This window comes from Protopterus annectens, chromosome 5.part0 (genome assembly GCF_019279795.1).
Source record: "Protopterus annectens isolate FY-2018-M chromosome 5.part0, PAN1.0, whole genome shotgun sequence".
NCBI lineage: Eukaryota > Metazoa > Chordata > Ceratodontiformes > Protopteridae > Protopterus > Protopterus annectens.
In genome coordinates this window covers 1,507,834,814-1,507,906,902 of record NC_056735.1, presented here as the reverse complement: position 1 = coordinate 1,507,906,902, position 72,089 = coordinate 1,507,834,814, and positions in this window count along the sequence as shown.

The following is a 72,089-nucleotide window of genomic DNA, read 5'->3' as shown; positions in this document are numbered from 1 at the left end:
ACTGTAGAATCAAGAACGTGCATTACTAATCTGACCACACTAAACACTGTCAGCAGATGAAACACCTTTTATAAAAATTCCTTCTTGCTGGAAGTCCCTACCTACAAATATTAGAACTGTAACAAACTATGGTCTATTCATAACACATTAAAAATTATATCTTCCAGTCCTGTAATTAATTGTCCTTTCATGACAGAGGGTAAACATTACAAATTATGATTCACTTTTAAAGACACTAATAATTGTTTTCATTACAGAAATAAAAAATCTGAAGAAAAAACAATAAAGGCAAGGGTTTGCTCCAAAAAACTTCTTTATATAAAACAAATAGTTAGCACTTTCATACAACATCAATATGTGAACTTCATCAGACAAAGAACAAGCTCTAAATTAATCATTTTGTAACAAGAGCCCTTTTATGACATCATCACCCCAATTAGTACTTAAAATAACTACTACAAATATATGTAAATGTAATTTAAAATCAATAAGAAAAAAATGTGTACATTTCTAAAAACACATCCCAAAAGCACTGGTGTCTAAAAACATAACAATCTGTCTATGAAATACACCAATATATTAATCAACTATTTACCTTTCTAAAGACTTTAATTTCAACACACTTTCAAGAGAACAAAGGTCACTCAGTCTTGGATAAAAAAAGACATTAAGTCTGAGTTGCCAGGAAAGTTCTCTCACTTCCAGAAATAACTGCCATGGGCCACCTCTAAAACCTTTCTCTTCTTGATCAATAGCAAAATACAAAAAGTGATGTCCAACATTCTCCATAACATGTTTTGCTAAAGCACTACTCAAATTCTGCATATTGATGCTATACTGGTGTCCATAGACCCTTTGTTTTAAATGCCTTTCAGTCTTTCCAATACAGAAGCCGAGGCAGAGCTGGCATTTAGCAGCATAAATTACCCCAATGCTTTCACAATTAAATGTACCCCTAATTTTATAATTATTATTATTAATAGAGAATGAACTAACAACACCTATGAATTTAGAAAAATTACACCTATCACATTCCCACATGCCCGTATTTAGCAGGCAACAATATGGCTTATTCTCGAGGATTGCTTTTAAATTCCTACCTCATCAAAAAACAATTCCAGACTTATCTGGTACCCTCAGTCATGTCATTGAGTCCTCCATTAACATTACCCAATTTTTACACATAATATCTCTCAAAGGGTAGGCATCCAAAGAAAATGTTATACAATTTGATGCTTTAAATTTATTAAAGTCACAGAGTATTTGTGTTTTGAAACCTGACAAGGGGGGAGGGTTGATATTTATGGATGAGATTGATTATGATATGAAAATGCTACAAATCCTGGAAACGGATACATATCTTAAAGTATCCCTTAATGAGTTTAATGTGGCTTCTCAGCAAGTAAGGTATTTTATTAATGGATTCTTTATTTAGGGTAGAATTGATTAGGATACATTTAACTACCTCAATATGATGGCACCTGCTACTCTTGTTACGTTTGGGCTACCAAAGATCCGCAAGGATCTGAACCCCCCCCCTTCGCCCCATAGTTGATGGGGGGAAATGCATGACTTATGGTTGTGCTAAACTTGTGGACCTTAAATTGAAAAAATACTTAAGTAATGAAAAACAGATCTGCCGTATTTCTTGGGATTTTTTAGGTTCTCTTGATAGGCTTGCATTTGATAGGAATTCTAATTTTTAAATATTGATGTAAAAGATTTTTATTCTGTAATACCTCAAGACTTAGGCATCAATTGGGTTAGAGAATTTTTGTTCCTAAAAGGTGCTCAAGGTGAGGAGATTGATCTAACTGAGTATCTTTTAGATATTGTTCTATCAAACAATTATCTTATCTTTAATGGGGACTATTATCTCCAGAAAACCTGGGTAGCAATGGGCTCCCCCTGAGGGGGGACTTTTGCAAATTGTGTCATGGCTTTCTGGGAGAGCCAGTTTCTCTTTGCAAATGATTTGTTCAAAGAGAGTGTAGCTTGGTTCACCCATTTTTAAATGATATTTTTATCATCCTTAAGGGTGATTGTGAAGTGGCCTTGACTCTCGTAGAATTTATGTCTATGTCTACTTCATTTTTAAAATTCACTTAGGAATTCAATACTGACTCTATCTCTTATCTGGATGTTTTGGTAAGGAAAGATATTTCTTGTAACAGATATCTGGCTCAGAGTTTTCGCAAACCAACCTATTCCAACTCATTCCTACATTTTAGCAGCTCTCACCCCTTTCATTTGAAGAAAGGTGTAATTAAAGATCAGATGGTGAGTGCTGCTATAATGGCAAGTCTTGATTCAAACTTTTTGGTTGAATGTGAGACCTTGCGAGCAATGTTTATAAAAAAATTTATCTTGAAGCCCTGGTTGATGAAATTATAACTGAAGTTACTATGAAAAGGAATACAGTTTGGTTTAAACCCATCCTAAGTGGTAATGGGGTAACAATATATACATCAGAGTATACAGTGGTTGGTTCTGATAGAAATAGTTTATCTGACATTAATAATTCAGCAAATGGTGAGAATTTGGGTGCTTTTCCTTTAATATTTGCCACCACATATTCTTTGGATGCCTACCCTTTGAGAAATGTTATGTGTACAAATTGGGTATTTTTAATGGAGGACCCAATAACTCGACTGAGGGAACCAGATAAGTTTGGAACTGTTTTTAGGTGAGGTAGGAATTTAAAAAAACAATCCTGGAGAATAAGCCATATTGTTGCCCTCTAAAATTCGGGCATTGGGAAACGCGGTAGGTGTAATTTTTGTAAATACATGGGTGTTGTTAGTTCATTCTCTACTAATAATAATAATTATAAAATTAGGGGTAAATTTAATTGTGAAAGCGTTGGGGTAATTTATGTTGCTATATACCAGCTCTGCCGCGGGTTCCATATTGGGAAGACTGAGAGGCATTTAAAACAAAGGGTCTATGAACACCAGTTTAACATCAATAGGCAGAATTTGAGTAGTGCTTTGGCAAAACATGTTATGGAGAATGGTGGACATCACTTTTTGTATTTTGCTATTGACCAAGAAAAGAAAGGTTTTAGAGGTCGCCCATGGCAGTTACTTCTGGAAGAGAGAGAACTTTCCTGCCAACTCAGACTTAATAACTTTGTTTATCCAGGACTGAATAACCTTTGTTCTCTTAAAAGTATGTTGAAATTAAAGTCTTTAGAAAGCTGAATAGTTGATTAACCAATATAGTTAAGCACATATTGGTGTATTTTATAGACAGATTGTTATGTTTTAGACACCAGTGCTTTTGGGATGTGTTATTTGAAATCATTTACATTTATTTGTATTTGTTCTTTAAGTACTAATTGGAGTGATGATGCCATGAAAGGGCTCTTGTTATAAAATGATTCATTTAGAGCTTGTTCTTTGTCTAATGAAGTTTACATATTGATGGTGTACAAAAGCACTAACTTTTATTTGTTTTATATAAAGAAGTTTTTTTGGAGCGAACCCTTGCCTTTATTGTTTTTTCTTCAGTTTGTTTGTGTTTTTGCTGTTTATCAGAATTAAAAAATCTGACAAATAATATTAACTTCTGTCTTCTGAATGAACCTAAATTTACCTGCATTCCGATACTCTGGTTCTTCCTCAGCATGGCTCCTTACTACATAGTGCCTTCTATGCTACATTCCCAGTGCTTGTATTGTAGTGTGTCTTTTGTCTACACTGCTGTCTGTTTTTATTACTTCTTATCTTTTGTACTGTGTGTCTTTGTTAAGCCCCCCCAATCCATTAAATAGTGTATTTTTGTACGACTGCTTGATTACCCCTAACTAGTAAATATTTGTGATTAACATGTAGCTTGGGTCTTAACACGTAAGGATCTTAGAATAGTTTGCTAACCCAGTTAATAAGTAAATCAGTAAGCCATAGATTGGGGGTATAGCTAGAGTAGGGCAAAGAGGGCCATTGCCCTGGGCGCAAGGTGTCAACCGGCAGTACCAATATTCAGTTTCTGAATGCCAATTCTACATTTATAGTCAGGGCACTTCAGTGCTCAGCTGTAGCAAGGTGGAGGATTGCAATCACAGTCAGGACTAAATCACTTAGAGCTCTGTCTCTGTGAGACATAGTTCACTGAATCAAGCCACCTGTTACATTTGTAGCTATCATCTTTAATCCCCAACTCTGAGTTAAGAGGCATCAGGCAATAGCTCAGCTTTCTGTGGTCTTGCAATAAGCATTATACTACTAGTACCTGTTAGGAACAAAATAGGATATGCCTTGACAGATAAGGTGACTATATAATTAACTGTACATTATTCTCACTGGACTGCATGGCTATGCCATAATGTATTTCTTATATCGTCATCATAGTGGTATGTGGTTTTTCAGGATTCCCATGGTTAATACAACACTGTTTTTTGGCATTTTCACGGCTGCACCTTGACGTATACATTTGTTGTATATGACTTCTCTCATTAATTGTATACAACAATATGTGTTCAGTGTCTTTTATCCTGCTGTATTTCAGCACCTGAATGTTTGTTATATTCTTGGTATGGCATGACAGCAACACTGCTGCACCAAATGTCTCTTTCCTATTTGTCCATAATACTGATCTGTAATTTCAATACCTGGCACAGTGCGTATGCCAGAAACTAACTCTAGTATTGTCTGTATATCCTTGCAACAGTTGATTGTTTTATATAATTGCTTCTCCAATGGTTATGATTTGCTATGCATGTATTATCTCTGTGTTAAGCTGTTTTCAATGTTATACTAATTGCAATGTTTTAATAGCAAGTCCTTTTCATTTCCTTTATTGGCGTTTAATCATTCATTGAACTTTACTGAATTATAACTACATGTGGCACTTTGTAAACACTAGTGTGTGTATGTGTGTGTGCGTGTGTGCGTGTGTGTGTGTATGTGTGTGTGTGTGTGTGTGTGTGTGTGTGTGTGTGTGTGTGTGTACAGATATGTGGTATCATATGTTAAGCTGTGTTGCTCTAAATAATGTATTCTTGCATTCAGTTCAGTTTGGCTTGTTTTACACAAAGCCATGCTCTCTGCTATGAAACTTGGGAGGAAGTATATTATTATGAAACCAACTATTTGGCTTATCATTGTGTACCTACTTGGCATTAATGTTATTCTATGCCTTTATATTTCTTTATGAGTTTCAGTATAAATCTATAAACAAATAGATATCTACTAATGAGGAGTTAGGGATGTCTGTTTTACCCTGGTATTGTCCACACCAAGAAATGATCTTTATTTTTGTGAAAATGCTATTTGCTTGTTATTTATTTATGACTTTGTTAACTGGGATAGAATAGCAACCCAAGTGGAATGTTTTCAGGTTCAGCTCAGCTGTGCCATAGATACACAAGCAGGACAAAAAGGAAACAAGGGGGGAAAAGTTTAGAAACTTTTACTTCTCATCTCGTATGGCTTCCCACTACATTTTTGCTTCTCATTGAAACTCTTCTTAAAATCTGCAGTTATCCTAGTTTCAAAAGTCATTATGTAATGACATTCTTGTGTGCCATTAAAGTTTTAAATCTGAAATACTAATATAAAATTGACTTTATACAAAGCAACCCTGTGTTTCTCATCACTGGAATTTTAATAAATTACACTCACACTAATGTAATATTGTGACCTGATATTATAGACAAAACCTAAACTATATGATCTTTGTTAGTCATTATCAAATCAGTGAAGTTCTGTGGCATTCTAGGGGGAATATTTACATGGAAAAGCATTTGAATATGTTCTTATATTAACCTATTTATTGATTATACCATATGGAACCTATATAATTTAATATTATTGTGAAATACAAAGTGAAACTAAACATTTTATATTTTTTCTGCTATGTTCATCTTGAACTACTACTAGATATTACCACAATGTTTTGATAGCACTACTGTTTTCTTCTCATTCATTTGTAGATTATCTTATGAAACTAATGATCTTTCAAATACCTGTCATGATGAAATCCTAGCAGTTAAATTATCTCCTTGTTCATTGGGTCTGTTTAGCTCTACTGACTCCTCCATACTTACTCTGACTCAAGCTCACATCCAGTGAGACATATTCTTTGAAGATTCTTAAATCCCTGAACGACTTGTGGATTTTTTTTTTTTGTCACTGTTACAGTCACTGCTCACTTCTAACGCATACTAATGCCGCCAACATTATTAATATTGTTATTGCTATTGTTATTGTTATTGCTTTAAATTTCTAGTCTCCCAACAGGACACAAGTGCTCTTCAGCAATTACATTCTGCTTGACGAGCACACTCAAGCAAATCTGCAGTCTGCGGCTACCACTCCACCAATACAGTATAAGAAGGAATCAGTACTGCAAACTAAACAAGGATATACATTTTGAGCCTCAAGAGCAGGAGCACACTCAAGCAAATCTGCAGTCTGCGGCTAACACTCAACTCATACAGTATAAGGAATCAGTACTGCAAACTAAACAAGGATATACATTTTGAGCCTCAAGAGCAGGAGCACACTCAAGCAAATCTGCAGTCTGCAGCTACCACTCCACCCATACAGTATAAGGAATCAGTACTGCAAACTAAGCAAGGATATACATTTTGAGCCTCAAGAGCAGGAGCACACCCAAGCTAATCTGCAGTCTGCGGCTACCACTCCACCCATACAGTATAAGGAATCAGTACTGCAAACTAAACAAGGATATATACTTTGAGCCTCAAGAGCAGGAGCACACTCAAGCAAATCTGCAGTCAGCGGCTACCACTCCACCCATACAGTATAAGGAATCAGTACTGCAAACTAAACAAGGATATACATTTTGAGCCACAAGAGCAGGAGCGCACTCAAGCAAATCTGCAGTCTGCGGCTACCACTCCACCCATACAGTATAAGAAGGAATCAGTACTTCAAACTAAACAAGGATATACATTTTGAGCCTCAAGAGCAGGAGCACACTCAAGCAAATCTGCAGTCTGTGGCTACCACTCCACCCATACAGTATAAGAAGGAATCAGTACTGCAAACTAAACAAGGATATACATTTTGAGCCTCAAGAGCAGGAGCACACTCAAGCAAATCTGCTGTCTGTGGCTACCACTCCACCCATACAGTATAAGGAATCATTACTGCAAACTAAACAAGGATATATATTTTGAGCCTCAAGAGCAGGAGCACACTCAAGCAAATCTGCAGTCTGCAGTTACCACTCCACCCATACAGTATAAGAAGGAATCAGTACAGCAAACTAAACAAGCATATACATTTTGAGCCTCAAGAGCAGGAGCACACTCAAGCAAATCTGCAGTCTGCGGCTACCACTCCACCCACACAGTATAAGAAGGAATCAGTACTGCAAATTAAACAAGGATATACATTTTGAGACTCAAGAGCAGGAGCACACTCAAGAAAATCTGCAGTCTGCGGCTACCACTCCACCCATACAGTATAAGAAGGAATCAGTACTGCAAACTAAACAAGGATATACATTTTCAGCCTCAAGAGCAGGAGCACACTCAAGCAAATCTGCAGTCTCCGGTTACCACTCCACCCATACAGTATAAGAAGGAATCAGTACTGCAAACTAAACGAGGATATACATTTTGAGCCTCAAGAGCAGGAGCACACTCAAGCAAATCTGCAGTCTGTGGCTACCACTCCACCCATACAGTATAAGAAGAAATCAGTACTGCAAACTAAACAAAGATATACATTTTGAGCCTCAAGAGCAGGAGCACACTCAAGCAAATCTGCAGTCTGCGGCTACCACTCCACCCATATAGCATAAGAAGGAATCAGTACTGCAAACTAAACAACCATATACATTTTGAGCCTCAAGAGCAGGAGCACACTCAAGCAAATCTGCAGTCTGTGGCTACCACTCCACCCATGCAGTATAAGAAGGAATCAGTACTGCAAACTAAACAAGGATATACATTTTCAGCCTCAAGAGCAGGAGCACACTCAAGCAAATCTGCAGTCTACGGCTACCACTCCACCCACACAGTATAAGAAGTAATCAGTACTGCAAACTAAACAAGGATATACATTTTGAGCCTCTAGATCAGGGTCAGTCCACTCAGGCATTCTACTTGTATGTTTTATGAGAGTGAAGCTATTACATTGGTAGTATTTCTTAGTAGTTCTCAGCTTGCTAAAAAAAACTGACTGCTGTAGCCTTGTGCCCTCCCCACAGCCCCCGCTAGTACAGTAATCTTAACTGTCCAATAGACAGTATACATTTAATTCACATCCCTATGGCTAAATTAACCATCAAGCAGCCCTCTCAGTGCTTTCTGTCTTAGTTTGTATCACTTGGAGGCCCACCTGTTTATTTGCATCTCTATACATTCCCTTTCATTGCTAATGTATCTCCCTACTCTAATCTGTGCACAAACTGGTTACTAATCAGCAAGTCAATGTGAAGACACACTCCCAACCTTAATAAACTTTGCTGTCTCTTCTCTCCTTCACTTAACAGGTACTTTGAATTATTACTTACCCTCTCTGAGGCCTTTACTGATTTGCACTGATTGCCGCTCTGGTTTCTTTGCATTCCACCTGGTTTACACCCCTTGTGCTATCTCCCTCCCCCAAAACAAGGTCTATATTAGAATCTTTCTGAGCATGGAGCCATCTTTAAATTTCTAGTCTCCCACCAGGACACAAGTGCTCTTCAGCAATTACATTCTGCTTGCCGGTAAACCATTACACCTCAGGAATTTGTTTAAAATGCTCAGATTTGTAAAGTAATACTTACTTTTTGCTCTATTTGGATCTATACAACTATTATTAATTTTTCTGATTGCTGACTACTGATCCGCTTATTTGTTTATTTAACTGTTTGATTCTGTCATTCAGGAATTGTGTTTTTACTGACACTACCACTGCAGCTATGTTGGATCTATTGCTACTAAAACTGCTGTTGTAACTGTAATGTACATCTAATTGACTTAGTCTTGGAGTTAGAAACAGTATTTACTGATTTAGCACTACAGTTGTCTCTGCTACTGCTTCAGCTGTGCTGTTGTGTTCCTTTTTCCTTTTTCTTGTATGCACAGGATAATTGGCTGATAAATGTATTGTGCATGATTTATTAACCTGTTTCCAAACTAAGTTATGGCACTGTGATGTGGTTACTGTTGAAGAACTCTCTAACTGTAGCAGTAGCATCGGTTCTCCTGCTTTACCCACACTATCCTCAGATTTGTATCTTTTACAGCCTCCTGTCTCCTCATTACTTCCTTTAACCTATCTTTGTCTCCTTCTACTAGCTTCATCCTCTGTTTTTTTTTCTCTCTCTCTTCAGAGCACACTCAAGCAAATCTGCAGTCTGCGGCTACCATCTCACCCATACAGTATCTGTAGGAATCAGTACTGCAGACTAAACAAGGATATACATTTTAAGCCTCAAGAGCAGGGTCAGTCCACCCAGGCATTCTACTTATATGTTTTATGAGAGTGAAGCTATTACATTAGCAATATTAATTAGTAGTTCTCAGCTTGCTAATGAAACTGACTGTTGTAGCCTTGTGCCCCCCCCCCCCGCTAGTACAGTAATCCTAACTGTCCAATAGACAGTATACATTTAATGCACATCCCTGTGACTAAATTAACCATCAAGCAGCCCTCTCAGTGCTTTCTGCCTTAGTTTGTATCACTTGGAGGCCCACCTGTTTATTTGCATCTCTATACATTCTCCTTCATTGCTAATGTATTTCCCTACTCTAATTTGTGCACAATCTGGCTACTAATCAGCAAGTCAATGTGAAGACCCACTTCCAACCTTAATAAACCGTGCTGTCTCTTCTCTCCTTCACTTTACATGTAGTTTGAATTATTACTTACCCCCTCTGAGGCCTTCACTGATTTCCACTGATTGCCTTTCTGGTTTCTATGCATTCCACCTGGTTTATACCCCTTGTGCTACCTCCCTCCCCCAGTATAAAGTCTATATTAGAATCCTGCTGAGCATGGAGCCATCTTTAAATTTCTAGTCTCCCACCAGGACACAAGTGCTCTTCAGCAATTACATTCTGCTTGCCGGTAAGCCATTAGACCTCAGGAATTTGTTTAAAGTGTTCAGATTTGTAAAGTGATACTTACTTTTTTCTCTCTTCTTGGTTTGCTCTGGCCCGCTCCGTTCGCCCTCACTAATGCTCGGGCTCTCTCCGCTCCCCTGCCCACTATTCCCTCCCACCCCCACTACCTCTAGATTTATAGTAATCACAGCCACATGCACAGCTCACCCTCACATCACCTCCACCAATCACAGCTCCTCAAGTTATATCACATTATACCACACCAACTTGCTCCACACAAAATACTCCCAATCAGTCTCATTCCCACTAGGCATTTTTACTTCACCCACACTGCTTCCCCATCCACATATAGTGCAACCCTATAATTCCTATTCAGACCCCCCACCTAGAAACAACTTACACTTTATAACCATGACTATCACACAACTAAGTCTAGTCTGCCTTCTCATAATTCTTTACAACACCACAAGTTATCACTCCAGCAATAATCCCTAAATTTAGTAGCACAACACTACATTATGCACTCTCGTATACAGACACCACACATTATAATAATATCTGCCCACAGTTATGCAAGAACTACATAACGGACCAATTCAGAACTAAACACATATGCTCTCATTCCTACTCCAAAAAAAAACACAATACTTTCTCACACTCCTCACCAAACTCCAACATCTGAATAACCATTTTAACTCCAGGCTCACCATAAGTGGGGATATCCACCCCAACCCAGGCCCAAATCCATCCTGTCCAACACAAACTGCTCCAACACAAATGTCAGAATGTAACACCTCCACTTTCTTCATCCCTGGGCAAATCAACAACAGCAGCAAAACCAATCATCTTTTAATGTTAAATATTAATATTAGAAGTATCAAAAATAAAATACCTGAACTCCAGGCCACAATAGCACACTACTCCCCAGACATAGTTGCTTTAACAGAAAACTGGCTAAATAAAAACATAGCTAACTCAGAAGTTCTCCCTACTGGTTACAATATCATTAGACAAGACAGACCACTTCGTAAAGGGGGTGGAACTGCCTTACTGTACAAGTCCATCTTAACTGTCCGTCAATTACCAAACTCCTACCCCTCCCCCAATAATTGGGACATACTTATCTCACAATTTCAACTTCACCCTAAAATGGTCATCACCACAATTTTGATCTATATTCCACCTGGTAATACACCTGCTAGCCTTGAAGACTTCTTATCCTGATGTTCTTCCACATACTCATAAGAAACCCCTATTCTGGGGGACTTCAACCTAAATTGGTTCACCTGTATATCAGAACCACCAAGTAATCTAATAAATATCCATGGCTACTAGCAGCTAGTCCAAATTCCAACTAGATATGATAAAAAAATCTAAAACGGAATCCATCCTTTACTGGGTCCTAACTAACAACCCCACATTGTACCCTCACACAGGCAGTCTCCCAGACACCTTAACTGACCACAACATAATATACTTTATACATAGTAGAACAAGCATATGCAAAACCATTAACTATATATCCACTAGAAACACAACAAAAATCCTCTCCTGAGGTTCTCAACACTTTACTGTGTAACTGTTACTGGACCCCCTTAAAAAACCCTCCCACTTGACCAGGCTGTAGCATATTTCAACAAAACATTTCTACAACGCCTAGACACTGTCGCTCCATTGCACAAAATCAAGGTTAGAACTTCTACAAACCCCTGGCTCAGTAGAGAAACCAAACAAATCCTCAAGTCCAGAGACACTGCCTGGCTTTACTATCAAAAAAACAAAGAAACACAAAGCCTAAGTACCAAGAACTGTGCAACTGTGCAAAAAATGCATTAGGCTGGACAAAAAAATCCTACTACACAACATTACAAACTAAATACCAACACAACCCACAAAAATTTTGGAAAAATGTAAACCAGCTACTAAAATCCACCCAAAAGGCTACCCCCAAACCAACCACCCCTGACACTAAAGTTCCCATCGAAACACAATTCAGCTCCCACTTTGTGAACTCAATTCTATCCTTAGTATCACAGGACAGTTCCTTCCTCACTACCCCCCCAACACAAATAACACTAATACAAGCTTTACCCTCAAAACAGTTTCCACCACTTCAATCAAAAACATGCTCTCCAAACTAAAAACCTCATCAACAGCAGCCGACCTACTCCCCAGCTATTTCTTGAAACTCACAGCAGATGCTATTGCTATCCCAGTCTCCACTCTCATAAACAGATCAATTGTTGAAAACTATGTGCCCAAACTCTGGAAAATATCCTATGTTACACCCATACATAAAGGAAGGACCTCCACTGAACTTAATAACTACAGACTCATTGCATTACTCTCCCCCCTGGCCAAAATCCTAGAAAAATGCATCCATACCCAGATGCTAAACTATCTCCTAGACAGCAACATCCTGTCACCTTCTCAGCATGGTTTCAGACCTGCCCATAGTACCACTACAGCCCTCCTCTGCTTCACATACACAGTAAACCGTCTCAAAAATGAAGGCCTACAAGTGTCAACTCTTTTTTTTGGATATGTCCAAAGCATTTGACACAGTCTCACATGAAATCCTGCTAAACAAACTAAACCAATATCATCTATCAAATTCCACTCTTACCTGGTTCCAAAGCTACTTAACTGACAGGTACCAAGCTGTGAAATGGGAAAATGTTTTCTCTCCTCAGCTGCCCATAACTATAGAAGTCCCACAGGGTTCTGTCTTAGGACCACTACTATTCACAGTCTTCACAAATGACTTCCATACCTCCACACAGCATGCATCTATAATTCAGTATGCAGACGACACTGCCTTAATCTGTGCTGCACAAAACATTCCCACCCTCCTGCAAACAACTCAACTAGCATTCTCTGATGTTGAAAACTACCTTACCAAAGCCCAACTTATCCTCGATCCAAAGAAAACTCAGCTTATGATTATAACCAGTTCTAACAAAACGCTAACAGTCAATTCATTATCTACTCCACAAATGCTACTCCAATCGCTCCAGTGGCACAGGCTAAGCTATTGGGAATAACCATAGACTCCCACCTAAAATTTGATAGTCATCTCAACTTAACTATTAAAAACGTACATGCCAAACTGGGGTCACTCTACCGTATCAAACCATTTCTTACCAACAACATAAGATCAGCCATTGCTCGCTCCCAACTTTTATCCACCCTACTCTATGCATCTCCTATTCTGACTAATCTCAACAAAACTGAACTAAGCAAAATGGAAGCCTGCTATAACAGAATTGCCCACTTTGCTGCAAATTGCTAATATTGAACTCATCACTGTACTGCTTTGAGACAGATCCACTGGCTTGAACTGCCCAACCTCCTAACCTACAATCAGCTCTGCCTCTGTCATTCTATCTATTACCTCCATAATAAGTGTCCTGCCCTCAAAAACCTAGTACAACATCACTCAGCCAAAAGGCATCTTACATTATCAAGCAAAGTACTACTAGAAGTCATCAACAGCTACAATAGCTTTGGAGATGCACTATATAGTAGTTCAGTGACTAAAAAAATGGAACTCTGTCCCTACTAGCATTCAAAACACATCATTCAAAGCCACCTTTAAAGACCTCATCAGGCAACATCTCAAGCAAAGTTGGCAGTGCCATGATTGCTCCCCAGGCTAATGAAAGTGGATATCATATACATACTAAATCTAGAGCACTTGATAATAGTTTTCAATCTTACTCACAAACACTGGCTAATCTACAATGTATGTACTATACCTGTGTACTATGTATGTATTCTACCTATGTTCCAAATTTCAGCTTTACAGCACAAATCTATTTATTACCTTTATTTTTTAAATTAATATTTTTTTGTTTGTTCTCTCCACTGTAACTGTTTATGTGCTGCATACCACTGTAAAAACATGTCTCTTGTAATTTGTGTGTATACTGATCATGTCTAAATAACTAAATGTGTCTGTAATTTTTCTTTGCGGAGTTTTCCTCCCCGGGCCTCTGCTACAAAAAGGGCCTTTTCGGTTCAGTTAGACACCCCCGGTTAACAAATGTAAAATAAAATAAAAATCAAAATGAATTGCTGATTAGTAGTTCTTAGAATTTCTATTCTCTATGACATGCACTGTATTGTTATTTTTATTACTGTGTTTAGAAAGTGTTAGACTTATATTCTGTATGACAGGAGCTTTTCTCCCTGGGTCTCTTCTGAAAATGGGCCCCTGGCTCAGTCAGACATTACCCAGTAAACAAATGTAATAAATAAATAAATACATAAATAAATAAATATATATTCCCATCTCAATTCCTTTTGTTTTTCTTTTATTTATCTCTTTTATACTTTTACTTGCTTAAAAATCAAAACAGCCAGGTTTCTTCTGAAAAGTCCATTCAGTATATCTATATATATATATATATATATATATATATATATACATATATATATATATATATATATATATATATATATATATATATATAGATGAAAATAAACAAGTCAGTAAGAACATTTCCAGGCATTGCATACTTTACTCAAATATGCAAACATTTCAATGTTTTATATCTTTGACCTTTTTATATTGTTTTTCTCTTTGTTTCTTGAATTAAAATGATACATATTAAAATAAAATATGTAAATATATATATCATCAAACCAGTGATTAATAGAAATAATGTTACTACCCTGATGTCCACAGTACTCACCATTATTTCAGCTTGGGATCCTCACAAATTCTGAATTCCTTGTATGCCTAGTCCGCAGATTTTTGTTGTAATGGAACTTCTACTAATATTGATCTCCCATATGATGCATTTAATAAGAAGTGAAATGCAACCTGATAAGCAGTGCTTCATATATATTCCACTCCAGTGACATTCTACCATCATCATTTCTAGTCACCTAACCATTGTCATTTAACTGATAGCATACATTGAAAGGACAGAGAACACTATGCCTGCCTATTATTTCACCTATTCAGCTCACATGCTTCAGATGTATTGCTTTCATAAATATTAATTTTCATTAATACAATAAGCAAATACCACTAAATCTAACACAAACGAGACATGTCTTCAAAGTGTAACGATCCATTTCAAGATAACATGTCAGCATACCTAACATGTTTTTTAAATAAAGAATTACAAAACATGAACAACCAGAAGTAATAACTGATTTGATAACGCATATACATGATTTACAATACATCAGTAAATGTCTCGGAAGTGTAATAAAGCCCCATCAGTTCCTTCTAAAGCAATTCACCTGGAAAAATATCTTTCCCAGAGGCTGATCTTGCTTAACCTGTCTCTTGCTAACAAAGATGAATGACACTATGACAGTTGGTATACACACATTCTGGCACATGGGAAGCAAAAGGCCGTCTGTTCTAATTTCTTTCTATCAGTTTATTTTCCTTTTATTTAACAGAGTATATATGTCATCATGAAATTGTATTGGATTTGTATTTTCTGCTTTACTAGGTCATTTTTCTGATGCCTGATATAAATTGTAAATTAAATATGTGACAGTCCTCTTAAATTATACTTCTTTGAAGAAAAACAAAAGGGCTGTCACAGATGTATGAGGCTAAGACTCCTGGCCTTGATAAACTGCATGGTTTAACAAACATTAAACAGATTTTGCATCAGAAGTCTGTTACAAAATACGTGGTTGATTCTTTCAATGTACCTTTTTTAAACATATGCAAAGTATAAAGTGAGATGTGAAAACATAATTACAAGACTTTGTTTTAGCCATCTCATACTATTATTTCACATGCAGTTCAGATTAAATAGTCTTACTTATTTGAGTTTAAAAAAATGTTAGATAATGGCAGCTGTCATAGTAATAAAATATGTTTTAAAAAATGTTATCTACTGAATCACTAAATAAGAAGCAAAGAAAATTGCAATTTAGTTTGTCTGAGAGATGCCAACACTGAGGTACATACAGAAGTGAAGGATTACTACATTCACCATACTTGATATTTGTTAGTGCCTTTTACTTCTTATGAGACCTTAGTCAATATATAACTCATCCTTCTCCTGACTTCTTCCATTTTGTGTGCATTCTATTTACTCATTTCCTTCTTAAGCCTTAATACTGTTTATACCCCAAACAGATTAGACCAAGTACTCTAAGAACTCACAATGTCTGCCTGAAACTGTTCTAGCATATGTTTCAGGAGAGAAACTTGCTTAACAAGATCCCAAGGCACAATCACTTTTTATTCCACCATGTCAATGCAGCTGCATTGCATGCATCCGACATTAAAAGCTTATACCACTTATCCTGATCAATACTGTCATTATCGATATAAAATAATTTGTTGGCAAAAATTATAATAATCATGCTAATAAGTATCCTACCAGGCCACAATGGCCATTTTTAATATTAGGTAAAATCAATACTGGGTTGCAGGATTGCTTTTCCCTGGAAAATAAAAATAAGCTAACAATAAATTGTTATGCATTTCTATTGAAATTGGCCACCTAATAAAAGCTTTTGAAACAGACGCATTTTTATAGATGTAATTTATTGTTTAGTTGAAATTACTCTGCTTGGGATAACACCATCTGATGTAGTATCATATTCCCATACGAAGCTGAAGAAGGATAATGCTGCTAAGGGGAATTATAATTCTGCCAAGGAACAAAACAAACAATTTAAAAGGTACGAAAGTAACATCTGGCTTGATGTGTTTTATTTTCAGCAACTGTGATTCTCTGACAAAATTGTCTTTTTACCCTTTTTCATCCATTCTCTTTACATTCATAAACATCAGTCAACTTTTTAAGCTTTAATTTGAAAAGAAAAATAATATTTCAACTCAACTTTGATTTTTAGGATTTTTCTTTCACAACTTAAACATTATTGTGTTAACTATATTAACTGCAATATAGAAATATGCTGAACCTCTTCTATAGTCTTCAGTACTAAGGAATAATGCCATTGTCTAGCATTTTGATGTCACTCTCATAGCACAGCTCATCATATGAAACACTGCAAAATATGATAAGCTATCCAATTTATCATCTGTCAACAGCAGAGAGACATTTTTATATGAAAGACAGAGTGACACAGACCATTTGCATTTTTTCTGACATAGCAATGCTGGTCTTTGCTCATATTGAATGACTACATGAATGTCAGCAGGTCATCTTACAAATCACAGCAAGTGAAAAAGGCATATCAGTTCTTAGGGAGAAGTAAATTTGTTATTACCATTTGTACAGCCTCTAGCAATGACTAAGTGATGCTGGCTAATTGCATCAAATTTAAGAAGGGAAATGGAGTGGGCTATGTGTAAGAGTATAATCACCTCAGCAGCTGACACTAAGCACACAAGTGAGGTTGCACTTGGTAGTCGAACCACAGAAACCTATCAGAGTTCTGCTAACAGAAGAGGAATATAGTGAACTGCAAACTATCTGTCCCTCCAACATGATTCCTGTTTAAATCAAAGAAACCCTTGTCAGGTGTGGTCAAGGCCACAGGTTAGGTAGGAATTAGAGAGAGACTGAGCCAGCCAGCCAGCCAGACAGACAGAGAGAACGATTATTTTATTGGGTGCATTGACTCATGGAAACTAATTTCCAAATTAAAAAATGTACAACTATTTATTTTATTTTATTTTACATTTGTTGACCGGGCTGGTCTAGCTGGATATATTTCCATTTTCAGTAGAGGCCCAATGAGAAAAGCTCCAAACAGTAAAAACATGAAATACAAACAATGAAGGAATGATAATTGTTACATAGTACATAAACATAGTAGAAAATAAAGTAGAGTCAAGGGCGAAGGATTCAAGAATGTTGATAAGAAGGGCATGGTTAACCATGTCGAAAGCTTTGGAGAGGTCAATAAAGAGAGCAGATGAGAGGTTGTTATTATTGCGATTTCTATTTATAACATCTGTAAAAGATAGCAGGGCTGTTGTGGTACTATGGGATGGCCTAAAACCATGTTGGCATTTAGCTATCATGTTATTTTGAGTTAAATGGTTTAACAGTTGATGTTGAACACATGTTTCCATAATTTTAGCTAAGGGAGATAAAAGTGCTATTGGCCGATAGTTAGAGTAGTCGTTTGAGTTTCCGCCTTTGTGAAGGGGAATGATATGGGAGATTTTCCAGATGTTAGGAACATTCCCTTCCTTAATGGTTCTATTTATGAGGATGGATATAGGATAAGAAATTACTTTGGCTGCTTTTTGGAGGTATTCAGAAGGTAGCTGGTCAGCAGAAGGGGTACAGGGCTTAAGTTTTTGGATGAGTTTGAAGATAAGAGTGGTAGAGACTGGTTGTATTGAGAAAGCATGTAGAGTACTAGGTGTGGAAGTGGCAAGGTTTGAGCTGTCTGGAGTAAGTTGGCTTGCTAGTGTTTGTATGGTTTCCGTAAAGAAGGAATTAAAGGCATTGGCTGTTTGCTGGGTGGTGTTTGGGTCTACTGGAAGTGGGGCTGGTGTCTGAGAGTGCCCTGGGAAAAGGAGTTTATTTATACTAGACCAAAACTTCTGGGGGTTATTTTTGTGGTTTTGTTGTAGTTTATAGTAGTAGTTTTTTTTTGTCAGATAGTATTGCCTTTTTTTGTACTATTTCTCAGTTGCTTAAACAGTAGTTGCTCAGAAGTATTTTTGTTAGCTCTCCACTTTGCCCAGGATTTATTTCTAAGTAAGATTTTTTGTTTGGTTTCTTTGGAAAGCCAGGGGGCTGGTTTGGCTTTCATTTTGATGGTCCTTTTTGGTGCATGCTTATCAAGGATAGATAGAAATTTAGAGTTTAGATAGTCTATGGCTTGTTCAAGTGGTAGAATTTTTAAAGGGTTCCAGTCACAAGCATTTAGTTCATTTTGGAATAATGTTGGGTTGAAATGTTTGTTGGTACGTATGATTCTATAAATGGGGGGATTTGAGATATCATTTTTATGCCTAAGGATATAGGTTAAAGTATGATCACTAATATCGTCGGGTAGAGTTCCAACATTGTACCTTTGATGTTGTCTATTTATAAGAATCCAGTCTAGTATGCTCTCTTTTTTGTTTGGTTTGTTGATTCTGGTAGTGGAGGTTATAGTTTGACTGAATCCATGAAGGTTGATTAGGGACGAGGGATTATCAGCTTTGATAGTTGTCCAATCAGTGTTAAAATCACCAAGTATAATAGTTTCTTGGGGGTATGTGGAGGACACCTGGCTTAGTATATTCTCTATCGTACTAATACTATTACCAGGTGGAAGGTAGATGCAAATGATATATAGGGATTTGTTCTTGTTAGTCTGGAATTTGGTAATAAGTACCTCAGCCTTGCTATTTTTAGGTGGGTCAAATGGTAAAGTGGAGATTTGAAGTCCCTCTTTGAATAAGATTGCAACTCCACCACCCTTACATTTTATACGGTCTAGCCTAAGTATATTGTAGCCTTGTGGAATGATTTCATTGTCTTTGGTTGTTGGTTTTAACCATGTTTCTGTTAGATAGAGGATGTCAAAGTTATAGGTATCAAGGAGGGCATGGAGATGGGTTATTTTGTTATTAATGCTTCGGATATTCAGGTGTCCTATTAGGAAAGAGTTGGGAAGATTGGGCTGGGTTGTTAGTAGAGTGGGATTTGTGGGGCCAGGGTTGGGGTGGATGTCACCATCTTTTAAGTTGGGTTTACAGAGTCGTGATGTAGGGATATTTATAAAGTTTGTTAGATATTTCTCTTTCCTTATTGTGGATGTATGGTATTTGATGTGTGAGAGTCTATGGTATTTAGGTAGTAGGTAGCTGAGAGTTGATGTAATGTTAATTTGACCATTAGGGATGATAGAATTGTAAATTGTTGTTTGTTTATGGGAGTAATAAAAGTGGTAGTGGTATGGTATTTATAATATGTAAGTGATGATGTTCATGAAGAATTTTTTTATTCTTTCTTCATCACACCTGAAGTTTGGTTTCCAGTCTGATTTTTATAATTAACTATAAGCATAGCAGTGGCAAAACAAGCTGGATTACTGAGACAAAGGTTATTATAAATGGACTTTACTGAGACAAAGGTTATTATAAATGGACTAAGTTTATATCCAACAAAATTCTTTAAAAGTACAGATTTCTTAAAAAGTATCCACCTTACATGCCATAGTTCCAGGTATCCTAAACCATTCTGCCAGTGAAAACATAGATTACAACATAATGGCCACAAATCCCTGGCCTTGAATGGAATGATTTCTTTAAGACCTAAATTGTCAACTAGAAAGATGCAATCCAAACACTGATTAATTCTACTAACCATCATCTTGTACAGTGATGTCACCTTATTAAGTAATCCTTCTGTATTTTGTTTCCTTTCTGTGATAAGTTAGGTCTTCTCTGCATGTTGCAATTGTATGTTACACCATGTCTTCCTTATTAATTGCAAATCTTCATAAGCTATATACTAATTGTATGCTATAAAACATCATATTTGCTGCCCACTGAGCTCAGGTTGTGGATGAAAAGTGGGACCACTCCATCTAATTAGTTATCAGATAGTAAATAAATAAATAAATAAATGCTGGTATATTAGATTAGACAAGTGATGTTTATGAACTTTTAGGTCTGAGGATGTCCTCTTGGATGAAAAGCTTACTCTAATTTTAAGTTTTATCTAAACAATCCCACATTTTATCAATTATTATTATTATTGATTTACTTAGCGTGGTATCCATAGTCAGTTATGCAAATGTATTAAGGTTTTTGAGGGTGTGTATAAATGAGCTCAACCAGGACATAATAACCTCAAATGTACTTATGCAAATGTGCATATAATGAGCTGGAAATGGGGAGCAATGTAAATATTTGTATGCTAATGAAGTATGCTTTACACCATTTGGAATTCATAGACAGATTTTCTAGTTAAGTTGTATTACAAGTGATGGTTTATGCTATTGTTCAACTTTGTTTTAAATATTTGTGTAATTACATGATCAAACACAGTAACTTATGTGCACTTTGTGTTTAGAAGAGGTTCGTTCTCTTTGTCTTCGTAAGAAATGCAGCAAGCTCTTTCCCAATGACTTCTTGGTTTCTGATATAATGATTATTTATGAATTTATTTATTTGTTTATCTATTTAATTAATTAATTTATTTATATTTTTACAGGCAAAGTTCGATTGGGCCATGCAATACTCCTTTGCAGCAGAAGCCTGGAAAGAAATGCTCCAGCAATATATAATAAGTAATACAAATTGCAGAAATATATTATGTTAACTTTGCCAAAGAAATAGAACAATAAATGAATGCTGATAAATCAAAAATACACAGTAATATGATTACTAGCATAATTGAAATCAGGAGTTGTAAGGAGGTCACGAGAAATAGGAAAGTATATAGAATGACAAAAGCAGTAGACAGCAATGCGTTAGATAGTGGGCAGAAAGAGCTATTGGAGAATGACTTAGGATAGAGTAGAGTGAGCCTTATTAAGTGAGTAGCAACGGGGAGTTATGACGTACAGAGTGAGTGAGGGAGTGAGGAAGTGAATGAGTGAGGGAGTGAGTAAGTGATGACAGTTAGTATGAGATGAATGAGGGACAGTAGAAGAGGAAAGAGGTATTAAGGAATATTTAAGTTTAATCATAGAAAGGCTGGGAGTTTTAAATGGATGTAGTTATACATAGAGAAAGGCAGTGATGGTAAGTGAAGATGTAAGTAACTGTAGTTTGAGAATGTAGATTATGGACAATAGTTGAGTTGCTCAGACTAAATCAAGATTTTTTTTAATTTGTCATGTAAAACAAACTAATTTGAAGTGAAGGTAAATTAAAGGAGTTCATGATTGTATTAGACTCATAACTGTGAAAAAATTGGGGCTTAGCATTCAACACATTTATATATGAAAGATTTATTCATCATTCTCCCATGTTGTAGCATGTGATGTCACTATTTAATCACTGTAGCAAACAGAAAGGTAGCAGACCATTACTAGTGCTTTGAAGAGCAATACTCCCTTAATCAATTAAGTTTGATCATGCTTATTTTCCCCTCAGATGTGTTGACAGAACCATATTTTTTTTCTTTTGAATAATTTGCATAGTGGCATTACAAATGTGTAATCCACTTGATGTAAGAACATATTCATTAATATCACATATCACTAACAGTAAATAATACACCTTAGAATCAAGTGTCATCACTAACAAAACATTATTCATATATAGTTTACAATTAAGACATCATGTTTGGGATTCAGAAGGCCAATTCAGAGAAATGTTTACTTGAAATGAGGAATACCTGATTAACTGCTAATGTTCATGTCTCTGAATTCGGTGTAATAACAGTCAGTGATCCAAAGCACTTTTAAGCGATAATTATCATTGGCAGCCCATGCATTGCACTGGAACAGATACCATCTTTATGCACTCTCCAGCACTCACACAAACTACTAATCTCTGTTCTCACTAACCTATCCTTTTCCCAATCAGCTACTGATTGGTTTCACAGCTATCTAATTGGCTGCCAGCAATCAGTCATTTGGCATGATGACCTATCTCCTTGATTTCCTGTAACACTCGGTGTTCCCCAAAGCACCATCCTTGGTCCCCTACTACTCTCAGTCTTCACCAATGATCTATTCACAGCCACCAAGCTTGCTTCTCTTATACAGTACGCAGATGACTCCACCCTCATCTGCTCAGCCCCAACTATACCTGAACTTCACAAGATCACACAGGAAGCCTTTTCATGTGTAGAATGCTGGCTGTCTAATGCCAAGTTATTACTCAACCCGAGCAAGACTAAACTCCTTATCTTTCAACCCACTAAATCTAACCCAATTATCCTCCACTTTAATATTCTAGCCAAGGACAATACTGTCATCTCCCCGACAGAACACACCACACTACTTGGTGCTGAGATTGATAACAATCTCAAATTTGACACTCACATTTCTTTTACCATAAAAAGGGTTCACAAAAAACTAGGTGCATTGTACAGAAACAAGCAATTCCTGACTAAGACAGCCAGAATTTCTACTGCCATTTCCCACCTAATCTCCACTTTACTTTACACCTCTACTATACTTACCTACCTTAGACAAACAGACCTAAACATGCTCAAGCCTTGCTACAATAAAATTATTGTTTGCCACTGGTACATCTCATCGCAGACACCACTGTATCTCACTTAAAGAACTTGACTGGCTTGAACTCCCTCAACTTCTTCTTCTGAATCAACTCTCTCTCACCCACAAGTTAGTAAATCATCCTCTTAAAGTCCCATCCCTTTAAATCCTTCTCCAGCCCTAATGCTCCACTAGACCACTATGCACTAGCAACAAAAATCTACTTCTAGTGACCAAACCGAAGAACTCAGTGGAAGAAGCACTATTCTCCTGCATCATATCCAGATTATGGAACAATCTTCCCCTCTATAACCACACTATCTTCTTGCACTCACTTCAAGACTGCACTAAAAACTCACTTAAAAAAGTCTCTAGTTATGTCCATGCACCAATCCTGACTAGTAACCCTCCTTTTACCTCCCCTTCCTTTCCCCTCCCCTAGCGACCCTGCCTCACACCATCTGATCATTCAATTCCTTCCTCTGCAGGCTCTGGCTCACCCTTTACCCTCCCCTTCTTTCCTTACTCAATCTCTCATACCTGTCATGACATGCTTAATTATCTCACTCCATCTCAACTCCAAATACACATCCAACTGACTTACACCTAGCTTCCTCTCACTACCACACATGCTACTCACTCAGTCTCCACTCTTACTCCTCTGTCTTCCCCTTCCATCCCATTAGCCCTTCTAGCTTGTTCCATCTTCATGTGGAGCATCTGCTTTATATCTGCTTGAGTTTACTGCAATATTTCTATATAAGATTTAGGTATATGAGTTTAGAACAGTATCCACCTGAGCTTAGAACTATCTGTATATACATCTTACCTTTATTCTTAGCCTCTAGCTAGATAATGCTATATCTGTTCATTACTATGTTTCAAATTGTATGTATAGCTAATGTTTGCTGCAGTATGTATTATTTGCTATTGTATGTATATTCAATTGTTTTTTATGTACTCTGCTGCTCATTTATTGTTCGGTGGAGCTTTTCTCCCTGGACCTCTGCTGAAAAAGGACCTGTGTCCAGTTGGAATTTCCTGGTAAACAAATGTAAATAAATAAATAAATAAATAAATAAATATGCAGACACTCACCCTTGCACACACATACATGTACTCACAGATACTTCCCCACACACATACACTTAAAGACTCACACTTAAACACTCACTGTACAGCACATCTCATTACTCAGTTACACTTAAGGATATATTCACTAATTCACTCATGAACACAACAGGCATGTGCACACACATACACAGACACACACACAGACACACACACACACACACACACACACACACACGCGCGCACACACACACACACACACACACACACACACACACACACACACACACACACACACACACACACACGCACACACATATGCAGAGTTGCACATGCTCTTACTTTGCTGAACACCTAACATCACCACCCCCCCAGAAGCACCCTTGCATGCAAAGACACACACAGTCATCCAAGACCATTCATACCCTGTAGCCATAAACACGTTGCCAAACTTATACTCAAACTTATGCACTCCTCACCACTACTTCTCCCCTTCATCTTCCCTGACCTTACCCGTAACACAGTCTTCTCCACTAAATGCAATAGGGGAACACTGCATTTTGGCTATGTTAGTTAACACAGCAGGCATTACAAATTTACGCAGCTGAGCAATTCTCTGAGTCACTCATCTGCATAACTCCCTTCCTGAAGGTGTTTCTGGGGAAAAGCATATTGCTAATTAGCATATGCCCCTGCCCCAGAATGCATCATTAGTATGGAAATGGACATCCTTGGTGATTTTACTGACTGTGTAAAATAATTGCAATGGTTTTATCTCTGAATCAGAAAGGGTTTTCTGCAAGTGGTTTGCCACTTGTCTTAGGTCTTACCATTCACAGCAACCATTTCTAAACTCAGTCACAGGTTTTTCCTTACTAATACAGCTTACTTAACAATAACCTTAATGTGAATCATTTAGAACAAAAACACATGTAATCTCTTTCAGTAGAGATATAACCTGCCTAATACTGTTTTTCTTATTTACTGATTTTTCTTTACCGGGAAAGACTGGCTGGTCACTAGCCCATTTTCAGCAGAAGGTCAGGGAAAAAAAGTTCCAACATATTACGTGAAAGCAAACCAACTGGTAGCTCTAGCACGAAACTGAACCAAGATCAAAAAATCAACCAACAAAGCCTGAACAAGCACCCTTTTGGTGTGAAAGGTTGCTTTGTATTCATTTATTAAAGTTTAATTTTATATATGAGTTACCTGAGCAGATCTTGTGTGTTTTGTTTCATGAAACAAAACAGTAGAATACAGCAAATATAAACATTTGATGTAGGCTGTCATTTATACATTATTTATACATACATTTCCTTCCATGTCAGTAATATCTTAGCTTGCCTATAAATACTTAACCCATGTAATTTATTAGTTTTTATGTCAGTCTACTTCCTAATTAATGCAGTATTTCCAGATCTTATTGGCAATCACATAGTATAAATTCCCAGCAGTCTTTGCAACTGACCCTGCTGTCCACTCCTCTAAATTGTACCCCCACTTGAATAGATATATTGAGGCATCTATGCCTATTCGGATTAGCACAATGGCAAGTTTGAAAAATAAAAACTTCAACAACAAACTGTAAGAAAAAAAAAAAAAAAAAGCAGACAAAGGTCTTGATCATCTTTACTTCATCATTATAAAAGTTATATAGAACTGGTGACTCCCTCTAGATTACTATTAGGCAATGCAAGAGTGACATTTAACTTAAGGTTTCAACTAATTTATATGGTTGTTACCATTGTCTGGAAGGTGAGTCAGAGGATTAAGGCTATGAGTTCATGACGAGCTACTTCCTGTGATACAGGATTTGATTCCCGCAATCTTCATTTGTCTTCTGTGTGACATTGAGCAACTCACTTAATCAGACAGTGTTGTGGGACTGTTAGGAATGTGGGCTAAGCTCCTCAATGGTCTCATGCACTGGATGCCTGGTAACTACTTATGAACTGTACAATCTTATTCAGCTGTAATGGGAAGCTTTGAAGTAATCCATAATTCGGTATTGAACTTATATCTAATGTCGCCCTCTGCTCTAACCACAAAGTCATTGCTTGTGGACAAATTCTCTTCCATAATCATGCCAACTACTCATCTTCCCATTCCTTCTCAAACTTCCCTCCCCAAATCACTCTGTACAATGCTCTTTGGGTGCTTTTCAAAATGATCAGTTCCATGGATATTGACAATATTTTTGAATGGCTGCTGAGAAAAGATAAGAGCCACCTAGCCAAACCCACTCCATCAGTCCTACAGTTTGATTCTCTCCACTTGTTATATCAAGGTGTTAAAAATAGTTGCTGTGGTACTTTTACATAATGGCAGTCTTCATAGTAACCCTGAGAATTGCAAGCCGATTAGACTAGTATTATTTGCATGGTTATGGAAAGTATTAAACTAAACAAATAAATAATGATAGAAGTGACTGTATGTCCCTGAGTATACACAAGTTAACCTTATTAAAAGACAGATCATAGCAAACGACCAAAAAACACCAGTGAGTAACAGCTCAACTTTCTAAAATTTAATAAACAGACAAATCTCACTTCTCTAGCGCCTCGGCCAACAGCCTTTACAGAGTAGAAAATGTGAAGCACATACAAAGTGGTATATATAACAAAGTTCATCAATTAATACATTTTAAACAATCAATTAATTATTCAATTATAAAACTTAAACTTTTAAAGTTACAGCAATCATATAAAACTGTGCCAGTTACATTCCTTATTAAGTCCATAAGGACTTAAAGTATTATATTTCATAATTAAAAGCGATTCTTTTTGTCTCAACACATTTTTTTGAATAATATTGAATTTTTTTAATAATATACATTATGGCAATTTAGACTGTATGAAGGTTTCTGTTTTAGAACATGTACCACTACATTTTAAAAATGTTACTCTTCAAAAAAATGTGTTGAGACAAAAAGAATCACTTTTAATTATGAAATATAATACTTTAAGACCTTATGGACTTAATAAGGAATGTAACTGGCACAGTTTTATATGATTGCTGTAGCTTTAAAAGTTTAAGTTTTATAATTGAATAATTAATTGATTGTTTAAAATCTATTAATTGATGAACTTTGTTATATATACCACTTTGTATGTGCTTCACATTTTCTACTCTGTAAAGGCTGTTGTCCGAGGCGCTAGAGAAGTGAGATTTGTCTGTTTATTAAATTTTAGAAAGTTGAGCTGTTACTCACTGGTGTTTTTTGGTCGTTTGCTATTATATGAATACCTAGAAGCATTGTTGTTAAAAGACAGATCATGTCTGCACAACCTGGATAAGTTCTTATAAAGGTTTACTTGGGCCATAGATAAGGGTCTAACAGTTTATGCTGCCTATGTGGACATTGTCAAGGCCTTCATCTATCCCTCATAATGGATTTATTGGCAAACCCTCTCAACTCAGCCTTAACCTATATAGTTCACTGGACAGGTAATTGGCTATCTGCAAAACCCATTAAGGTCAACAGGGGTTGTTCTAGACAGAAATGTTTCACCAGCAGTGTCCCTCATTTGTCTGTGCTGTGCCCCCAACTCTTTGTTATATACTCCTGTGACTTGAAAACTGAGATCAATGGACTATAGCTAAACACATTTTCTCATTACTGTAAACTTTGGGAGGTTATCAAATCTCTTCCTGATGTTCAAATTCTTCAGCAAAGGATGGACCAAACAAATTCTTGGTGTATGAATTATGGCATTACCCTTAATGTTAATAAGTACAGTATAGTTTCCTTCAGTAAGTATGGCATTACTACAACTTACCATATAGATGACATTTCATTTAAATTTAATAGCCATCACAATTACTACATGCCTCTATTGTGGTTACAAGCTCCTTCTACCCTTGGGCAGCTGATCATTCAAGGCATTTCCTCAAAGATGAAAGAAGTAATTGTCGCAATTTATTTCTGTTTTATTGGGAATTATCATTAGAATCTACCTCAAAAAACATTTTATAGACCCATATCACTATTAAACATTGACACCAAAATCTTACCATCTATACTTGCAAACAGACTGAAAAACTTAATGGATAAAATTATTTCCCCCAAACAGTCTGGTTTTATAACATTTAGACAAACGAGCGATAATACATTAACACTTAATATACTAATCTCATATGCTAATCAAAACAAGTTAAACATATACGCACTTGTTATTGATGCCCATAAAGCCTTTGATAGAGTAAATATAAAATTTTTACTTCAAACTCTGCCTTACTTCAACATACCCCAAAAATTTATCCAAATCCTACAAATATTATACAATAGCCACTATATATCTTTATATATTAACAAAACCTGGTCAAATAGAATTCCAATTAAAAATGGAACCCGTCAAGGATGCCCTCTATCTCCTCTACTTTTTAACTTATATCTAGAGCCTCTCTTCCTAAATATAAAACAAAATATATATCATAACCCCCCAATAATTTATAACACCAAGATCTTCTTATCCGCTTTTGCTGATGATCTGAATATTTATTGTACCACACCAATTTCGGATATAAATAAAATATTATCTGCTATTGAACACTTCTCAATGATATTGAATTACAAATTAAACCTCAAACAAACTAACATCTTCCCCTGAAAAACTCCTAAACCATTCTCTCTTTTACCACTGGTAGGGAAATTAAAAACTGAAGAAGTAATTAAGTACTTAGGCATTACATTCTCTACAAACAACAAAGCTTTTTACTCAAACAACATAAAGCAAAAATGGCAAGACATTTCACTAGACCTTAATAGACGGAAAAATCTAAGGCTACTGTTTTTGGCCAAAGTCTCTGTAATTAAAATGAATGTCTTACCCAGGTTAATCTATATTTTCATGACTTCCCAGATAACCAACCCAATAATTTTTTTAAACAAATACACACCGAGCTTGCTAAATTCATCTGGGAAGCCAAAAACAGAATATCATATGACAAATTAATGACCCCCAAAAATAAAGGTGGCTGAGACCTTCCAAACTTTGAGACATATTACTTAATTATAAACACCAATAGAGTTTTACAAATAGCTGAATACAACCCAAAAGCTTGGTACCCACACTGGATAAGAATATACCATAATCATATTAAAAGCCTGGACATCAACCCCAAAGCATCACCATTTCTAAATACCAGCTTAATGAAATCTTGTAACTTAATAGAACCCCTTAAACACTCCATTGCACTAACACAAAAACTACTCAAATCCCTAAACCTTATATAAACTATGATGACATTACAACCCTTACATAAAAACCCTAATCTTAAAATAAATAACCAGACTCTAAACCCAAACCACTTCCCTCAACTAATAAACACAACCATCCATGACATATATCCATATTTAAATTGCTCTGTACAAGAAATAAGGCACCAATTGAACCTTTCCAAATCATACTTACTGATCCTGAGATAGATCAAAGAGTTATGTACCAGTTATCTCCATGACACTATCACAAATAATGAAGATATAGCAACGTGTAACTTACTTTGGAAGACTATCCTCTCAACTAAAAAAATTACCACATATACCTACAAAATGATCAAAGACATTAAATTCCAGAAACATATACTCATTTCTGACTATTGGAGGAAAAACCTTTCATCCATTGATAACCATCAATTGAATCAAGCAATTAACCTAACAATAAAATCTATACCCCTTCAAAAACTAGCTTTTACTCAACTCAGGGTTGGGAGGTGGCCTAATGGTTAAGGTGTTTGCCTTAAAAACACAAGGTGCAGGGTTTGAATCTCGCAAAGGATAATTGGCTAGGCTTAAAATGGCTCGCAAGGGCAGTTAGCTTAGTACTAATCTATGAACCTATGAATCATGATCTATAACAACACGTATTTCACACCTGCTATTCTGCATAAATTAATCCTATAAAATTCCCATTCTGCCCAAACTGTAAAGACCAATCTGTTGACTTACTTCACTTTTCTGGAGCTGTAAATGTGTATTTAAACTTTGGAACTGCATTAAACTTCAATTACAAAATACGGGCTATCAGACATCCACGCTCACCTGGGAATTTACTCTACTACATATCCTCCCAAATAATATCTCCAAAAACCAAGCAATTACCCTGATTAATATTTTTATTTTAATGAAACTTTATATAGCTACCAACTGGCTTAACTCAACTAATAACTCATGGGAGAATTTTAGACTAATGGTGACTAAACATCTATTAGCCCATAAAATAATAATTAACAAAAGGGACAAAAATATTAAACTTAGCAATTTATGGGAACAAATTTTTAATATTATTCTTGCATAACCTACCACAAATGACCATACTTCATTATAACTAAGAGTTTTCACAACATCTTACATCCCTAACTCCTAAAAGTATCTTTTTCTCTTTAATATTTTACTTATAATAACCCTTGTGAAATTATTTCTTCTGCTCTGCTGAATTTTGAAAGCATCTATGTATATAGTGTAGATAGTATTGTTTGATTGATTAACCTCTTTTTGCATTACTTTCAATGTATGACAATTATTTAATGTTCATGTATCTTTTCTTTATCTGTTACATTTCATTTACTGTTCTGCTTTGATGTAAAGAATAAATAAAAAATATTGAAAAAAAAACATTTTAAACCAGCTTGACAAAAGTTAACATTTCCATATCAAAATTATATACGTCTCAGCATGTTTAACTTAGTTTGACAGACCAAAAAGCCCTGATCCTCTACTTAATGTTATATAAGCTCTTTGAGCTCTGCTCGGTTTTTCATACTCTGAATGAGTCAGCACTCTTTGTGAACTCTTTCAGATAAACAGAACCAGGGTAAAGGCAAAAGGAAAAAAACAAAACAAAAAAAAAAAACAGCTCTAGACACCTAAAAATATACTGCCACATCAAAAACACCAGAAGGAATGATGGCAGGTATGTGACCCCCCCATTTCTGCTATAGGCTGCCCTTGAATACCAAGTTGAATACTTCAATGTAAAAAAAATTAAAACCCGACTGTATCCCAGGTGGCTACTCCCAAATTATCACATGGAATATATGAGGAAAATCCAGTTAATCTATTATTTATTTATGTATTGCTTGCTTTGGCTGACTAAGAAAGTCTGGGTAGATGGAAAACCCCTTTTCAGTGGTGACCCAGAGAAAAAAGCTTCACAAGATATTTGGAGAAAGCCACATACAAGCAGACATAGTAAAATAAATCATTTAAGAATGCAGTGGGAAAGAACAGTGATTGTTTGGGCAAACAACAAAACAAAACATTTGACAATTCAAATGGATAGTCAGGATATAGACATAATAATCATAATACAGGCAATAAAGTTATATCAATAACTTATTAGTTAAGAATGAGTGTTTAGACTAACAAAGTGTAGCTCCATGGTATTTTATAATAGTAAGAGTGCTAAAGTGAACTTTCATAATGATGCAAAATTTAGGAGATCATGGAGCAGGGTATGTGTCCAAACAGACATAATATTTCAGGGTAAGATCGAAGACTACTGACCACGTAGCTGTGTTAAAACAGGATGGGATAGTGTGAATAAGGGTGGGGATTAACCAGGTGTGGTACATGATCAAAAGCATGCACTATTTAGATGTTGTTCCAATGGCATCTTGAAGGATTTCAGGTCTATTGTTTGTCAGAGTAGGAGGAAAATAGATATCCAAATTCTAGTGACGTGAGAGGAATACATTGAATCAACTGCGGTATTGTTTGATTCAGTTTGTTGTTGTAACAATTTACTAGTAGAGTGAAGAGTCTTAGAAAGTAAAGTTGAAGTTCTAGTGTTTGGACTTTTTCAGTTGGGAAAATTAGACTGTGAACAGTTTCTAGTTGTGTGATTAATAGATAACAGGGAAATCCTAGCCAATTTATCTGTTTTAGTACCACACCATAATGAGATCTATAAGGCATATAAGCTGTGAATTTATCTAGTTTGCTGTAGCATTTTTTTAGCTTGATTATATGGATAACTTACAGGCCGACAAATATAGGAAGGGCGTAAAAGATGGTGGGTAAAAGAATAATAGAGACAATGAATTGTCTAGCCTGGTCAGTCAGGTAGGATTTAGCTCAATATAAGGTGTCACGTTTTTTATGCGTTTTGCTGATAGCTTGCTTTATGTGTTGGTCAAATTTCATGGCATCATCTATGATGACACCTAGGAGCCTGGTATGAGTTATAAAGTTCAGCTTTGATTTTGGTTAGGGGACATTATGATGAATAGAAGTTTGTCATTAGAGTATAGATTAGGTGTAAACAGAATAAATATAATCTTCTTAGGGAGTAATAGGAATTGAAAGTTATAAACATATGTTTCAATAGAGTTGAATGATTCCTGTGTTTGGATCTGAAGATGTTGTAGGTTTCTTGCATTGCAGATGAGTGTGGAATTAACAGCATACTGAATAATTGCAGCATGCTTACTTGAAGTATGCAGGTTATTTAAGAAAACTTTGAATAGCAAGGGGCAAAAAATAGTTCCACGAGTCACCCCACCTTGCACTGCAATAAATGGAGAGATGTAACTTTCCCATTTTACAGCTTGAAGTGTATAACTGAGGTAGCTGTTAAACCAGGTGAGAGATGAGTGATGTGGTCCTAGGGAAGAGAGTTTCTAGAATGTTTTTTGGGGAGACATGGAGCCGGCTTCATTAATAGCTACATGAAGTGCTGCTGTCTTGTTGGTGGTGCACCTAGCATGCTGTTGGGATGTTGCAAAACAAAGGTAAACAGCAGAATATACTAATGACAACATAAAGAGCTAGACTACATGCTAATTAACCAATCCAACATGGTGGAGATATCCAGGAAGATATAAAGCAGTCATGTACAATTAGTGCAGCCATTTGTCCTGAACACCAAATCTTTTTGCAATACACAATTACACTTAGAAAAAAAAACATGTTAGGGGTTGATGCTACTATCATTATCCTGTATTTGCAACAGGCTTTGCATCAGGGTGCTGCTGCTGCTACTTGACCTTGGGCAAGAAGAGGAGGGGATTTAGATCCCATTTGACTTATCATAGACTTCATGATACATAAATTGCTGAGAGAAACAGGGTAGACAGGGAAACACTGGAGGAAATAAGCAACCTTTGCTGCATCTACCTCATGGGCCAGGGAAATCATGGAGAACCCAACTTGGTGGAAAAAATGAATTTGTAGCATTATGTATACTAACTACTAGTATTTTCCAGAGACCCATAGGGGATATATTAGGGGCTTCACAGACATCACCCTCTAGAATATTGCTTCCATTTTTAAATGCAATGCTACTGCATGCAAGAGATCACATTTGTTTTCCATGCACCTCACAAGAAAGAGAGCAAGAATCATGCAGGAATTCTATGCAGTATTAAACTTCCTGAAGTACTGGGGGCTAAAGACTGCACACACATAAAAATAAAAGCACCAGTTGGTGAACAGGGAAGGAGGTGCAGCAACAGAAAAGGTTTCCTGTCTATAAAGTGTCAGGCTGCCGCTGATGCTAAAGGTATCATCTACAGTCTCTATGCTGGTAACCCAGGCAGTCTCCATGACTCCTGCATATGGCACAATTGTGACTGTACACGAGGTTTGCTAGTGGTAACATTCCTCAATGGTATCTCGTTGGGGATGGAGGTTATTCACTTGAGCCCTGACTCATGACACCCATGAGAAATTCCCAGAATTACACTGAGCAAGGATATAATGAGTCCCGTGCTCAGTCTAGGAATATCATACAACATGTGTGTGAATTGTTCAGATGAAGTTTCTGGTGTCAAGACACAGCAGGATATGAATTGCAGTATGACCCAGCCACCCCTGTCAAAATAATTACAGTCTGCATCGTGTTGCACTATAGAATTCTCAGGTAAAAGCTTTAACAAGGACTGCAAGCAGCAAGACCACAGTTTGAAACACCACAGGCAGGGCTAGCAGCATCAGTTACAGATGAGGAGTCTAAGGGAGAACCACCAGCTGCAGATAGTGCTGGCAGATGGAGCCATGCACAGTATGCCCTGGCTTTGGTTAACAGGCAGAGGACAGCATACAGAATCACTACCTAGGTCAAAGCTTAAGATCCTTCATGTGTGTGTGTGTGTGTGTGTGTGTGTGTGTGTGTGTGTGTGTGTGTGTGTGTGTGTGTGTGTGTGTATATAATATATATATATATATATATATATATATATATATATATATATATATATATATATATATGTATATATTGGAAAATGGTTGCTTGTCAAACTCCAAAATCTTTACTTAATCATGTAATGGCTGTGTTCTTATAGCATCAGACAGGGACAACCCCCTAAGACACAATTGTTACCTGCAGTAATGACAAGGTTAGTGTGGAACCTGCAGCAAAAGTAATAATGTTATTCAACTGAGTACTCTCATATTGAAATATGTATATAGCTCTAAGCAGAACATTTTGTTTGAGGTGTACATTATTTTCAGAAATATCTACTATGTCTGATTTTTGCAATATACAGTTACGTATTTTAACCAATACTGTGTATCAAGCATTTCAATTGACATTGTCTAAAAATATGGAACAGTTCAACTATAACTTAAATTGCATGACTATATCAAGAAGCAGGACTGAAGTAACTACTGCTTCCACTATTTTCTTATAATGCTAACTGAAATACAATGAGGTTTAGCAATTATATAAGCAATCATTCACAAATGAGTAGGAACAAGAAATCAATACATTTTCTTCTGTAATACATATCCATAAATGCAAGCTTGTGAGTAAGCAAGCATTACCTATCCACTATTTGCATCAGGCATATATATCCAACCTTGAGCCAATAGACATGTGTAAATGGCAGGACAAAGTCATCATCATTTGCACAGGGTTGGGGAATAGCAGATCAAGGGTGACACCAGAGCAGTAAGTATATGTGAGTAAGCAACACATTTCTATAAGAGTATACAGTGGTCAGGGCCAGTAATAACAGATGTATAGCACTCAACGGTACTGTTTTGATAGCTTTCATGTGTGTGAGGTTGTATGGGCAAGTGATTTTTTTTTTCAATGTTTGTACATCTGCATAAACACAATCTAGCACTGTGCTAGCACTACATCCTGGCATAAGCCATGCATGGTCGAGTAGTCAGTTCAGTGTCATCACCACCGACCACAAGAACCAGCTCTGCCTGGAGTTGCACTATTACTTCCATGGCCCTGGCTAGAAGTCGGGGTGATACCTGAACATGAGTGATTTCTACTGATTGAGCTCCCGACTATGTCCAGGACTACAACCTCATAGTCTTCCCTGTCTGGGTGTGGATAATGCAATCACTGATGGAGCATTGGAAGCAGTGCCACTATGGTTGGGGAAACTTGCATGGCCACATCTTCTAACACCAGAAGATGTAGCAGCTCTTTGGCCACATAGATGCTCACCTTTCCCAGCATATGTTCCATCACAGACACTGCCCAATCCAGTGTGTAAGAAGTAGCCCACAAAGTTCAGGTAGTCAGGCATGTCAGAATACACAAAATTTACTACTCCACTATCTCTTCTATGGCCCTGGTGGAACATGCCTGGAACTTCACAACAGCCCTACACATATGTTTGGTGGCACCTAATGACACACCAGCATTATGAGAAGGCTGGAGAGTAGGCCTCCTCCAAGCATTACTACCAACACTCTTGTGTAGCACCTCAACCTCATGATGGCTATGAGGAAACGCAACCAATAATGCAACAGGTGTAACCGTACTCCACTGATCAACTGTGTCATCCACAACCTGCCTTATATCACAGGTCTCCATGTCATGGGTATGCTTAGGCATACTAACTGTGTCCACAATATGGGCATGGGATGTAGGAGCCACAGGCTCAGTGTCAGACTGACCCACTGCACCCCCAGACTGTGCCTCTTAATCCTCCCATAATCATCAGAAGCTACCAATACTCTGACATTAGGTGGTAGGAGTTCCACAGTGCCAATGTCAGGATCTCCTATGATAAGAAATAAACACAACAAACACAGAAACAGAGAATAAAATTGATTAAAATCTTTTCTTATATGAAAGGTATGTTAAACTGCAATGGATGCTAAAGCAACACAAATTTTACTCTCAGTTAGACTTAAGTCATCCTTATATATAGTGATAACTGTGATGCAGCCCTACTCTGGGCCAGCAATCAAAGGGACTCAATCCTCACCAGTGACTCCAGTGAGGGATGGTCACTAAGAGCAAAGAAGGATTCACACAGTATTTTCATATGCAGCTCCCAGCACCAAGCACAATTTCCCTTAGGAGCACACAGGGAGCATGCTCCAGATGTGAGGATGGACTCCCTTTCTCTCTCCAGGCCCACACAAACTACACATTGACCACTTTGAAGCTCTGTGTCCCTGTTCCCAGTAGCTTGCACACACACTTGGATATTTGAATTTCATACACACATACACACCTGGGAAATGATGGCACAGATTTACTAGCTGTACCCCTTTCTTCCCAGACTCTGAATTAATCACCCTGCCCCCAGTCAACTAACCTAAGGCTCTTTCAAAGGGTACCCAATTATACTGTGTAAAATTAATACTAATACAAATGGTAGGGTATGACCAAAGCAGCAAGGCTTTTAGGAGTGGTCACAGTGTCAAGAAAACAAGCATAAGTACTCTCAAGATGTTAAAAGTATTCTCTGAAGGACCAGCCACAATGAAAGGTATTGAAATACTTAATGATAAATAAAACAGAAAACAAGAGAATACTGAATGCAATAAACAACAGAGTTTCACCCCCAAAGATACAAAAATAATGCAGTTGGATAGTTTCTCACAGATGAAGAAAACATTACTAAACTATTCTCACTGAATGTACCTGATTAACTAAAGAATTACTGTTCCATGACTGCTTACTAAAGCAAGGCAAGCTTATGTGTGCTGAGTGTCTTACCACAGCACATGCTAGATAATATCTCTCTCTGTCTGTGTGGATGTGTGAGATATATATCCTGTCAGAAATCTTTCCTCTCAGGTTCCAAAGTGCTACTGGGGGTCCAAAGAAAAGAGATACCGGTTAGAGAGTGACATTACCTCTGGTCACCTGACTCTAGAATAATATGCATACACACACACACACACACACACACACACACACACACACACACACACACACACACACACACACACACACACACACACAGAGCTTACTAAGATCTGTGGCAGCATCTGAAAGCTGTAAGACAATTTCAATCTTTCCACCCTTCCAGGGTTCTCTGACAAATATACACATTTGATCAAGCAGAGCCTACTGTTTTTAACACAAGTAACTTTACAAATTTATTTTTAACTCAAACATCTGTACAAATCAGTGTGATAGTCAAATGACATAAAATTATTTGCAAAACTCCAGATAGCTATAATAGCATATGTGCACATGTACTCCCTGGCACAGATGACACTACCTCATAACATCACAATAAGAATAATCAAGTGTGTACTTACCATATGCAGGTGGTTTAGCAGCCTACAATTCAGATGTCCCTGTATGTAAGGATGGAAGGCAGCCAGGTAGACATCACTAGCTTAATTTTCTTTTTCGCTTAACACATGTAAACATAACTGACATTGCTACAAAGTTATACAACGCTCATCTGCAATAACTGTTCAAATTCCAATAAAATAAAACCTACAAAATAATTTAGACTTAACTGATATTCATAGACTATGCCAGCAGCAAAGGATAAAGAAAAAGCAGAAGTAAATGATTTGTATTATGCATTGCAATTCATCTTTAATGTTATACTAAAAGCATAATGTAACAAATAGCAACATACCTGAAAAAGAAAGCAGTGCAGAGAATACAGAAGTCTCCAAAAGTTGTGTGTATTTAGCAGTATCGAGGTCTCTGGATGCAGTTGGTCTCCCCACTATGATACAAGTACACTAGCTAAATGATTACCTTTATATAGTGAGCCTTTTGCGCATTGTGAATATGCAAATTAGGTGTTAAATCATTTGCATTTCTGAATACCACAATCTGCACTAAGTCCAGTGAAGGTAAAAATGCTGACAGGAGCTACATGATTTTATGCACATGCCCTAGCAATACAAGGATGATCATTGAGAAGTGTTACCATCTAATTGCTTGTGGATGCCTATGAGCAGTCTGACTGCAGGAACAATCAGGGTTTCGCAGTCTCTCCTTTTTGATGCACACCTACTGAGGGTGTGTTAAGGAGAACAGACTTACCCAAAAGTCTGACAGTACATTGATTGAATCAGAAAACAAATTACTGCTCTTACTAAGACATGTTGTGCAATTCAAGGGACTACATTAAGCACTGATACTGAGAACATATGTAATAAAAATGAAATATCATTGTTATTAGGAAAACATAGAAAAGGGAATGAGGCACCAAAAGAAAGAGAGGAATACACCTTCAGTGTTCAGACTGTTTAATATTATGTGAGTACATGGCTTTCCTACCTGTTGGTAATATCCCAGTATTGCAGACATTTACTGGTAAATGAGAAAGAACAGCTTTCACAAATTGGTTCTGTTGTACTTTTAATGTTGCTTATTACAATGTCATATTTTAAGCACATATATGCAGTTTATCTCCTTGCTAATATATGTTTTGCCTGTGAAAAATATGGGAAATAATTTTAAATAATTAATCTCAATAGCTTGGGATGAGGGTCGCATCCATACAGGTTCCTGTTGCAAGATAACAAAGCTGATAAAACATCAGAAATCCATATTTCCAATACTTGTTTAAAAATCTGAATTTTTTCCTTGATGGTTTACATGCCATTTAACATTGCTCAAGGTAAAAACTGGCAAATTTAATTTGGAATGCCATCAATAGTGCAACTGAGACTGGCACTGATGTGCTTTTCTCAGGACTCGGAACAGTACTGGTTGAAAAAATTCAAGATGTCACACACCTATCTCTGTGGCATAATGTGCAAATGTATTGAGCTTAGAGAAAGAATTGAGGTGATGTTAGGTTTGAAACCTTTTCACAGATCATTTTACAGAGGGCGGTCATAATAAATCCTGACACACATTCTGGTGAATGAATGTGTTGAGGAAGGAAACTTAAGTAAGGTCAGCATTGACTAAAAGTGATAGATATGTCATGTGAAATGATGTCAATATTAACTGTGTGTGTGTTGGTTGAAAAATGAAAGCATTTCTGCTGTTTTCTCTCCCCTTTTTCATTCCATTGGCATTACTTATAGTCCTGATATTGTGAGGAAAAACATGACAGTAGCAATCTGACAAGGAGAAATAAGAAGTCTGAATGTATCAGTGAAATGTAGTAACAACTCTGCTCATTGGTAGATATAAACTATGATTAATTTAATTTTCCTTCAAGTTGTTATCCAAAACAATATTTTATGAAAGTTTGTGATAAATATTGTCTTCTGCATCTGCTCACTACTTGGCACAGGAAAAGAACTTTCACAGGTTAAGGCAAAATTTTAAAAATTTAGTTTAGGCTGCCATAGATAGACCAAACCAACTCAGTAGCATTGCAAAACCATCAGTACTCTAGATTGTACTCAATTTAGAAAATACCCCTGTTTAGTAATGCTCTGTGTGGCATAAGGTGTAAGTGCATTGAGCTTACAGAAAAGGGATAGCTGCTGTATGGTTCAAATCCATTTAAATGATACTTTTACATAGGGAGGTCAGAATATGTATTTAATCACATTTTGTGGTACATGATGTTGTTGTTTAGAAACCAGCTATTGTCACTGTTGTTAACAGCATGCGAGCTGTCCTCTGTCCACTTTCTCATTATTTGTCATTAACTACAAATCTGATAATGTGTTCCATAAAGTATATTTTTGATGTTGCAATAGAATGTGAGAAGGATGAATGTGTCACTTGAATGTACTTCTTGCACTGGTCACTACTGCATATACCCATTGATTTACAGGTTCTCAGGTTCATAGGTAAATACTAATATATTGACCAGTAGGGCCCTTAGAAGCCTAGCCATGCAACCAAAATGTGACCCACAGATTTGATTTATATAGGTGCTGATTTACTGACTGTCTCTGTCCATCAAAAAACATAATAGACAGACCAGGGTGAATTTCTTATTACCCATCCATTGGTCCAAGTTATACTTAAAAAGGGATAGGGAGGAACTCTACTTCACATGGGAATTCTTTGAGAAACTTATCTGTCTCTCCAGTATGTTCTATTTATGCTGCAAGCAAATTTTAGGTCTTTTAATCTAATGACCTCAAGGAATTCACACATTTCTTGCATGAAACACAGGAGGGAAGAATAATATTAGTTGACGACTTAAATTTATCAGTAACACATTGGAATAATATTGATTCAAAAACATTAGTAAGGAAAGTATTCACTACTTATGTCCAGGAACAACAATTGCTACAGATTCTTAAAATAAAAAAAATAGCAGGGAATGGAACATCCAAGACATTGTTTGTGCTCCTAAAGTAATTATTGTTACTTAAAGTCAAGTTTACCACCTTACCACCATTTATGTGCAATGATCAATTAGTTATAAAGGTTCATTTGTTGCAAGATAATTCTTCCAAAATGAAATCTAAACCAATTAACAAAAGATTAATTGCAGATTATATGCAAGTAAAGCAGCCAATATGTGAAACTAACTGGAATGATGTGTTCAGTGGAAAAACTGCAGATAGAATGTGGAAATTTTTGAAAGAGAAATTGAGTACAACAAATAAAAAATATTTTACATCAAGATCTAGACATACGTCTGGGGATATATTTCCATAAGAACAAGGTACCTGATTAAGATGAGAGACAAAACATATAAGAAATTGAAGTGAGGTCTAACTACAACATTGAAAAAAGAAATAAACAAGCTGGACAAACAAATTATGCATAGTGTGAGACAATATCTCGAAAAAGTTGAAGAAAATTTATATAAAGATATTGAGCATAACAGAAAATCTTTTTATAGATACATAAGAAGTGGAAGGAGTACAGATATACAATTTGATAAACTGTGTGTAGATTTAAAATTTATTCTCAGACACAACAGATTATAGATATAGTTAAAAAATCTTATGCCAAACAATTTGGCTCCACAAAAGGGGTGACAAAGTGTCTTAGAGACATTCAGGTAAACGAGCAACTGGAATCAAATAGATTATATTGAAAAAGATCTTCATAAACAGGATGCAAACAAAGCACAATGAGAAGATGGAATTGGTAATAATGACCTTGGGACACTTCATCAAGAAGTGATGGAGAGATGATAAGTCAGAAAGCAAGTGGTAGTAATGCTGAAATTGAATTCATCCTCACGTCTTGATGAGTACCTTCATGAGGTAGACCCTGTTTTCACAAAATCTCACCAAGACGATACTGATATAGAGACTGTATTTATATAGCATAAATCATGGACAGAAGTAGGCCAAAAATTAAAAAAAGATAGCTGCGTGCACAAGACCCATGACAAAAAGGTGCCAAGTCCTGGTAGGCACACTGGTCCCAGGACTGGAAAAGATGACAGTGTAGAATCCTCAAAATATGGAAACATTTCTACAATGGAATAGGCCAGGACCAGGGGGAGGATGCCCACTTCCCGTTGTAGAAGGAGGCAGTAGTTCACAAAAATCACAAAAACTAATAGTCCAAAGATAAGCCATAAAGACAATAAAGTGGACTATTGAGGATAAAAAAGAAATTATGTATTGTTACTGTTATGCAAAAAGCCCATAATTTCCACACACAAGATAGACAAAATGATTAAGAGAAAAGTTAGAGGAAAGAAAAAAAATAATCCCATAAGAAAGCTTGTCAGAAGCTTCAAATAAAAAATTGTATTCATTAATATAACAGATTTGTGAAAAACAGTATATAGATCAAGAAACATTGATCTATTTGGAAATAGAAGCATCTGTGGAAGTGTGAAAATATAAACAATAAAACATAAAGATTTTTGAAAAGTATAAAAAAAGAAATATGGACATGGGAAAAAAAGAGAGATTTGATACAGTCCAATATTTATTAAAAAGAGGAAGCCAAATTAATCAATATAAAGAAGACATCAGACATTTAACAACTCACATTCAGTTAATGTTTAAATACATAGTGGATCCACCTCATTGGTTAAAATTCATCAGATGTAAGAAATCAGCACAAATATTCATTTAAATAGCTGGTAATACTATAACAACATGAAGATCACAGTAAAATGAAATATTAAAATATTGGAGCCTAATATATAACAATGAAGGCGCATCTATATTATAAAACATATAAAAATAGTATCATACATATATGCAGGTAAATATATCACTGCATAAACTCTATAGCATCAATAGCAAAGACTGATCAAATACACATGTAAGAGCACTAAAATATTTAACATATAAAAATAATCCGTGTTTGATCAAAACTGTTATTATATAAATCTCATCTGATTATTGCTTTTATTGCATCTGTCTTCTTATTAAGGCCAGGGTATTTATCTGCCCTGCCCTATAAATCCACCTCATCTCATTTTCAGTCAAATTTATTTATAAGGTCCTCTCCTCTGTGTATAAAAACTCCTGTATCACACAGAAAGTGGTAAACATGCTGTGGTGGCCCTGATTAACACATGTGGCTAGGTGCATTGAATTCCCGCCATTTCCTTATCTTCTCCTCTGATCCCTAATTTCTCTTTCCTATTCTATTCCTATAATAAATATAAAATGAGGCCAGAGCTGCCACGGATATATACTATTCATATATACCACGTTCATGCTCATACAATTTGAAAAACTGAAAAATAAACTGAACAACTGGACAAAGGTGTTCCTTATATTGTTCACAACATTGATTACACAGTATTGATTACAATGCAGTATGTAGGGAATTGAATCAACGCCACCATCACAGGGATCATTATGTGTATAATATTATCCTCAATATTGGGTTTATTTTTGTATGCAAACAACCCACTACAAAAATAGGTGCCCTAACTGCTGAGTTGTTGATGTTAGAGTATCCATACCAACCATATCTGTGTAGGAATTTGTAAATATGGTATGGCTTTACTGGATCTGGATCTAAGACCTCTAGAGATAATTCATAAAAAGTTTTTTTCATTTCATCATAGCCCCTCACAAGTTTTTCAATTTTCAAATCTCATCCTCATAATCTCTGTACTGGGTTCAGTATGTTCTTAAATACATACCATGCATGCTTTGAACATTTGGTATAATGGTGAACAAACTCACCACATCAAGTGTGACTAAATACATAAATGTAATGTATCCTCCGATGAGACCCATATTCATGGCTGCCAGGATGGCTCACGAATCCAATGTCCATTTATGTAGAATATTTTGCACGACCCCTGCTGACAACAACCCACACATATTAAAAAAAAGATAGCAAATAATGTGAATTGTTGGAATATATATATGGATCAGTCGGGGAGGAGGAATACCTCTAAGAACCGTCTTTGGAGAGAATGTGGGTTTTACAAGAGGTCTGTAGATTCCCTTTTTTTAATTTGGGTTGATATAGTAGAGGAGTTGTTGGTGTGTTGGTGCATGAGATCAATGGAGATGAGATCAATAAATTGAAAACATGTTCCTTTGAGGGGGCTATGATGAAAAAACATTTGAAATATCCTCTAGGGTCAACAGTCAGTCTCCAATAAAGCTGAACCAAGGATGCAGGAGCTATTAGAAGTTTTCTAGTGAATCGCTGGGAAGTACTCTCTGGGATCTGACTATTAGAGATGTAGGGTCCAGAACCATTGTTTGCATACAAATAAAACCCAATATAGGGAGTATGTTATGAATGTGATCCCTGATATGGATATGGGTAAATGTGTGATCACTCCACAATACACGTCCCTGTGGACGTTGTAATGAATGTTGTCCAGATATAAATTGCATGAGCATGAATGTGGTATATCTGGCTAGGTGCACTGCCTCTCATTTTTATATAGGAAAATGAATAGGGTGTTTCAAAGAGAGAATTAGGGAATCTTTTAATAGATAAGAATAGGCGGTGATTCCAATGCACATGTTTAAAGCATCAGGGCCATCAGGCCACATTTTACCTTCTATGTGATACAGGAAGTTTTTAAGCATTTTACAGGGGACTTTATAAATTTGATAAATTTGACTCTTGAAAAATGGGATAGGGTGGTATTGATAAATACCAGATAAATACCCTACCCTGGCATTAATGATCGGCATACAAAGAAAATGAAAGATAGAGAGAAGAGATTCAAATGAAATTTATAATAAATGAGATTTATATATAAATACATTGATTGAATTTTTAATATAAAGAAGACAGCCCCAAAGATATTTGAAGAGAAATACAGGCAAAGGCATCCAGATATGGTAAAGTTCACAATAAAAAAATAATATCACAAAGAGGGAATGTAGAAAGAAAGATTAGTAAAGTAGAAGATGAAAAAAATTGAAGTTTAAGTTATGGAGTGCCTGTGAAGTGATTTGATGTAGAAGGTCTAACATAGATTATATCACAGCATGATGGAGTGAGTCCCCAAAGTAAGGAGACGCAGAAGATCTTGAGACGTCTGAAGAAGAAATATGGACATGGGAAAGAAAAAAAATTAATATGGTGTAATATTTATGCAAAGGAGAAAGCAAAACTAACCAGTACAAAAAGAACAGCACCAAAGATATTTGAAGAGAAATACAGGCAAAGAAATCTGGACATGGAAAACTTTACAATACAAAAAATAAGAAGACAAAGAAGAAAAGTAGAAAAGGAGATTAGTAATGGAGAAGTTAAAGAAATAGAAACAGAGATTATGAAGTACCTGCAAAGTGAAGGATTCAGTATAAAAAATCTAACTCATAAAGCACCACAACAGGCTCTGTATTAGGTGATATACCTAAAGATTGACACCTAAACAGCAAAAGCTGTAAATATCGAAAAATCACTTCCGCAAATTCTTTCGTAAGGAAAGAATTTGCTTGTCCATTATTGGGAATCTGCCCTTTTCTCCACTGCAGAGTGATCTTGGAGTTAGTATATTTAGTTAGGGGGGGGGGTTGCGGGTGAGGCGAAGCTCCCCACTCGATTAGGGTTTGAATTTTTTTTTCCTCCAACCAAGCAAATTCTTGCCCTATGAAAGAATTTGTGGAAGTGGCCATTCGATGTTTACAGCTTTCACTGTTTAGGTGTTGAGCTTTAGGTATTCAATTACCTAAAGCTTCGACTTTATAATATAGACCCCCACAATAGGATAGAACAATGAATATCCAAATTAAGGGAAACCAGTGGAATGGGAAGCAATTAGTTAGGTGCCATATCAAGATATTTTGGAGCCTTCCACAGGAAATCAGTATAAACATTCACTTGAAGCTGGACACAAAGGGTTGGGAAACGAATCTGTGGAAATTCTGATGCAGTCAATGATGAAGAGTGATAGGCCAGTGAGTTCCCATATGACAGAGCAATGGATGGCACAGGATACAATTGAAGAGAATGTGACACAGGAAGATGCTATAGAACTTTTAAATAATGCCAGCAGGAAAAGGAAAACAAAAAATGTGCCCTTAGTTTAGAAGAAAATGAGTTAAGAGACGAGTTGCTTAATTTAATATACGTAGATAGACATATTAAGATCAATGAAAGAAATAGAGTGCAAAAGGTCAATAAAACTCAAAAAGGCAGAAGTTTGACAAAAACAAATGAACACAGTAATTAGGACTGTCCATACAGATCCATGCGATATAACAGAAGTAAAGAGGATATATTACTGTGCAGCTAAATTAATTACTAATAAAGTTCTACCACAAGAACACAGGGTAGTGACGGAAAGGAAGGGGAAAAATTGAATACCATCATGGAAGTATTGAACAGAGAAAACTGTAAAGCAATTAAGACAAGAAGTGCCACTGCTAGAGGAATATAGAAGAGGGAACAGATCAACAAAAATCCTAAGAAAGATAGATGTGATAAAAGCAATGCGCAGTAATAGAACAGATTAAGATCGATCATGCACTATCGCAGTTAACAAACTAAAAATCTTAGCACAGGCGGAAAAACTTAGAAGATACACAGAAAAATATAAAGGAAAAGTACAAAGTAAGTAATTCACTGATGACCCAAAACATTTTATAGAGACTCAGGAAACATGATAAAAGGAATTGAAAGACTGTTGAAAAAAAGAAGAAATAGATACATTTTGAAGAAATAGCTAGGAAGATCTTGTGAAACATAACAAATATGATAAATGGATAGAAGAAGTAAAAGAAAAATAAGAAGTTTAAAGGTATAGGATATGAAATGGGATGAAGTAACAGCCAGAGAGATTGAATCAAAGTTAAGAAAAGCCTCTAATTGGAAAACCCCAGGCCCAGATGCAGTACCTAACTTCTGGCTAAAAGTATTAACACCTTTGCATGAAGATTTAGTAAGAACTATTTATACGCACACCCCGAACAGACACCATTCTTGCTAACAACAGGAAAAACAATGCTCCTACTAACAGTGAACCTGAAAGCTACCCTAAAAATTATAGACCAATAACTTACCTTCCAACAACGTATAAACTATACATGGGAATTGATGCTGACAGAGTTTATAGTCATTTAGAAGAAAACTCAATTATTGCAGTAGAACAAAAGGGCAATAAAAGGAAAGTCATATGGAACAAAGGATCATTTGTTATTAAATAAAGTCATAGTGGAGAACTGTAAAAAGGGGAAGAATCTAAGTATGGCAAGGATTGACTACAAAAAAGCATGTGATAATATCTCACATTCATGGATAAACGAGTGCTTAAAAATTTATAAGATACACCCTACAATAATCACCTACATTACAGTGACCATGAACAGTGGCAGACCACTTTGTAATTAACCCATGAAAAAGTACAAATTATTATTTGTGGGATGAAAATTCTAAGAGGGATATTCCAGGGTGACTGTCACTGCTGTTATTCTGTCTTGCTGTTAACCCATTAAGCTGTCTACTTAACAGCTTAGGTCATGGCTATAATTTGGCTCCTAGAAAACTCAAAGTGTAAAGACTTCTCATCTTCTCTTTGTTGATGATTTAAAACTGTATAGCTTATCAGATGAGGGCCTAAAAGCACAACTACAAGTTGTCAAAACTTTTTCAGATCATAAAATAATGTCATTTGTTCTTGATAAATGTGCAAAAGCAACCTTTAAAGCAGGAAAACTGCAGCACCAAGAAAACATCAGTTTAGGACAAGAATGTGATATACACGAACTTGAGCAAGAGGGAGTGTATTAATATCTGGGAATTGATGAAGGATCAACAACAAAACATATACAAATGCAAATAAAACTTAGTAAGGAATACTTTAAAAGACTTAAATTAATCCTGAAAACAGCGCTGACATCTAGGGACAAAATCCAAGCTATAAACCAATTTTCTCTTCCTGTCCTAACTTATAATTCTGGAGTGATTGACTGGCCCCAAAATGTGATGGATAGATTAGATAGGAAAATAAGAAGGATACTTCATGCTCACCGAATGATTTATAAAAATCAGTGCATACCAAGATTATATATTCCCCATTCTGAAGGAGGGATGGGCCTCCTTGAAATTGATTACATGTATAGATCTGCAGTTGTGGGACTCCAAACATATCTGCTGACCTCACAAGACCCAAATGTAGTGAAAGTTTTGAAATATGAGGAGAATAAATTTAAGATGACTTCTCTGCTTAATCTAGCATAAGAATATTGGCATCAAGCAGGAATGGAAATCATAAAGTACTAAAAATAAGGCAGCAAATGAATGTGCCAAAAAACAAAAGAAAGAATATATGGTGAAGGACCAGATGAGAAGGCAGGAAATGTGGGAAATGCATAAATATAGTTGCAAGTATAGAAAACTTCTGGAAGAACCTCATGTTGATCAGGAATGAACACAGGAATGGTTAAGGAGAGGTGAATTCAAACCAAGAGATGAAAGGTTAATATTGGCGACCCAGTGTAATGGACAACATACACGCTGGTTTACAAAATCTATTGAACATGTGTGAAAAACAGACAAATTAAGGTTTTGTAAAACTGAACTGGAAACAATGGCACACCTCGTTGATGGTTGTGGCATACTAATGGCAGAAGGACTGTATAATGAAAGGCATAATAATGTGGCAAGATTGTTGCACTGGGGATTGTGCAAATATTATGGTACTGAAGTGGCTGAAAAACACTGGAAACATGAGCCAGAAAGCATCATAGAAAATGATGAAGTCTACATCACATGGGATCACCCATTACCAACAGTTTAAGAGATCGATGCTAGAAAACTGAATATAGTGATCCATGAAAAGAAGACAAAAGTAGCATCAGTCATTGAAATTGCCACACCCAGTGACTACAGTGTCTTGCGTACAGAGAGACACAAAGTCATAAAATATCAGGATTTGCAGGCAGTAACAAGAGCAATGCAGAAGGAAGATGCCCACACAGTTAAAATAGTAGTAGGAGCAACAAGTCTTATAAAACGAAAATCTATAGTAGTATTTAGATATGTTACCAATACATGTAACTTTGTCCGAATTGCAGAAGGGGTAATTTCTAGGCACATTGCGGGTGCTGCAAAGAGCACTTCTGGCTGACATCAAAGACTGAAACAATTCTACTTTCATGATCTTGAATCATACCTTGACTTAGGGATGGGGTCCATTCCTGTCATGGTATTAAAAACCTAAAAGACTTGGAAAAATTAAAAAAGAGAGATACCATTATATCTATTATTTACTAGGTCATATAAATATGGGGAGATTCCTCAAGATTGGAGACATGCACTTATTAAACCTGTCTTTAAGGGAAAGGGGAGTAGGACAAACCCAGAGTCATATAGACCCTTCAGTCTATTTTCATGTTGTGGAAAAATAATGGAGAAAGTAATATCAGTTAAATTGTTGTCGGAACTGGATAAGTTGGGATTTGAAACCATATATCAGCATGCATATGTTGAAAATAGATCTATTACCACTTGTAACATGATGTTCTATAACAATATAATATCAGCTATGCATGAAAAACTGTGCTGTGATGTAATTTATACAAATTTAACTTTAACGTTTGACAGGGTCATACACAAAACACTGATCAATAAATTAGAACATCTGGGTATCAATGTACTCTTGATAAGTTGGTTAGCTTCACAACTTACAAATAGGACATGTCAATTGTCATACAGCAATTGGACATGTGAAATTCTTGCTTACAGTCAGGGTGTCCCAGAGGGCTCTGTCCTAGACTCTTACTTGTTTAGATTGTATCTTTCAGAACTTTTTCGTCTGAGGTGTTCTATAGTCTATATGCAGATTACCTGAAATTGCGTAAACTGATTACACGTGTTACAGATAAAGCATGTCTACAAAAAAACTTGACTAAATTAACCATTGTGGCACAAAAGAATAATAAATACATCAAAAATTAAACATATGAAATTTGGGAGACATAAATTGAAAGGTATATATTTAATGCAGCACACAGTGATTGAACCTGAAGATTCATTTAAGTACCTGGGTATATGGGTAGATCTAGCTTTGAGTTTTTCTAATCATGTCAACCAATTGGTTAATGATAGTTATAAAACTCAAGATTGTAAAAAAAGATTTATAAAGTCTAGGAAATCAGAACTGATGAGGTCATTGCTTGTTACTTGCATTAGACCCAGACTTGAGTATGGAATAACAATATGGAAACCTTATAAGAAAACAAGCATGAGCAAACTGGAAAGAGTACAGAGGAAATATACCAAGGGCATCCATGGATGTGAAAACGTAAGTTATCATGAAAGACCAAAATATCTGAACTTGTACAGTGTCTCTTATAGATATTTAAGAGAAGATCTTAGTCAGTTAAATAGGGCATTTAGAGCCAATTATCCCTGGGAATGTATCAAAAAGTACTAAGAGCAGTCTGGACTAGTGAATCAACTTTTAAGAGTGTTTTATTGATGACATAGTTACCTGGGGTGGTAGACTTCCCAAAAAGTACTATAATGCATTTGTTGGTATTGTGTTATATGCTATGGCTTTGGCAGCAAATTTTTGTCTGTATTACACCTTCCTGAAGGGTGTTCTCATCTTGGGGAATTCAGTGACTGCTCCCAGTTTGCAATCATCTGCGACCCTGGTCAGCCAAAGGCCTTTGACATTGGCTTTGATATCCTAGAAGTAGATGACAAAGATAAATGGGTCCAGCACAGAGCCCTAGGGGACTCCACTGCTGACCACTTTGTGAAGGTGGCCTCAATGAATCTAACCTCCTGGGTCCTATCAATGAGTCAGCTAGCTATCCAGGGTGCTATAAAGGGGTGTATACCTAGTTTCATATATTTGTTGACAATGCTTGAGTGGGGTATTGTATCAAATGCTTTAGCCAGATCTACATAGGCAGTATGCACCATTTTCCCCTCATCCATTGCTTTAGTGACCTTTTCTAAAAAGAACACCAGATTCAGTAAGTCTGAACTTTCTTTGACAAAGCCAAACTTGGATGAATCCAGTGTCTGGAGTTCTCCAATGTCCTTGCTGACAATTTCCATGAGAATTCTTTCCAAGGCTTTGCAAATAGGAGTAGGCAGACTAGATTAAATTTAATTTACTCTCAGCTTTTTCTCTATCATATTTTCTAATGCCTTTTCCATTTGTGCTCTACTCACCACCAAGCAAACATGATTTACTGCCAAAGGAAAAAAAGTGAAATATTTAGCTTGGGCCACCTTATCTAGTGCAAATATACTCAGCATCAGTGCACCATGGATAGTAATAACTGCAGAGATGCCTAAATTTGTGGAACAAGGTGTAAATTAAGTGAATTGAGAGAAATAAGGCACATGATGCATTGTTTGATTCCTGTTTAGAGACAGCAATTCAATTATTTTCAATATGTATTTTTTATTTTTTATTTTTATTTTTTATTGATTTATTTTTTAATCTAAATTTGCTCTCTGCTTGACAGCATGCTAACACAATTCAATAATTAAGGAAAAAGTGAAACATTTGGTTTATTCTGCCTTATGTAGCACAAACTAGCCTAGCAGCATCGTACGGCTGTCAGCACTCTGGATAATGCTTAGTGAAAAAAATACACCTGTCAGGTAACTTCCTCTGAGACATAAGGTGTAGATGAAGTGAATTGAGAGAAATATGGCACATGATACATTGTTCAAATTCTGTTTAAAGATCAAATTTCAAGTATTCTCAATATGTAACTTTTATTTATGTATGATGTATGCATTTATTTATTTTAATCTGTATTTGCTCTACTACCTAAGGAAAAAAGTGAAAAAAAATAGTTTACGGTGACTTATGTAACTCAAGCATACCTGGTAATGATGCAATTTCCTAAACACTCTGGACAGTACTGAATGGAGAAATTCCACCTGTTGCATTCTTACCTCTGTGGCACAAGATAGACGTGCAATGAGTTTACATAAAAACACAGGTGATAAAAGGTTAAAATACAGCTAATAGATAAATGTTTACAAATGGTGTCAGCATCCCAATTCTCACAATATTTTGATTAAGACTGTAAAAATAATGGTGAATGATAATATTAAACATGTTTATTGCAAGCAATGTATCAGTGATGCTTGCCTAACTACAGTTTTCTGTTTAGTGTTTATCAGCAATGCTTAATATATAACATCAAGCTAATGTGTGCACAGTTTCTTAAACATGACAATGATGATATTTCATTTGAAATTCACTTGCATATTTTGTTATAATAATCATGACTCATCACATATCCTATACGTTTAGGGCAGTTATGCCATGTGAAGTATGTATGTAACATACCCTAACCAGTACTTCTCATCTCACTCAATTGCATCCATCTGAAATATATTTACAAACAGAAATATTGACTTTTACATAGGAATGGATTACCAGGAATAACTGAAATCACACACATGCATGCCTTTTAGGTGAGTATCTCCATTTATTTCAAAAGTAGTGTGTCTCTAATTTCCATGCTTAAAAGTTTGTTCTCTTGTGACAATGCTAATTAATAAGCTAAATTTCAGTTTTTGCATGTTTTATCCCATGGATTCAATTCCCAGCTGGTACAACAATATTTTAACATTGTGTAAGCCCCAACATCACAACATGTCACAGTTCTTCTTTCTTCTTCTAAATTAAAAGGATTAAAAGCCGTGTCATTAAGCATTCCATTGTTGAATATTAGAACCTATGCCAATCAGTTCAGCTCAATGACATATTGCCATCCTTTATTGCTAATTGACGTAAGCCATACTAATGTGTCTACCAAGAAAGCCATACACTTACAATTTTGCAACAGCAGTTGTCAAGGCTGTGCATCTCTGCACACAAAAAGGTACATCTGAGATTTGAATTGTGTGCCAAGTCAAGAATATCATGTTAGCTTGACTTCTACAGAGATGGCTGGCAATGGAGAAAATGGTGCTAAATTTAGAGCACAAAGGTGGGGTGCTTGAAATGTCCAGGATATTTTTGGCACTTCAGTTGAAGCGTTATAGCTGTAGGCTGCTGCAGGGGGATTATACCAGTTCTCAGTATAAGAATGAGGCTTGGAATAATTTAGCCAAGGCTGTCTCCAGTGTAACCGGCGTTCCACTTACTGGGTAACAATGTCATCACCACTATAGTGACCTTAAGATGTGCAAGCAGGATCTCCTAACCTGATCAGAGGTCAAATTTATTACTGACAACACCCCTCCATTGTGTAAGTATACTGCCCCTTGCCTGTTTATGTTGTGTCATTAAATATCTAGCCAACCAACACAGTTATTCATTATGGATTTCATTCCGCTGTGGCGACCCCTAACCGGGAAAAGCCGAAAGATACAACAACAACAATATATATATATATATATATATATATGTGTGTGTGTGTGTGTGTGTTAGTATATATATATATATATATATATATATGTGTGTGTGTGTGTGTGTGTGTGTATATATATATATATATATATATGTGTGTGTGTGTGTGTGTGTGTGTGTGTGTGTGTGTGTGTGTGTGTGTGTGTGTGTATATATATATATATATATATATATATATATATGTGTGTGTGTGTGTGTGTGTGTATATATATATATATATATATATATATATACATACACATATATATATATATATATATATATATATATATATATATATATATATATTAGTAAAAAACCAATGCGGTTCCAAAAAGTGTATAAAAAACGTACCCAAAATGAAGGAGCTTGATTCTCAGAAAGTCAATTCAAATTCCCAAAGCGTAATTTCCTCGCTACTATGTAGAAATACACAGTCGAATGTTGACCGTTATATCCAGTTCACCTCTGAAGACGCTTTTATATATTACCTTAGTTTTTCAACCGTTCTTATCAACTCAAACAGTTCCACAAAATCAGTTGCTATTCAGCATAGATAAGATAAATCCAAAGCATCGAATGGAATTAAAATAAATATTTATTGCACAATTAAAATAAGCGCTTTCACGGTGAGTAACACCGCTTCATCAGATACATTAAAAATGTTAGAACCAACCTTTTATCCTTGTAGGAATTCTTAAACAGCCTCATCATTCGTTAATTCAAATGCTGATGTTACACAAAATACTTAAGGCCCTACATAAGACTAGATGTCAACTAATGATGACATCATGTTAAGCGCGTCAGTGTACGGCTATATCACTATAGCAACGATAAATGTTGAAGAGTATTCAAAGAAAAAATACAAACAATTCAAACATTCCATAGCTCCTAAAGAAACCTACTATCATAGTCAACTAGGTTTCTTAGAACAAAGCACTTATTGGCATATTACTTATCCTACAACAAAAATAAATGTTGACGATGAGCCGTATGCATCAACTCTTCATTTAAAATCGAAGATGGGCTAATCTTTGTGCGTCAGCTAAATATAAAAACAAGTATTGAACAGCATATGTAAGTTGTACAACTACAGTTGCTGGGAGGTCTGTTTGAAATAAAAATCTATCACTCTAATCAACTCATGGAAAAGCATAAACTGACAAAATTTTAAAATGTATCTAAATATCGACGATATGTCATATATCTTGATTATCCTTTAGAAATGTAAACTATTACTTAGGTCAATGAATACTGGAATTAATAAGTATTGTTGACGTAATATACATTTATATATGTATATATAAATATTTATAAATAATCATTCAAGCATGGATATGTGGACTGCGGCTGCCAAAAGCAAGTATGAACAAGCTGAGAAATAATATAGGATGTGCATACAAGGGTATTGTCAAATAGGTTTTTATGTATAAAGATATACTAACTGACTCTATATGATGAGTGTATGCAAAGTATGTATCATGAGTATGGTATATTATATAGCTGTAAATGTAGCGACTATGACTGTCAAGAACCAACTAGAACCAAACAAGCTAGAAAATAGTATAGGATGTACATATATGGAGGTGTTATATGAAAAATGTGAACTGATTATAGGAAGTCAATATAGACAATAAGTGTACCATAGGACATACATATAAAATCTATCTATTATGAGATACAAACATATAGCTATAGATGGCTGGACATGGAAACTAAGTTAGATGTTCAAAGAAGGGGGCACAAGGTGTGGAAAAATGTTTGAATTCATGTTCAAGATGCTACATGGAAATAAATACTTGCTCCCATATCTGGAAACACTATCTTAACATGAATGAAGTATATACAGATAATAAAAATGATGAAAAATCAGTAGATAATCATTAATTTTGTGTATGATCATATCCTTCTCCCCTTTAGGTGTGGTTTGATTGAAACAGTGTCGTTCAAACCTCGACCCCTATGTGCACCCAACCTCAGGATCCATTTTAATTCTGCCTCTTCTGTTCTATTATATATATCACCTATTCTATTAGAAGGTTGCTCTACGTGTAGAACCTGGAACAGAAATTGATGGATCTCTCCTTTGTCTAGCATATGCTTAGCTACCGCACTGCTGCCATCATTCCTTTGAAAGCAGTAGTAGTGATCTCTAATCCGTTCTTTTAGTGAACGGTTAGATTTCCCCACATAGTATTGGAAGCACACTACACAGTGGGCTATATAAACTACATTCCTGGTTAGGCAATTAGCATTTACCCTGATCTCCCACAATTTCCCACTGTCTGGATGTCTATAAAAGTGGGACTCATCTATACGATGACATTGTATACAACTCCCACATTTACTAGTTCTCTCTAGACCTGTCCATTCCTGGAATTGATGGGACCCATGGCATACCATCCGTTTCAGACTGGGCATATTGCTGTAGGTGTATTTAGGTGAGGGGCCTACAATGCATCTTACTCTGTCATCACTGGTTAAGATCTTCCAGTTGTCAGAGATAGCCCTTTGTACAACTCTCGTGTTATTGCTATGTGGAATTACAAGTGATTCAAACTCAGAACTTCGAATGTTCTCAACCTTCTTGTAATTATTATCTGAGAAATATGGTTTTGCTCTGGTTTTTCTAAGCTCACTCATGCTAAGATACATTTGTTGCACTTCACTAGACTCATATCCCCTACTGACAAGGCCTTCTTTTAGTATTGTCAATCCTTCTTCAAAATGTGTATTGTTACTAGAAAGGCGTGATACACGCATAGCTTGTCCCTTGATAACATTTTTATAAATTTGTGGGGGATGCATGCTCTTCCTATGCAAGAAGGAAGGCCTATAACAGGGCTTCCTATATAGACGGGTGCTTATTTCTCCTTTTTCTTTATATACAAGGACATCCAAGAACTCGATCTCCTTCCTGGAATGTTGAAGTGTAAATTTAATGAAGCTGGTAGCTTCATTAAGAGTGGCATGGAAATCTAATAGGGACTGTATTGATCCACTCCATAGAATAAACACATCGTCTACAAATCTTTTGTAAAATTTAACATATTCTGTACTCAAAATATGTTTAAATTCAAATTCAGCCATGACAATGTTGGCGTAGCTATTGGCACAACTGGTGCCCATAGCTACGCCACTCTTCTGTCTAAAGCAGATGTTATCAAATAGAAAGATGTTGTTTTCTAATACTATTTCTGTAAGAAAACAAATGAAGTCCACTTTCTCCTCCGGATAGTCTGATACTCTCATTAGAAAAGCTTTCAAATGTGAGAGTCCTTGATCATTCGGGATGCATGTGAACAATGAGACCACGTCCATCGTGACAAAAAGGGCATTGTTCAGTGATGGAATGTCTCTAGTATGAGAATATAAGCTTTTCAAAAAATCTTCTGTGTCAAATAGGACTGTTTCTTGCTTTGAAAGATACTTTTTAAGTTGGTCATCCAAGTATTTGGACATAGGTTCAGTTATCCACCCTGTGCCCGATACAATAGGTCTAAATTCAGGATGTTGTGGGTTCTTATGGATCTTGGGTAGTCCACTAAGTGTGGGGATGAGTGGAAAATCCACTACGAAGAAGTCATGCAGTTCTTGTGTTATGAGGCCTAAGCATTTGCTTTCATTCAAAGCTTCTGTAACACTCTGATGCATATTATTAACTTGTTCTAATGTAATCTGTTCATACGAATCAGTTTGTAGAGATCGCTTCATTGTCTTCAGATAATATTCAGTGTCTAGCACCACTATGGAGCCTCCTTTATCTGCTGCTCGTATCGTGATGTCTTTGTTCATACGTAGTTTGTTCAAAGCTCCTCTTTCTTGTTGTGTTAAATTGTTATGTGTATCTGGCATGGCTTGAGAGAACTCTCCATAAATCTGGGATTCCACTGTTCTTAAAAATACTTCCAAAGTAGGTTGTAGGTGAGGTGTGTATAGACTCTTGCTTTTGAAACTGTTCAAAGGAAGTATGATGTCTCTGTTCATATCCGTTTGGTACATTAACTTCAGTCCAATACGACGTACGAATAATCTTATTGATAGTAATGCTTGGCTGACATCCATGTTGTTTGTTGGTATAAAGGATAGACCTTTGTTGAGCAACGTTTTTTCAGCCTCTGTTAACTCATATTTGGATATATTATATATCAAACTTGATGATTGTATAGGAGTTACGTCACTATTTATTGATAAAGAGCCTTTTATACACTCGGATACCAGTATTTCTGGAGTGTTTTCTGTTGATGTTGCAAGTGTGGGGGTTCCTTCCGCTTTGCTCCTCTGCCATTGTCTAAATCCAAAGAGCGCTTTCTGCCCGTTCTGATTGGCAGTGGAAAATCCGTATTCTGTTGTCCTTCCAGTTGTATTTTCCGTCTAACTGCTCCTGATAGAGTATTAGGTGGTGCTGTTTCCGGTCTGAGTCTATGCACAGGTGCTACCTGTTGTTCCGCATTATCTTCATTAGGTGTTGTATAAACCGATCCATTATCCGGTGGAGAAGTGATGGAATTTGGTACAGGAAGTATCTCATGCTTATCATTTGCTGCTGTTATATGAGGGCTCAAATGTTCTGATTCTATTACAAGATTGTTGGTACTATCTCGTTCATGTCCATTTCGAATTTGTTTATTCCATGTCACTGGTTCTGCATTCCTTGTTGGTTGAGCTGGTCTCCTTGCACCTTGGATGTTACAATCAGGTTGCAAGTTACCAGATGCTGTTCATTGATCCATGTTGACAGTTCTAGGCCAAACAAATACATGATTGTTGGCAAAATCATGGTTGTCCCTTGCTAATTTCCTGCGTTTATTGTTCAGTAGATTTTTCTCAAAGCGCCCTATTCTCTCCATAGTCTCATGTAGGTAGAATTCTATTTCATCTGCCCCACAATGTTCTATCAGTTTGTTTTGTATTTTAAAAATGTTATCTTTCACTTCTTCCTCTACTGGACGAAAAAAGTCTATGAGTAATTGAATATACTCTCTGCTGGCCTTTAAGTTTATTTGTTGCCATTTGGCTAGCAGCGTGGGATATGTATTGCCATAAGTTGGCATGTTCAGTATTCTCAAGCCCCTGGGGATGACACCTGTATTTATGCATGCCTCCATATGATACCTTTGTGCTGTCAGCCGTTTAATTCTGTAAAGTTCGTTTTCTATATCTCTTTTTAAGCTCCGTACCTCATACTCGTTTCGGTTATTAGTAATGGGTTCATGTAAATCTGTTAAATCAACATCACCATCTAGAGGATTCCTTATATCTTCTAAGAAGTCTTTGAGTCTTTGTGTAACCCCTGTATTTAAAGCTTCTATCGTACGCACATCATTCATAGCTCCTTCCATACTGCTGAAAAAGTATTAGTAAAAAACCAATGCGGTTCCAAAAAGTGTATAAAAAACGTACCCAAAATGAAGGAGCTTGATTCTCAGAAAGTCAATTCAAATTCCCAAAGCGTAATTTCCTCGCTACTATGTAGAAATACACAGTCGAATGTTGACCGTTATATCCAGTTCACCTCTGAAGACGCTTTTATATATTACCTTAGTTTTTCAACCGTTCTTATCAACTCAAACAGTTCCACAAAATCAGTTGCTATTCAGCATAGATAAGATAAATCCAAAGCATCGAATGGAATTAAAATAAATGTTTATTGCACAATTAAGATAAGCGCTTTCACGGTGAGTAGCACCGCTTCATCAGATACATTAAAAATGTTGAAACCAACCTTTTATCCTTGTAGGAATTCTTAAACAGCCTCACCATTCGTTAATTCAAATGCTGATGTTATACAACATACTTAAGGAGCTACCTAAGACTAGATGTCAACTAATGATGACGTCATGCTAAGCACGTCAGTGTGCTGTATCACTATAGCAATAAATGTCGAAGAGTATTCAAAGAAAAAATACAAACAATTCAAACATTCCATAGCTCCTACAGAAACCTACTATCATAGTCAATTAGGTTTCTTAGAACAAAGCACTTATTGGCATATTGCTTATCCTGCAACAAAAGTAAATGTTGGCGATGAGCCGTATATATCAACTCTTCATTTAAAATCGAAGATGGGCTAATCTTTGTGCGTCAACTAAATATAAAAACAAGTATTGAACAGCATATGTAGGTTGTACAACTGTAGTTGCTAGGAGGTCTGTATGAAATAAAAATATATCACTCTAATCAACTCATGGAAAGGCACAAACTGACATAGTTTTAAAATGTAACTAAATATCGACGATATGTCATATATCTTGATTATCCTTTAAAAATGTAAACTATTACTTAGGTCAATAAATACTGGAAATAATAAGTATTGTTGACGTAATATACATTTATATAAGTATATATAAATATTTATAAATAATCATTCAAGCATGGATATGTGGACTGCGGCTGCCAAAAGCAAGTATGAACAAGCTGAGAAATAATATAGGATGTGCATACAAGGGTATTGTCAAAGAGGTTTTTTATGTATAAAAATATACTAACTGACTCTATATGATGAGTGTATGCAGTGTATGTATCATGAGTATGGTATATTATATAGCTGTAAATGTGGCGACTATGACTGTCAAGAACCAACTAGAACCAAACAAGCTAGAAAATAGTATAGGATGTACATATATGGAGGTGTTATATGAAAAATGTGAACTGATTATAAGAAGTCAATATAAACAATAAGTGTACCATAGGACATACATATAAAATCTATCTATTTTGAGATACAAACATATAGCTATAGATGGCTGGACATGGAAACTAAGTTAGATGTTCAAACAAGGGGGCACAGGTGTAGAAAAATGTTTGAATTCATGTTCAAGATGCTACATGGAAATGAATACTTGCTCCCATATCTGGAAACACTATCTGAACATGAATGAAGTATATACAGGTAATAAAAATGATGAAAAAATCAATAGATAATCATTAATTTTGTGTATGATCATATCCTTCTCCCCTTTAGGTGTGGTTTGATTGAAACAGTGTCGTTCAAACCTCGACCCCTATGTGCACCCAACCTCAGGATCCATTTTTATTCTGCCTCTTCTGTTCTATTATATATATCACCTATTCTATTAGAGGTTGCTCTACGTGTAGAACCTGGAACAGAAATTGATGGATCTCTCCTTTGTCCAGCATATGCTTAGCTACCGCACTGCTGCCATCATTCCTTTGAAAGCAGTAGTAGTGATCTCTAATCCGTTCTTTTAGTGAACGGTTAGATTTCCCCACATAGTATTGGAAGCACACTACACAGTGGGCTATATAAACTACATTCCTGGTTAGGCAATTAGCATTTACCCTGATCTCCCACAATTTCCCACTGTCTGGATGTCTATAGAAGTGGGACTCATCTATACGATGACATTGTATACAATTCCCACATTTACTAGTTTACTTTACTAGTTTACTAGAACGGATTAGAGATCACTACTACTGCTTTCAAAGGAATGATGGCAGCAGTGCGGTAGCTAAGCATATGCTGGACAAAGGAGAGATCCATCAATTTCTGTTCCAGGTTCTACACGTAGAGCAACCTTCTAATAGAATAGGTGATATATATAATAGAACAGAAGAGGCAGAATTAAAATGGATCCTGAGGCTGGGTGCACATAGGGGTCGAGGTTTGAACGACACTGTTTCAATCAAACCACACCTAAAGGGGAGAAGGATATGATCATACACAAAATTAATGATTATCTACTGATTTTTTCATCATTTTTATTACCTGTATATACTTCATTCATGTTCAGATAGTGTTTCCAGATATGGGAGCAAGTATTCATTTCCATGTAGCATCTTGAACATGAATTCAAACATTTTTCAACACCTGTGCCCCCTTCTTTGAACATCTAACTTAGTTTCCATGTCCAGCCATCTATAGCTATATGTTTGTATCTCATAATAGATAGATTTTATATGTATGTCCTATGGTACACTTATTGTTTATATTGACTTCTTATAATCAGTTCACATTTTTCATATAACACCTCCATATATGTACATCCTATACTATTTTCTAGCTTGTTTGGTTCTAGTTGGTTCTTGACAGTCATAGTCGCTACATTTACAGCTATATAATATACCATACTCATGATACATACACTGCATACACTCATCATATAGAGTCAGTTAGTATATTTTTATACATAAAAAAACTCTTTGACAATACCCTTGTATGCACATCCTATATTATTTCTCAGCTTGTTCATACTTGCTTTTGGCAGCCGCAGTCCACATATCCATGCTTGAATGATTATTTATAAATATTTATATATACTTATATAAATGTATATTACGTCAACAATACTTATTATTTCCAGTATTTATTGACCTAAGTAATAGTTTACATTTTTAAAGGATAATCAAGATATATGACATATCGTCGATATTTAGTTACATTTTAAAATTATGTCAGTTTATGCTTTTCCATGAGTTGATTAGAGTGATAGATTTTTATTTCAAATAGACCTCCCAGCAACTGTAGTTGTACAACTTACATATGCTGTTCAATACTTGTTTTTATATTTAGCTGACGCACAAAGATCAGCCCATCTTCGATTTTAAATGAAGAGTTGATGCATACGGCTCATCGTCAACATTTATTTTTGTTGTAGGATAAGTAATATGCCAATAAGTGCTTTGTTCTAAGAAACCTAGTTGACTATGATAGTAGGTTTCTTTAAGAGCTATGGAATGTTTGAATTGTTTGTATTTTTTCTTTGAATACTCTTCAACATTTATCGTTGCTATAGTGATACAGCCGTACACTGACGCGCTTAACATGATGTCATCATCAGTTGACATCTAGTCTTATGTAGCGCCTTAAGTATTTTGTGTAACATCAGCATTTGAATTAACGAATGATGAGGCTGCTTAAGAATTCCTACAAGGATAAAAGGTTGGTTTTAACATTTTTAATGTATCTGATGAAGCGGTGCTACTCACCGTGAAAGCGCTTATCTTAATTGTGCAATAAACATTTATTTTAATTCCATTCGATGCTTTGGATTTATCTTATCTATGCTGAATAGCAACTGATTTTGTGGAACTGTTTGAGTTGATAAGAACGGTTGAAAAACTAAGGTAATATATAAAAGCGTCTTCAGAGGTGAACTGGATATAACGGTCAACATTCGACTGTGTATTTCTACATAGTAGCGAGGAAATTACGCTTTGGGAATTTGAATTGACTTTCTGAGAATCAAGCTCCTTCATTTTGGGTACGTTTTTTATATATATATATATATATATATATCTATATATATATATATATATATAGGTTCATAGGTTCATAGGTTCATACTGGGCTATCTGCCCGAGGGCATTTACAAGCCTAGCCCATAGTTTTGTGGCTTACGCCACCCCTTTAGTATGGGGAACTATACCCATTATTTTGCTGTGCCTCTGTTGAGCAGTGACACTGAGGTAATCCCTGGGGTATATCTGCGATCTCCCATCCATTGGTCAAGATTTCTCTTGAACAAGGCCAACGAGGTGCTCTGCCTCACATATACTGGGATTTTATTCCACAGCATAGGGATTCTTTGGGTGATGAATCTATCCCTCCAGCACGTCCTATTAATAGCCGTGTCGAGGTTTAAGTCTCCGCCCTTGTGGCTCTGACGGATCTAGATTTTTTGAGGTGAAGCATATTCATCAAATCTGGGTTTGACATGGCCTTGTATGTTAGGCAAAGGTCACCTCTGAGCAAGCGGTGACTGAATAGAGCTGGAGTTCTTTCAGTCGGGCAGCATAGGACAGATGTTTGAGACCCTTTATCCTTTTGGTGAGGAACTTTTGTGGCCTCTCCAGCTGCTGCAAGTGTCGGGTCAGATACATTCGAATGGGGCATTGTACTCAATCATTGGTCTGATGAGTGATGAGTATAGGGAGACTATGACCTCCCTTGATCTAGATGAGAATCCCTTCATGATAAGGTGGGCAATGTAGAAGGTCTTCCTAACTACTTTAGCTACATGGGTGTCGAATGACAGACTACTATCAACCTGGGTCCCCAGGTCCCTGATAACTTCTTCTGTACTCAGTGGATTGCCACCTATTTGGTAGCTAGGGGTAACCTTGTTTTTCCCGAAGGGTATGACTATGCATTTTTTGGCATTTAACTTTAGGCCATGGCTCTGGCACCAGTTATCCGTTTCTGTGAGACCCTTCTGAAGGATATCTGTGTCAGATGTGTTTTCTACTATGGCACCCAGTTTGCAGTCATCTGCAAACTTTGTCAGCCATAACCCTCCTGTGTTTGCTTGTACTTCGGAAAAGTAGATGCCAAACAAGAGTGGGCCCAGGACTGAGCCCTGTGGTACACCACTTGTGACAGGCTTTGAGTCTGACATGGCGCCAGCAACTCTGACCCTGTGGGTTCTGTCACTCAGCCAGTTTGCAACCCATCTTGTGATGTATGGGTTAACATTTAAGCTGATGAGTTTTTCAATGATACCCGAGTGGGGTATTGTATCAAAGGCCTTCGCCAGATCGAGGTAGGCTGTATGGACTGCCTTTCCCTCATCAATGGCTTTGGTGACTGTTTCGAAAAAGTCAACCAAGTTTATAAGGCATGATCTGCCTTTGACAAAGCCAAACTGGGATGGATCCAAAGTCTGCAAATTTCCTATGTCTTTATTTATTAGGTCCATTATGATCCTCTCCATGGCTTTGCAGATAAGGCTTGTCAAGCTAATGGGCCGGTAATTTCCAGGGTCGGTGGAGGCACCGCCTTTGTGAAGTGGGACCACAGTTGCAGTGCGCCACTCCATGGGTACGTATCCAGAGGTAAGACTATGATTAAACAGCTGTCCTAGCTGTGGGTTTAATTCCTCGTTGAGTTCGTGGAGCACACAGCCGGGGACACCATCAGGTCCCATGGATGCTGTGTTTTTTGCTTTGGAGAGAGCAGTTCTCACTTGGGCGTTGGAGATGTTGGGGGGGCTGCGATCGCTTGGTACAGATGTGTCTCCTTTTGGGGAGGGGGAGAAGTTTGCACTGAACCTGTCAGCCAGTATGTTGGCAATGTCTGCAGGATCAGTAATCTTCACATCATTTTGAACTAGTTCTGAGCATATCTGGGAGTTTCCTCCCAGGTTTCTAACATAGCTAAAGAAGGCCTTATGATTGTCTTTTGAGTCTTTAGCTATTTTTCTCTCAAAATTTGCTTTGGATGATTTTATGAGAGCTCTTAGTTTTTACTTATAGTGATCAAGGGTGTCTTACCTTTTAAGGATTTTGCTCTATCTTGTAGTAGCTTCCTCCTTTTGTTGTAGAGTTTGTTTATGGCTGGGGTCCACCAGAGTGGACGCTTGCCTTTGGTACAAAGAGTCTTTGTTTTGCTTGGGATTGCCTTATCCATGCAGTCCTGCAGGTGCTGGTAGAAGGCATTTGTAAGTGATTCAGCTGCTTGAGTACTGTTTTCCGTCGGCTCGGGGCCTTAAAGGAGACCACACTAGTCTTTAGAAGTGTGAAGTCGGCTTCGAGAAGTTCTTTACTGTGGTCTTTTTATTTCAGGTGGGGTGGGATGAGGACCTCCAGCGAGATTAGTTTGTGATCTGATCTCACCAGTGAGGGGTATACTTCGGTGTTGAACATTGTGCTCCCATGTTCGTGATGATGAGATCAAGTATGTTTTCTCCTCTTGTGGGGATGGTGACTAGTTGTTCCATGGCATTTGAGTTTATGAATTCCAGGAACTTTTGGGCTAGGGTGTTTGGGCTTGAGTAGTGTTCCCAGTCTATATTAGGGTAATTGAAGTCACCTAGTATGATGGTGTTTGGTGATACATTTATCCCTTCTAGTGTTTTCAGGAAGGCCATGTGAGGTTCCTGAGTTTGTGAGGGTGGCCTGTAACATGCTACAATTTGCAGAGCAGTCTTGCCTATGGTTAATTGCACCTGGATGGTCTCCGATGCATCGTGCGTTGCCACCAGTCTTGAGGTGTGGGTGTCTTTGATGAATATGGATACCCCTCCTTTCTTGGTATTGTCCGGATTTTGGGGCGGAACGCATGATAAGAGGTAAAACCTGATAGTGCTGGGGTGCTCTCAGGAGCCTTGAACCAGGTTTCTGTCACTGCACAGACATCGATGTTCTCCATACTGAGAAGGGCCTCGAGTGCGTGCATTTTGAGATTTAGACTTCTGGCATTGAGCAGCATTACCCTTAGTTTTTTCCTTTTTGTGTTCTAGGGTGGTAGGTTTAGAATTTGAGCCTTGCCTAAAAAGGCACTATGGGGTGGCAAGAGCCTTTGCCAATATCCGGAATCCCAGGGTGACAGGTGCAAGCCGTCCCTGCAGCAGCGTGGCTTGTCCAGCATGTCATCCCAGGCAGACAGACATTGGATCCCCTTTGAATGACACCAGAGTTTAAGCCAATTGTTAAAGCTGATCATCTTATCTCTGTATTGTGGCCTCATTCTTGGTGAAGGTAGGATACTGCTCAAGGTCAGGGTCATACCTGCCTGGGCTACATAATCAGAGAGCTCCTCAATGTCTCTTTTCATGTAGTCCAAGGAGGTACGTCTCAGGTCGTTTACACCAGCGTGGACAATGACTGAGTCATATTTGTGCCTGCTGTTGAGAGACCTGAGTGCTTGCATTATGTGGCGGATTCTAGCGCCCGACAGGCAGCTTACTGTGACCTTCTCCTTACTCAGTCTGGTGAGCGGGACGTCAGTGTGTCTGACTATGGAGTCACCAATGACTAGTGTGTCTGGCATTGTGTTTGGCCTTAAGGGCTGTGACTGTTTGACACTCTGACTGTGAGGTCTATGTGTTGCAGGTGTGTTCTGAGGTGGTGGTTGTTTGGGTGTCTGCTTTGGTGGCCTCTGCTGTTTTGGTAGATTTTTGATCAGAGCCGAAAGTATGTCTTTGTGTGTTTATGTGTATGATTTGAGGTTGTGATGGTACTATGTGAGACTGGGTCTATAGTGTGTGTGGTAACCTTCTCCTCCTGACTGGTCTTGCCAGTCCTATGTTGAGAGAGCTCAGCCTCCAGTTTGGCCGTATAGTTGCATCTCGCATGTATTTGTGTTTTGTGGGAGGAGAGGGTTGTTCTGTGTACATGAGGCAATTGTAACATTGCCTCAATATTCCCAGGTTCACCAGCTGAGCAGGAGAGGACACTAGCAACTGATCCCTCGACATGCTAGAAGGACTAGACAAAAACTTTAAAAGAGATTCCGGGGACGGAGTGACCGAGAAATGGGGTTTGCCTTTTGGGGTGCTATCTATAAGAGTGCCGTATCAAGGTAATAAGTACTGTAGGAGCAAGTGCTAGGTTTAACAGATAGAGAAAAGTCTACTTGGAGTCAAGTAGAGATGATCTTTTAGGTATTAGAGAAAGTGCTAGTAACAGGGATGCTTAAAGGTAAGATTGAGAAGAATGCACTCTGCAGTGTGCACTAGAGAAGTTAGATATGAAAGTAGGTAACTTGAGTTTTACCTGTTTAAAAAGTTAAGGTTTAGTGGAGAGTTACTATTTTTAAAACAGCAAGATGGACTGAAAGGGGTGGTTACTTTTGTATTTGGTACTATGAAATACTGTAGGATGGCCAATAAATTTAAATAATTGAAGGGTGGGATTTCAAAAGTGATGGTTTTGTGATTACTCACATAAGCCAGTGAAAGTAGAGAGAAATGAGATATATGGTCAGATTAACATAAGAGGCGGGCAACTAGAAAGACAGTGGTATTTAACAAGACAACTTAAATGGGTGGGAGGGAGGGAAAAATTCTGCCTGACTCAGAACAGAGAGAGCTGTGGTCTCTTTGAAGTTTTAATATGCTGTTAAACAGAATGCAAGCAAAACACAAGGTAAAGAAAACAAACTACAGTATTCAAAATATAGAAAGGCAATACAGAAATACAAAAAATAACAGCAAACTAACCTTTCCTTCACAGCAAAGTGTAGCAGAGTCTGGATGAGCCTTTCTGGTAAAGCTCTGAAATGTTTTAGTTTACTCCTTAAATAGAAATTTTAGTTCCTAGCTCCACCCCCTCTGTTAACAATTGATTAACCTTAAGTGACCTTTTCTGTCTTATGAATGAGTCCTTAATTAATCAGTTCTTATTTCTGCCTGACTCAGAACAGAGAGAGCTGTGGTCTCTTTTGAAGTTTTAATATGCTGTTAAACAGAATGCAAGCAAAACACAAGGTAAAGAAAACAAACTACAGTATTCAAAATATAGAAAGGCAATACAGAAATACAAAAATAACAGCAAACTAACCTTTCCTTCACAGCAAAGTGTAGCAGAGTCTGGATGAGCCTTTCTGGTAAAGCTCTGAAATGTTTTAGTTTACTCCTTAAATAGAAATTTTAGTTCCTAGCTCCACCCCTCTGTTAACAAGTGATTAACCTTAAGTGACCTTTTCTGTCTTATGAATGAGTCCTTAATTAATCAGTTCTTATTTCTGCCTGACTCAGAACAGAGAGAGCTGTGGTCTCTTTTGAAGTTTTAATATGCTGTTAAACAGAATGCAAGCAAAACACAAGGTAAAGAAAACAAACTACAGTATTCAAAATATAGAAAGGCAATACAGAAATACAAAAATAACAGCAAACTAACCTTTCCTTCACAGCAAAGTGTAGCAGAGTCTGGATGAGCCTTTCTGGTAAAGCTCTGAAATGTTTTAGTTTACTCCTTAAATAGAAATTTTAGTTCCTAGCTCCACCCCTCTGTTAACAATTGATTAACCTTAAGTGACCTTTTCTGTCTTATGAATGAGTCCTTAATTAATCAGTTCTTATTTCTGCCTGACTCAGAACAGAGAGAGCTGTGGTCTCTTTTGAAGTTTTAATATGCTGTTAAACAGAATGCAAGCAAAACACAAGGTAAAGAAAACAAACTACAGTATTCAAAATATAGAAAGGCAATACAGAAATACAAAAAATAACAGCAAACTAACCTTTCCTTCACAGCAAAGTGTAGCAGAGTCTGGATGAGCCTTTCTGGTAAAGCTCTGAAATGTTTTAGTTTACTCCTTAAATAGAAATTTTAGTTCCTAGCTCCACCGGCTCTGTTAACAAGTGATTAACCTTAAGTGACCTTTTCTGTCTTATGAATGAGTCCTTAATTAATCAGTTCTTATTTCTGCCTGACTCAGAACAGAGAGAGCTGTGGTCTCTTTGAAGTTTTAATATGCTGTTAAACAGAATGCAAGCAAAACACAAGGTAAAGAAAACAAACTACAGTATTCAAAATATAGAAAGGCAATACAGAAATACAAAAATAACAGCAAACTAACCTTTCCTTCACAGCAAAGTGTAGCAGAGTCTGGATGAGCCTTTCTGGTAAAGCTCTGAAATGTTTTAGTTTACTCCTTAAATAGAAATTTTAGTTCCTAGCTCCACCCCTCTGTTAACAAGTGATTAACCTTAAGTGACCTTTTCTGTCTTATGAATGAGTCCTTAATTAATCAGTTCTTATTTCTGCCTGACTCAGAACAGAGAGAGCTGTGGTCTCTTTTGAAGTTTTAATATGCTGTTAAACAGAATGCAAGCAAAACACAAGGTAAAGAAAACAAACTACAGTATTCAAAATATAGAAAGGCAATACAGAAATACAAAATATAACAGCAAACTAACCTTTCCTTCACAGCAAAGTGTAGCAGAGTCTGGATGAGCCTTTCTGGTAAAGCTCTGAAATGTTTTAGTTTACTCCTTAAATAGAAATTTTAGTTCCTAGCTCCACCCCCTCTGTTAACAATTGATTAACCTTAAGTGACCTTTTCTGTCTTATGAATGAGTCCTTAATTAATCAGTTCTTATTTCTGCCTGACTCAGAACAGAGAGAGCTGTGGTCTCTTTTGAAGTTTTAATATGCTGTTAAACAGAATGCAAGCAAAACACAAGGTAAAGAAAACAAACTACAGTATTCAAAATATAGAAAGGCAATACAGAAATACAAAATATAACAGCAAACTAACCTTTCCTTCACAGCAAAGTGTAGCAGAGTCTGGATGAGCCTTTCTGGTAAAGCTCTGAAATGTTTTAGTTTACTCCTTAAATAGAAATTTTAGTTCCTAGCTCCAACGCCTCTGTTAACAAGTGATTAACCTTAAGTGACCTTTTCTGTCTTATGAATGAGTCCTTAATTAATCAGTTCTTATTTCTGCCTGACTCAGAACAGAGAGAGCTGTGGTCTCTTTTGAAGTTTTAATATGCTGTTAAACAGAATGCAAGCAAAACACAAGGTAAAGAAAACAAACTACAGTATTCAAAATATAGAAAGGCAATACAGAAATACAAAAATAACAGCAAACTAACCTTTCCTTCACAGCAAAGTGTAGCAGAGTCTGGATGAGCCTTTCTGGTAAAGCTCTGAAATGTTTTAGTTTACTCCTTAAATAGAAATTTTAGTTCCTAGCTCCACCCCTCTGTTAACAAGTGATTAACCTTAAGTGACCTTTTCTGTCTTATGAATGAGTCCTTAATTAATCAGTTCTTATTTCTGCCTGACTCAGAACAGAGAGAGCTGTGGTCTCTTTTGAAGTTTTAATATGCTGTTAAACAGAATGCAAGCAAAACACAAGGTAAAGAAAACAAACTACAGTATTCAAAATATAGAAAGGCAATACAGAAATACAAAAATAACAGCAAACTAACCTTTCCTTCACAGCAAAGTGTAGCAGAGTCTGGATGAGCCTTTCTGGTAAAGCTCTGAAATGTTTTAGTTTACTCCTTAAATAGAAATTTTAGTTCCTAGCTCCACCCCTCTGTTAACAAGTGATTAACCTTAAGTGACCTTTTCTGTCTTATGAATGAGTCCTTAATTAATCAGTTCTTATTTCTGCCTGACTCAGAACAGAGAGAGCTGTGGTCTCTTTTGAAGTTTTAATATGCTGTTAAACAGAATGCAAGCAAAACACAAGGTAAAGAAAACAAACTACAGTATTCAAAATATAGAAAGGCAATACAGAAATACAAAAAATAACAGCAAACTAACCTTTCCTTCACAGCAAAGTGTAGCAGAGTCTGGATGAGCCTTTCTGGTAAATATTTATATATGTATATATAAATTTTCTTTTTGTATTGTACAGCAGCAGAGAAAATAACTGCAAACCATGAGGCACACCAGGAGAGATTAACCCCCCCCCCCACAGAGTGGCACTGGGTAAGTGTGGCTCAGGTCCAAGTTCAAGCCAAAAAAATGTCAGCCCTTCAATCATTATCATCATAAGCAGGTAAACCTAAACCTAAATATCAAGCATGCCTTCCCCAACAACTCTTGCTACTTGCATTAGGCAATGATAACCCCAGCTTAACTGTCTATGGGTTCAATAACCAGAGGCAGCAGTCCATTCCTATTACAGAGTAGTATTTCTAAATATTAACAGCAATAATATGTCAGGCACAATTCAAATATGGTAATTGTAATTATTATATGTGAATGCCTATATTCTATCCATCATACAGAAATAAACTCTGCACTTACTTGTATCTTAGCAGTAAAATTTCTGTATTTTATGACACATTCATATCTTAACATCATATGTGGATATGGCAAAAGTCTACAATACTAAATTATCATAATTCTTTATGCATTGCCCCCAAAATTGTATTGAATAAGTAAATTAATGTAACATGCCATAGATCTAATTATCTTTTTTTATCTCTTCCCATCCTAACTCTGTTTTTTATTTTTTTGTGTTTTATAATGTATTACCATTATTCTGTTTGCATACCTTGCTGCTGAAAACAAAATGACAAACAGCACTTGGAAATAGACTGACCACATGCAGATCGGCCCACTATAACTAAACAGAAGGTAGCACAGGCACCCAGCACATCAGGTTCACAATCTGCTAATATTGATTCCTCAACCACTGCCCTACATGCTGTGCTTGCATCAGGTATCTCTATCCTAGCTGCTGGTACAGTGGTATCCTCTGGTAACAAGTCCAGTAGGGGTGGTGATTTTGTCACTTGGCAGGAGCTGACAGGGCTGGTGGAGGATATCATAGAGACGGACATCAGTGTAAGTATTAGCAGGGTTGAAAGTCCTGCTTCAGATTGCTAAAATGATGCTACATCTGGCCCTGACCTAGGCAGCTGATGCAGGAGATAGTGATGACAGTTTTGAGGGTGAGGACTAGATTTTTGATTCTCACTAATCTCATGCTGGACATGGGTGCACCTCTGAAGTCCCCTACTTATCCCCTGTCATGGAGCCCCCCCCCCATCTGTTTGTCTCCATCACCATCCCTGTATGTCTTATAGGTTCATAGGTTCATAGAAGGATACTTGGATAACAGCCTTACAGCCCTTAAAAGCCTAGCCATATTTATCCCAAGTTGCCCCAATTGTTGGTGGTTAGTTGAGTGAAGTTTGCAGTGGTAAGGGTCTATGGTAGTTAATTCTGACTCTGTCTGTCCTGGAGGGACATGGGCTCTACCCCAGGAGTGAATTTACGGTCCCCCATTCATTGATCTAGGTTGCATTTGAAGAGGGTCAAGGAGAGGATCTGTTTCACATGAACTGGAAGCTTGTTCCAGAGAAGTGGCAGTGTCTGGGTGATGTATCTACCTGCTCATGTCAGAGGCTGGATTAATATCCTTGAAGCAAGTGACCCTCATGCAGTTTAATTTACAAATGTGTAGCATTTCCATCAGCGCCAGGTCAGACACTGCCCTGCAAGACAGGCACACGTCATCCCTTAGCAGCCTGTAGGACACAGAATACAGTGACAGGGCTTTCAGTGTTTCTGCATAAGACTTTTGTTGTGCACCCTGTAATTTTTTGGTGAGAAACTTCTATGGTCTCTCCAGCTGTTGCAGATGTCTACTGAGGTGTATGTAAAAGGGAGCAGTATACTTAACTATTGGTCTGATGGGGGCCAAGTATAATGGAATTATAACATCCTTAGATCTAGATGTGGTGCTTTTTTATAAGATGTGCCACATAAAAGGATCTCCTAAATATGATGGATATATGGTGGTCAAAGTTCAGATTGCTATCAACCTGAGCACTCAGACCATGTAACATTGGGTCTACACTTATGGGGGTGCTATCTATAATGTAATCAGCAGGGACGTCAGCTTTTCCAAAGGGAATAATAATGCATCTTTTTGTATTTAGCTTTA